Source organism: Sceloporus undulatus, chromosome 3, assembly GCF_019175285.1.
Source record: "Sceloporus undulatus isolate JIND9_A2432 ecotype Alabama chromosome 3, SceUnd_v1.1, whole genome shotgun sequence".
Lineage (NCBI taxonomy): Eukaryota > Metazoa > Chordata > Lepidosauria > Squamata > Phrynosomatidae > Sceloporus > Sceloporus undulatus.
In genome coordinates this window covers 88,034,990-88,088,769 of record NC_056524.1, presented here as the reverse complement: position 1 = coordinate 88,088,769, position 53,780 = coordinate 88,034,990, and the positions used below count along the sequence as shown (strand labels likewise).

The 53,780-nt window shown below is 40.0% G+C and overlaps 2 protein-coding genes across 7 annotated transcripts in view; one reads left to right on the top strand and one right to left on the bottom strand.

Annotated features, from left to right (window-relative positions):
• ZRSR2 (zinc finger CCCH-type, RNA binding motif and serine/arginine rich 2) overlaps positions 1 to 8,338 on the top strand; it is an 18,215-nt gene extending 9,877 nt beyond the window's left edge. Inside the window, exons 7-11 of the mRNA XM_042456193.1 lie at positions 382 to 497; positions 4,170 to 4,383; positions 5,591 to 5,646; positions 6,363 to 6,472; positions 7,727 to 8,338. Of these exons, the coding sequence (XP_042312127.1) occupies positions 382 to 497; positions 4,170 to 4,383; positions 5,591 to 5,646; positions 6,363 to 6,472; positions 7,727 to 8,169 (939 nt within the window). The 3' untranslated portion in view covers positions 8,170 to 8,338. The remainder of the gene's footprint in view (positions 1 to 381; positions 498 to 4,169; positions 4,384 to 5,590; positions 5,647 to 6,362; positions 6,473 to 7,726) is intronic.
• Positions 8,339 to 10,349: 2,011 nt separating this feature from the next.
• On the bottom strand, positions 10,350 to 41,046 carry AP1S2 (adaptor related protein complex 1 subunit sigma 2). 6 transcript variants are annotated; one of them, XR_006102718.1, is made up of 7 exons: positions 40,753 to 41,046; positions 36,917 to 37,095; positions 33,404 to 33,512; positions 32,416 to 32,553; positions 27,550 to 27,642; positions 12,686 to 12,694; positions 10,350 to 12,111 (listed from the first exon to the last, which is right to left on the bottom strand). XR_006102718.1 is itself a non-coding variant. In XM_042456196.1 (6 exons), the coding sequence occupies exons 1-5, from the start codon at positions 41,023 to 41,025 to the stop codon at positions 27,598 to 27,600; spliced, it is 744 nt and encodes a 247-aa protein (XP_042312130.1). In that variant the 5' UTR covers positions 41,026 to 41,046; the 3' UTR covers positions 10,350 to 12,111; positions 27,550 to 27,597. The 6 variants fall into 6 exon arrangements, 5 of the variants coding, with proteins under 5 accessions (XP_042312130.1, XP_042312128.1, XP_042312129.1 ...); XM_042456196.1 differs by lacking the exon at positions 12,686 to 12,694; XM_042456194.1 differs by lacking the exon at positions 27,550 to 27,642.
• Positions 41,047 to 53,780: the final 12,734 nt, after the last annotated feature.

Genomic DNA, 53,780 nt, shown 5'->3' with positions numbered 1-53,780 from the left:
TATTATTATTATTATTATTATTATTATTATTATTATTATTATTATTATTAACCTTTATTTATAAAGCACTGTAAATTTACACAGCGCTGTACATACAATCTTTTTAATTAAACGGTTCCCTGCCCTCAGGCTTACAATCTAAAAAGACATGACACAAAAGGAGAAGGGAAAGGTGGTGGGGAAGGGGATGAGGTCCAGCAGTTCCTCTCTACCTGTTCCCTACCTTAAACTATTAGCTGTAACTAAACATACCTTTTGCGTTGTAAGAATTTTAATCTTTGTTGTTATCAGAAAATCAACTGGGTAAATTTAGTTACTGGGGCTTATTAATAAACAGTGTTCCGATTCTTTTGACATGTAAATTCTTTTTTGAAAAAATAGCTAGAAAATGGAACTACCTGGCACAATCCAGAACCCCCAGAAAATATAGGAACAGAGAAAGATCGAGCCAATTGCCCATTCTACATTAAAACTGGAGCTTGCAGATTTGGAGACAGGTAATTCAACTCTAAATGGATTTTTAAAAGTATTTTGCATTTTGAAAAAGCATCTTGAAGGTTAAATATATTTTGGCGTAAATTCTGAGGGTACCATCCAATATTTCAGGAATAGACTTCCACTTGCACTAAGGTTTTCCTTCTACTCTTTTCCTACACCTATTGTATATACTAAAAAAAAAAGACCCAAAAAACCCTGAGTCGACTTATCTATGGGTCAATATAGGCGCTGTATAACTCTCATTAAAAAAGGAACCACCCCCTGCTGAAAAGCAAGAGTGTCATCTGCCCTTGAATCACTGAACCTCCTCTTATTTTCTCATCCATTTAGCCTTTAGTATGAGCATGAACAGTTATGCCTGCTGGAATTTTGTAAGTTCTTTGGCATTCTTTTCCTTTGTTTCGTCCTTTACATCCTTTGTTAAATGCCCCTAAGTTTTACCCTCAACTTAACCATGGGTCATATCAAAATTCATAATTTTGGTCCCCAAACTTGCCCTCAACTTATGTATGAAGTTGACTTATAGTCCAGTATATACAATCATACAATCAGTCATAGAATTGGAAGAGTATACATCCAGAGGGTCTCTGGGCTATCTTGGGGTAGATTTGGTAGCAAGCAACAGCAAGTGGGAATCTGTTTTGAATGCCACTGAATTTCACACTGTGCTTGTTGAATGACCGTGCTTATTGAATTACTGTAAATGGAAATTCTGTTGGTAATGTGAAAATGTGATGCTGATGCTATTGTTTGCATCACTAATGCATTTTAAGTGAACAGATTTAATTGCTGATGCGTCTTGTACTAAATGCCTCCTTTTAAAAGATTTTCCACTACTTACTGAGTTCCTAAAAGAGAGAAAGGAGATTGATGACACCAAATTAGGAGGAGTAGCTAATACCCCAGAGGACAGGATCACAATTCAAGAAGACCTGGATAGATTAGAAAGCTGAGCCAATGTTAACAAAATGAATTTCAACACAGAGAAATGTAAGATACTGCACTTAGAGCAAAACAATGAAATGCATAGATTTAGGATTGGGGTGGGTGGGGGGACACCTGGCTACTTGTGAAAGGGATCTAGAAGTCCTAGTAGACCAAAAGTTGAATATGAGTCAACAGTGTGATGCAGCAGCTTAAAAAGACCAATGCAATTTTAGGCTGCATAAATAAAAGTATAGTGTCTAGATCAAGGGAAGTAATAGTGCCACTCTATTCTGCTTTGGTCAGGCCTCGCCTAGAATACTGTGTCCAGTTCTGGGCACCACAATTCAAAAAGGATGTTGACAAATTGGAGCGTATCCAGAGGAGGGCAACCAAAATGGTGAAGGGTCTGGAAACCATGCCTTATAAGGAAATACTTAGGGAGTTGGGTATGTTTAGCTTGGAGAAGAGATGGTTAAGGGTTATGGTTATGATAATCCTCTTTAAGTATTTGAAGGGGTGTCACATTGAGGATGGAGCAAGCTTGTTTCCTGCTGCTCCAGAGGCTAGAACACAGAACAATGTATGCAAGCTACAGGAACAAAGATTCCACCTCAACATTAGGAGGAACTTCTTGATAGTAAGGGTTGTTCGAAAGTGGAACACACTCCCTTGGAGTGTGGTGGAGTCTCCTTTGGAAGTCTTTAAACAGAGGCTGGATGGTCATCTGTCGGGGATGCTTTGATAGTGAGTTCCTGCATGGCAGGGAGTTGGACTGGATGGCCCCTTGTGGTCTCCTCCAACTCTACAATTCTATGACTTGTAATGCAGCATGAGCAACACTTATTTTCTAGTCAGTCTCCTAATTGGGTTAACAAAAAGTAAGCATGTATAATGTCAATCACAATCAATTTCCTCCTTCGCCCTTAAGACTGGCCTTGGGTTTGTGTGTGTGTGTGTGTGTGTGTGTGTGTGTGTGTGTGAAGAAAGGTGCAAAAGAAATAAACAAGCATTGCACTTCCTCGGAGTGTGGTGGAGTCTCCTTCTTTGGAGGTCTTTAAGCAGAGGCGGGATGGCCATCTATTGGGGATGCTTTGTGGCAGGGGGGTTGGACTGGATGGCCCTTGTGGACTCTTCCAACTCTTTGTTTGTATGATTTATATGGTCTTTATTTCCACTACAAATATTGCATGGCTTCTGATATTGAGAATCCTATAACCTAGATTAGGCAGATTAGTATGGCCAGTACAGATGACCCTAAAGAGGCAGCTTGATGCCACCACATTAAAACTAGATCAGGGCCACGACAACCACACACCACGGCTCCTATCCGGCATTTTTTAGACCAAAAAGAAGCGGCAAAAGGCTGCTCCTTTTTGGGGTGGAAAAAGGGCAGCTTTTCTGCTGCAGCACCGGCTTTTTGGCATTCCTGTGGCGTGCAGCATATAAATGCTGCACCTCTGGAGCACCGCAACACTGCCTGCAATCTGGTTGGGTGGGCGTCAGGGTTTGGACATGCGTCTTCTAAACACAACGCCCCACGCGGCCTCCAAGCCAGCATATTGAGCCAGTCTGTTTTGCCCCATGATGGTAACAAGAGTTTGGCCACCTATAGAACCCATGAGAGAGTATTTACACAGAGGCCGTTATTTCAACAAGCCAAGGCACACACTGGCAAGGAAAGTTGAGACCATACCCCACTTGGCTAATTTGAGCTGGAGGGAAGGCCCTTCAAATTTAAGACATGATCAGATAAATCACATTTTGCCATGGATCATAACTGAGCATCAGAACCGAAAACTACAATATAACATCAGTGAATTTCTTGTCTGGAGTGTTTCTCTTTCTTCTTTGCTGCCATAATTTTTTTAGGGAGAGTGCTTAGACCAAGAGCTAGGGGCTAGGTGTTGAGAAATAGACCTGAATCACTAAACTGCTTAAATCATTCTGCATTTCTTTGATGGAAGGGTACATGAGGTACATTTTAAGCAATAGTTCTGTGTTCTTTAAAAAAGAAAGGGAGATCTTTCACAGACTCAATGAAGTTAAAAGGAAGATAAATTAAAACTTTCAGTTGTACATTTGTGGGTTCATTTTTGAGTTCACATCTTATTTCACTGTCCAGTTTCTTATCAAATGGTCCCCTCCTTGAAGCTCTAACCTATGCTTTACTTTGGGCAAAGTAAAAAATACCAGGAGTCTTTTCCAGGCTGTTTCCCCCCCTTTTCAATTGCCCTCACAAATGAAACTACAGTTGGCCCTTGCTATCTACGGGGGATTCATTCCGGATCCCCCTGCGGATACCAACATCTGTGAATACTTGAGTCCACATTGTCTCTAGTGGCAGCACAGCCGTGTGCACATGCCATCGTCCGTAATTACAGCGCACCATGAGCACACTCTACCATTGGAGACAACGAGGGCTTGCTGTATGCGGATGGTTGAATCCGCGGATGGCAAGTCCATGGATATGGAGAGATGTATCATTTGTTCAAACCTTCTGTTTGGGCCACTATATTTAATGGGGTTGGGGTTGATGATCATTGACTAGTAGCCCAGCTGACACCTGAAATTTTGCCCTGATGTAAAAGTATGAACCTAATGGTTTGAATTCAAATCTTCTATTGTAATTATTGATCACTTTGTTATATGGTGGCACATATGAGGTGGTTAGTGATAAAATTTCTTAATTGCTTGTGTTAAGTTATATAATATGTAATAGCAGCATTTTTCTCTTTAATTTTAAGATGTTCTCGGAAGCACAATTACCCAGCCTCTAGCCAGACACTCCTTATTAGGGGTATGTTTGTTACTTTTGGGATGGAACAGTGTAAAAGAGATGACTATGATACAGATGCAAGCCTGGAATACAGTGAGGAAGAAATCTACCAGCAGTTCCTAGACTTCTATGAAGATGTACTCCCTGAATTCAAGAACATAGGGAAGGTCATCCAGTTCAAGGTACACTGTACACAACATGTATTGTACTGTTTTCTGCTTTTCAGAAACATGTACTTGTAGATTCTGTTCTATATTTGTTCTGACCTCAGGACTACAGGAAAGAGAGAGAGCCTAATCCCATTTTGCAACCATCCCAGTTTTTCATCTTGCTATCAATGTAGTAAAATGAGAAAATGTGAAGGTTGCAGATTGGGATTAGACTGTGCCTCTTGCATATGGCCCTTGCCCTTTCTGTTATAAAATGTGAGGTCAGAACAAGTCCTTGAAAACCCGCCCCATCCACCACCCACCCTCACCAATTGGCTGTGGTTGTATGTTGCTTTAACATTACTGGGAGAAACACATGACACCAGGAAGATAGCAAGATTCTCTTGCATGAGTTAGTGCATTTTGGCCTCTTGAGAAGCATCCATTCTCTAAGCAGTATCTGTATTGACATCAGTGGAGAAGCCACAAACAAGTTCACCCTGAAGCCCTTGTAGAGCCTGTCTGAGAGTATTCTGTCCCATGTCAGCCTCTTTCTGCTTGCTGACTCAAGGAACTTACTGAGTGGGTGTGGGACGTTACGTCCTTCACAATCTCTGCTCCCTCAATTGAATACTGTCTTTTAAAAGGAAGTTTTGCCTGGATTACCTATGTCCTTGCAGATCATTTAATGTCTTCAAGAGGAAGGGTTCTCCAGCAAGGTTCTGTTTGAAGATCACAGCGTAGAGAAAAGTTTCAGTTGAAGTGGTCTTTATTGTCTTACTTCAATATTAGTATCGTACCACATTTAGAGCATTATGGGATAGCTTGTTGGGAAAGTGCCATTGGTGATTCAGAAGCAGTGTTAAGTATTTAAAACATCCCTACTTTCCGGATAAACTACTTCATTTTACAGAAAATGAATGTGCAATGTTGCCCGGGGATTGGCAACCCAGTACCCTCTAGAATGCACTACAGCTTTCATAATTCTTGACATTTGTACACTTTGTGTACTATAGTTAATGTGTGTACATAATGTAATCTTGCAGTCCTGTGTCTATTCAGAACACTAATTTCACCTAATTAGTTAATGGGACCTATTCCCAGATAAGCTTCTGTAGGAGTGCAGCCTCAAAATGTACAAAAACAAATGGTGATCTGAATGTCAAACTAGCAATGTTGTCTTAAACTAAATTGGTTCTATATCCTGCCTAAATTAAGTTTTCATTGAATTTTTACATAGGTCAGCTGCAACTTTGAGCCTCATCTTCGAGGAAATGTATATGTTCAGTATCAGTCGTAAGTATTTAAAAATGAATGAAGTTAATAGATAAACATTAATAATATAAGGGAAATTTGTAGTAAGGGTGCCTGTTTCTTTTCTATTGCCGTGGACCAGTCCTTCCTAGTATAGGTAGTAAACTCTCCATGTTTGTGCAGTATCACTTTTCCCAGTAGATAACGGCAGAACATCCTGTAACTTGGGTTGCTCCTCCCACTCGCTTCAGTTGACATAAAAAGAAAGATTTTCTAGTGTCCCCATGTGGAGGAGCAACCCCCTAGAAAGTAAGCTTTTTTCCTGCCTAGTGTTCCAATAAGAGGTGTTTTCTTCTGCTCCATTTTGTCACTGCATCTACTGCAGTCATCCTATGTAATTTTTTTGACACTCCTCTTCCTTAAACTGTTATATTTTTTAGTCCTTAAGTCATTTTTCGCCTCCAGTACCTCCCTGCCCCCAAGAACATGGAAACCTGGGATGGCAAGGCCACAGAGAAAAGAGGAGAGAATCTCTGGCCAGTCCAGCAAGTCCAAATCTGCTCCCTTGACCTGTGCTGGGAGGTCAAGCATTCCCCTTGGAGGGTGCAAGAATGGGAAAGGTGGCACAGGAACAGACTGTCAAGAGGGGTCTTTCTGAGGCTATCTAGTCAAGCTGTAATTTTTTTGGTGTTTGCTTACAAAAGTTGTTTTACTAGTTTTGCGATTATAGTGACACGTTTTCAAATTTATTTTTGAAGAGAGCAAGAATGTCAGGAGGCTCTTGCTTTATTCAATGGTCGATGGTATGCAGGTCGGCAGCTTCAGTGTGAATTCTGCCCGGTAACAAGATGGAAGACTGCAATTTGTGGTATGCCTGTGAAATCTAATAATACCTTTTAGTCTATATATGACTTGCATAATATCTTAGTATTCATAAACTGCTATTTTTAAAAGTGAATCCAGGGCTTTTGAGGGATGATGAAATTGATAGTACAGTGCGCCCGCGCCATACGCACATGGGGCGGAAGGGGTGGCGCATCCCATTCAATTGAATGGGTGCACGTGCCCATTGCGCCCCGTGCCGCCACGCTTGAGCCCCATTGTTTCCAATGGGGCTCGAGCATAGGCGGAATTCGCCTTATGCGGAGGGATCCGGAACGGATCCCCTGCGTAAGGCGAGGACGGACTGTATCAGCTAAGCTACACCAATCAGGATTTCTCAGCATAGTTTTATTTCAAAGGACAGACAATCTGCTCTCCATATCCACAGATGTTTTATCCACTGATTCAACCATACACGGCTTGAAAATATTTCTAAAAAAATAATTTCCAATAAGCAAACCTTGATTTTGCAATTTTATATAAGAGACACAATTTTACTACACCACTGTATGAACAGCCATGGATTTTGGTATTCATGAGGGATCCTGGAACAAAACCCCAATGGATACCAAGGGTCCAGTGGTTTTCCAAAATGACCAAAGCTGTACATATAGGATTTCACCAAGAAATACCACTTCCCCCTCAATTTAAGTTATGAATTTTGTTTCAGAAGGATTGGAAATAATTTCTGTACAGCTGCTGGCTTAAAATGTAACAAAATAATTGGCTGAGAACCTACATCACATGTGGTGGAGCATAACTAACCCCATGCAATTCCACCTGGCTACCAGTTCCTGATCTGCTAGAAAAGCACATGCTCCATCAGCCATTTAATGACAGGGATAGGGTTTCTGGACAGTATTCAGCTGGCCATTCTTTACTCCAGGTGCTGCCTGAATAGTCTCCACCCTGTCGTTCAGTGGCTGTGGGAAGAAATGCCTATGCTTCTCAGGAGGCTTGTGGAATCAGGAGTAGGGAAGTCATTGCCAAAAAAAGCTACACATCTGCAAGATTTTGGCCTTTATACATAAACCTGCTGTGCTCTGGGGGTCACGGGGTAAGATCTCCTGTACACAGAAAAGACAGTTATAGAGCAGCAATACTCTCAAAGACTAAACACTGTCAATGAACAAAATGTCTTGCAGCAAAAATGAACAAAATAAATAAATTAACAGACATTGAAGGCTAAAGATAAATTTATCTGCATTCAGATTTGGATAATCATTTTAAAATATTTTAGGTTTGTTTGAAAGACAAAAATGTCCAAGAGGGAAGCACTGCAACTTCCTACATGTATTCAGAAATCCAAACAATGAGTTTTGGGAAGCCAACAGAGATATTCACATATCTCCTGAATGGACTAAAGAAGCAAGTAAAAACTCTGAAAGGAGGAATAGATTGGGCTACTATGAAGAACATTATAGTAGGTCAAGACGAAGAAGCAGCCCAAGTCCAGATCGTGGTTACAACAAACGAAATGGAGAATCTGAGAGGAAAAAAAGCCATCACAAGCATAAAAAAAGACACCTTCCCAAGAGGTCAGAAAGTCGTGGAAGGAAAAGGTCACACAGTAAAAAGAAAAGAGGACGGAGTCGCACCAGGAGCTTGACACGTAGCAGAAGTCCCTCTCGATCAAGCAGTCGAGGCAGGAAGAGATCCAGTAGCAGAGGAAGAAACAGTTGAATTTACTGTTAGTGAATGACTGTAAGAAGCCTGAGTTAAAAAGCCAACCAACCTATTATTTCCAGAGATGTTGAATAGTAGAGAACTTGTCATGTATTACTGTGCTTCAAAATAAAGCTGCTGTTCACTGGCCAATCTTACTTTTTGCAATAAATTATTTTAAGATAAACGTGACGTTTTTTTAAAATCTGTTAATCATTTGGTAACCAAGTTTTGTAAGCACTTCATTGATAGACATCCATCAGTCTTTGCTCTTAGCTGTGCTTTCAATTTTTATACCAAAACAAGTTTGATTTCACAAGTTAGTGCTTTGTCACCAGTTCAGCATGTAAAAAACCATGTCCTTGTGGTTTGCTAAGTGTTCCCCAACTTGGTGTCTTTGGATTGCACTTCCCAGCAGTCCTGGACATGTTGGCTAGCATGTGTTTCTTAGTATGCTTTGTAACTACAGAAAACCTCACAAGCTGGGGTATGGGGAGTATGTGGTTTTCTTGCTGTTGGACTGGTTTCCTTCTTCTGCAATTAGCTTTACTAGTTAAGGCTAAAGGAACTGATGCCCTGCAATTGTGTTTCTTACTTGTGCTATGCATGTGAAGGTCCAAGTATGGTTGGACTACAATAACTATCCCTTACCTTTGCCTATGCTTGGCTAAGACTGCTGGGAGCTGCAGTGGTGTACAATTTTCACCTCTGCTGTAAGTAGTGGGGTTAAAAATAAGGGCCCTTACAGACAGGCCAAAATAGAGCTGCTTCGCGTTACTTTGGATGTATGCTGTTTAAATGATGCAGGCATCCTAAGAGTCCAAAAGCCACGCCAAACTGACGCCCCAGTCCTCAGGGCTGGAGTGTGGCTTTGGCGCAGTTTCCAAACTCTTAGGACATATGCATCATTTAAACAGCATACATCCAAAGTGACCCGAAGCAGCTCTATTTTGGCCTGTCTGTATGGGGCCTATAATTATTATTTGACTGCATGGAACTTTCATTTAAGTGACTGATTCTCATTTTGAGAAGGTAAACAGAAATACACAGGGTTGCTTCCCCTAAGTCCCTGATGTTTTCTCAGTGGAAGAAAGTGCAGGAAGCTAAGGGAGAAATGCAAAGGAAAGTACCATCTGGGAGTTCACAGGTACATTTCTCCACATTGTTGTCCAGAGTCCCTTCAGAGAGATAGTTGTATGAGTGTGTCCTTTTCAATCCAGATCAGATTGTGCACATGGTACAATTCTAGAGCACAAAATTGAACTGGATGTGAACGGAATTTTAGACAACTGTGGTTTCATCTCAGACCTAGAAAGGCAGCTGAAATGTGACTCCATTAACTTGCATTATTCCATACTACACTTCAGCGGTAAAACTGAAAAATGGCAAGAATCAAAATGAATTCAGCTTACATGAATGAATCCAGTTCTGACTGTAACACAATATGGATTACCTTGGGATTTTAACAGAATACTCCTACTACAGAAGTAAATACGGTCGGCCCTTCTTATACACTGATTTTTTTATTCACGGATTCAAGCATCCACGGTTTGAAAATGTTCAAAAAAAGTATAAATTTCAAATATCAAACCTTGATTTTCCATTTTTTATAAGGAACACCATTTTGCTATGTCATTATAACGGATTTTGTTATACACAAGGATACTGGAATCAATCCCCAGCATATAACAAGGGTCCACTGTATATTCCTACTGTAAAACGGTCAAAACCAGGTTTTAATATTGCTAACTCATGCAAACTGTTACAGTTAAGTTGTATTTGTATTCTAAAAAGGAAACACATAATTATAAGTACAATAAGTTCTATTCTCTGTCCACACATCCAGGGAAAAGAAGAAAAAGTAAGAAATCTGTCCTGAAATACTGTTGGTGCCTAAACACTGCATTTCTCCCCGTGATTAGGCAAAACAAAATAGAAATGGGGGGATAACTTTTAAAAGGCATTCCATCTGATAGAGTATATGCACTAAATTACACTCTAAACTATTTTTAATTCTGAAGTAACAGCTGGAATATACCCTATATGTGAGTGTGTATTACAGAAATAAGTTCATAAGTTTTTCTTAGAAAAATGGTTGCATGGTGTTAGGATAGGTTTATGTGCTTAAAAAGTGTTTGCTGCATTTTGAGACAGAAACATGTCTTCCCATCAATTATTAGAATAGACAGACAGAGTAATGGAGTAGAAATGGACATTTATTACAACTAAACTGGTGTGATACTAAGACAGTGTCCACATAGCGCATGTCACAATCACAAAGCTTTTCCAACCAAGCACATACAAGGCAACAGTGTAAACTTTAAATATGGTTTGAATACAAACAAAAACTGCTTTTCAGTGGCAAGTATTTCTGTCCCTTCAGTGTCATGCAAAGGGCCACTCTAACATCACCTGAAATTCATTAGTCCATGTTTTCCCAGAGTGAAATGTAGAACACAACTCCTGTGTACCTTATGCAAACATGATTATTTTCATAAGGCTTCTGCTGTAGTTAATGAAGCAAGAAACAACTATGTTTCAAATTCGTGGCACTGTTTAAAGCATTTGAATGCTTTTAAATACACCAATCACAGCAAGTCGTTACATGGAGAAGTTGCCAAGTGAGAACACATACAGGTTATTACATATGGGGGAAGTTACACTGCTTTTCACAGCATGTGCTCTGTACTGAAGCTTTCCAAGCACTAAGATATAGGATATACAGCAAAACACACATTAGAGTAAATAAGTTATGGCTTTGTGATACCTTTGCAGCCTAAACCTATGCAAGTTTATTTGGAAGCAGGTCCTGTTATATTGGGGCCTACTGCCAAGTAAAATGTGCATGTCATTGCAGCCTGGTTTTTTTCTTGTGAAAACATGGCAGTGATTTAAACAAAGTTTCCATTTTAAGGCTTGTTTCTATGATACAAAGAAATGCATTTTAACAAAACCTAACCTTGTGCAAGGTGATATGAAGACTGATATATAGCTACATATTTTCAAACTCTACAAGCAGCTGCTCAAGTCCTAGTTTAGACATAAAGTGGATGATACTTGTAAAAATGTTAAAGACAGATTGAAGCTTGGTAATATTCTCTTTCTACATGTTTCCCTTTGGGATTATATCACTGTATCTCAGTGTGTTTTGAATTAATTTTCCTTTACACTTTCCAAAAGACTATGTATTCAATTCAGAAAGCATTTAAATTTAGTAAAAAAAAGATAAGTTTTTTTTTAAAAAAAATCATTATGACCCCAACCTATTTCTCTTTGCAATGCATTAACTCAGTTTTCTGATTGAATTTACAATCTCATCATGATCTCATTCATTAGAATTTCTAATGAAATCCTTTAAAATTCAATTATTAGAAATGAAGCTACCAAGACAGTTCACAATAGTTTGATTTTACAGACCTTAATAAGATTCTTTGGTATAAATGAAATAGTCACAAAGTTATTTCCCCCCAATCTTATGTAATAACCTAAACTGAGTTTTAACAAATGCTGACTGTATAATAACGAGTCTTTGGTTACACAAAGCCAAGTTCTATGTTAACACATTTCACTTTCTTACCATGTTACTGTTTTTCAGTATATGGCATAATGTAAAATTATCTGACACATGATGGCAAAGTAAATTTTTATGAAATCACCTTAATTGCCATTTATTATTTATGTTACTGTTGCTTAAAATCCCTTTTAATTTTTTTCCACAAAAGCTTTTTAAAATTATGCTCCCTTTTCCAATTTCACAGTAAATGGGTTTTTTTCTTGTAGGCCTGAATGAAGTAGCTCAGCAGAACAGTAATACTGACAAATAGCATCATAACACCATTAGCTAACATTAAATGGAGGCAGTGAACATTTACAGGTATATGAAACACCATGTAAGACATCAGCAAACGAGGTTTATGTCAGTCCAATTTCTTCAAGTACACTACGAGGGGTCTCCGCTTCCTGTGGAAGGAAAATTAGAGAGTGAACAGATCTTGGGCTCCTGTGGAAGCACACATTGCTATTTAACAGGGAAGTAAGAAACTGGCAAGCCCACCTCTGTGTATTCCTTACCTAATAAAATTCTATGAAATGTATGGGGTCAACAGCTGGCTTGAAGGCACACAGACACAAAACTAGTGCTTAAAGAGCACACCCTTCGTTTCAGGAGTTTTCTGTCTTTCATACATATGCCATTCCTTGCAACCCCCCCCCCTTCTTTGAGTCAACTGGCAGACAGAGAATTATGAGCTTCTGAACACAGAATCTTTGAAATGATATGCCTAAAACCTTTGGGAAGCACCAATCCTAGTTATGTTTTTTAGTAGTTTAGAGTTTCAGTGATGTATATGTCAAGATCACGTGGAATTTTTAATACTCTCGAAGTGATCTGAAAGTGTTTGGCAGCAAAACTGTAAGGTATGAGAGAGGTTCCATTTTCCTAACAATCCTTTCTGTAACAAAACAAAACAAAAAAAAAACATGTTTTGTTAAAAGCACAACCTGTAATTTTGTTATTAACAGAATAAATACTTACTTTAGCATCCTAAATAAGGCATAGCCAAAAAAAGAGAGAATCAGAATTTAGCAACAATTCCTCAAAAAAGGCAGTGTTAAACGTGTATAAACATACATTTTAAATTACAGCGTTCCAGAAGAGGAACACAAAGTGATCACAAAATTTCAAAAGTCATGTTTTAAAATTTTCACTTTAAAAGAAAAGCATTAGCAAACAAACGATGTTCAGTCTCATCACTGAAACCTGACAATGTTGATAGGCTTCAGTCAAGGACCTTAAAACCAAGAAACATATCTTTATCACATTTTTATATGTTTTAGAAATTGTGTTTTGAAAAATCGATGAGTGAAAAGATAAAGAGTGTCACTAAAAATATGCATTGTCATCAAACTAGAATGGTTCCAGGATGTCCAGATTTGCAAAGGTGGCATGATCTGGCATTCCATCACTATCTGGCTTAAACTGGAATACAGTACATGAACTACCTTTCCATTTGAATCTCTATTTAATCCAGCTATAGCTGATCTGTGCAGAGATTTTTGCTAACAGGAAGATCCACAGCAGGAAAACCACCATCCTTACAATTCATGAGGTAAGCTACCCATTTAGGCCTCAGCAGATACCCACCAGTGGATCCACTTCAACAGGTCAGTGTCAATTTCCCACTATTTTGTTAAAGATGTTTTTAAAAACACAGACAGGGTTCCTTCTGTGCTAGTGGATCTCTATCAGGGTGGACAAAATGCATCCTGCACACCACATGTGGCCCTCCAGAATCCCAAAGAAAAATTAAATTTTAAAAAATTGTGCCAAAATTCAGCAGCAAACCATGAAATGCACAAAATTAAAAACTAATTATTGTGTCTGTGGAAACTATTTGCCATGTGTACATCAGATGAAAGTCAAATCAGATACATTTAACATTAATTTATATAATTTAATAATACTTAATTAAAGAATTGATTCAGGGATTTTCTTTATTAATAACGAGGGGGGAGTTACTAGCAATCTAATAAATCTTTCCAAATAATCATCAAGTAAGAATGGGGTATTTTTAAAATAAATAATGGAACCTGAAATGTATAAATACAGTAGTCTATTTTTACCAATTTTATTTTTCTTTCCCTTTAAAAACACAGCTAAATTTTGCACCTTTCTTCTGAGCCCCTGTCCAGTAAGTGGAAAAAGAATGGCTAAGCCAAGCTTTCTAACACTTGTCCAACCAGAGAAGTGGTCCCTGACCCCACAAAAGTTGTCCACTCTCTATATACTCACAAGAGATTAATGTTCTTCTGGGTAACTGAACAAATCCTGGAAAACCAACTAATGTAAATACATTATAACTGTAATATACAAGTGCTTGTTAATTTTTACTATTTCTAGATGGCTAGTAAAATTTAAAAGTTAAGTCTTTCAGACTTTAACAAATGTACTATCAGCAAATAGTACTACAGAATCAGTATTGAGGATTATAGATACTCTATCTGGGGGGAATTAAAATATACATTTATAGCAATGGTCAAATGTAATAAATGTGAGCTGCTGTTTGGAAATGTGTAATTAAGGAATTATTTTAGAAATAATTTGTACAGTGTAGTTAAGTGTTTCACAGGTTTCCAGACCAAATTACCAATGGCAAATTGCACAAACAGGAAATATATCACAGCAGAAGAGATGGGAGGGGGAAAAAAAAGCCATTCACGTGAGAAGTGCATGCAATACTTTATTACAGACATGCCAGGAAAGCTAATTCACAATAATTTGCAAGCATGCAGGAATATAAAACTGTAACAGACCACAACAGCTCATTAGCACTCCATGCATAGTACTTTAAAGATTCAGCCATTAACAGAATGCAATGAAGCACAACCACATACATTCACATAAGCAATACCAATTTTTATAAAATTATGCAGGTATTTCCTATGATTTACTAGTAATATTTCTAGAAATGTTGCAGAATTGGTATTTAAGCCCCTCACTGTTGAGAGTGTTGATAGTTATCTTGATAATACTTAACTGAAATTTTCTATCACACAATGGTTGATCAAACTAACCATTCTCTCCTATTTTTTAAAATTAACTTTTTGAAAAACATAGCCACTGTATAATTTAGTCACTTTCCAAAGCAGAAGTGACTTTTCCTCCTTGCGCTGTTCACATTTCAGAACAGAAATTGCAGAGTAGCAACTTTACTTTTTATTTATAGTGTATACATTTCTGTGGATGTCTCCAGATGGTTACCAGCAAGTAGAGATATTGCTTGTCCTTGCAATGACTAAGTCAGCTCCATTAGTGAGCATGAAAATCAACTCCAATGCTGCAGTGAGTGGGAGAGCCCTTTCAAACACTAGAGGAGTACCATGTCCACTGAAGCTTTTAATAATGCAAGATCAGAGTGCTTAATTTTAAAACTCGTACAAAGAAGTCAAGATGGAAAGCACTAAAAATTACTTTCTAAAATAGATTTTTTTAAAAAAAAAATCTTCAAGGTTTTTAAATTAGGTACTGTCTATAAGCCCTGTTTTAAATACTTGTTTGTTTAATGAGCTTAAGAATAAGGATATCTATTTTGCACCTACAAATAACAGCTTTATATCCAGTTTGATAGAATACTGTGCCAAGGGTTTTGAGTATTTAAATTATAAAATTAGGCTCCACATAGTATTTCAGCTTGAATATTACATGCTATGCCAAGTGCTAATGACAGATTTAAGTACTTTAAAATGAAAATAATGACATGCTGACAAGACAAATGAAAGGAAAAACACAGACATTGCAAATGGTAAGACAAGAAAATATACAAACAGCAAAAAAATAACAGTGTGATATTGACTAATTTGTTCAAGATGATTGGATTCACCAAGCTGAGGATAAGTGTTCTGCCATGAGTAAGTCAGCTTTATTGCTTCTTTTATGCATGATGAATGAAGTCATTTAATATACTGGGACATTAAAGTATTCATGACGTGGCTACAAAAGAAATGTGTAGATTCTTTGTAAATAGTACAGAATTTTGCATGCATACAATATTTACAAATGGCTTTTTTATTCAGTACTTCTATTAATGCTTATTAGGAAATTCTTATTAATGTTTTTATTGTTTTCCTATCCGATTTTTTGAATTACATGCACTGCTATAAATGTTATGTAGGCTGAAAAAGGTACATTACCATAATACATAGTTTTTGAACAACCATACATCACTGCAGGTTTTCTTTTTCTTCTTTTTTATATAGTGTATGTTTATGTTTTCTTGATTCCCCCCCCCCCACATCATACTCATTATGGCTGATTTGCACTGTGTATACTTACTGCTATATTTCATTTGTTTGCATATGGATAAGTTTAGTAAGAAAAAGAAGAACACCATCTGTATACTGCTGGAATCAACACCAAATTAACATATGGGATCATATTTTATTTGTACTTTCAGCAACCAAATTTTGCTTCTGGGAGAGAAACTGTGTCTGCTTTTTCATGTATCTACATCCAACTGGATCACTACTGATTTGTTTCTTAGACAGTATGAAAGCTAGCATTAATTGTGGCGCAACTTTTGATGGCATTTTGGTAGGTTCATATAAAGGTATTGCCCAACAGTGAGTTTTGTATTTCCTTCCTCAATCATAATCTAAAGAACTGATTCTTTATAAGCATCAGTCACAAGACCACATTCCTTAATCCATTTTAAAACCACCTGCATTAACATTCCAGGCTGCCTAACTGCTAATCCAACTACACAGAGATGGAGATTTGGCTTTGTGGATTTTTGCCATTCAAGGCCATTCACAGCATCTTAAATTCTCTCATGTTTTCCTAGGAGCAGCCTCAGTATAATCAGATCACTGAAGGAATGAATTCCAGAAAGTCTTTAAACATGCTCCGAAAATTTTCATATATAACAATCTATATGCTTTTATGCATACTATTTCAGACATATAAGTACTCCAGATGTTCCTACAAATTTGTATACATCTTGTGTTTTCCCCAGAAACAAAAATATATTTGAATTGGCCTATTGTTGTGCCTCAATCCCCCTGAGAGAGGCAGGAAAATATAAATAAATATTATTGTTGTTGTTGTTGTTGTTGTAATAAATGGGACTTAAATGGTAATTAAGTCCCATTTATTTTAATGGGTACTTTAGTTGGGACTAGCATTGGATTTAGTCAAATCACACTGAATCGATTTTTTTCTTAGTGAAGTTGAAGGCTTTCACAGACAGCATTCATAATTTTTATGGGTTTTTTGGGCTATGAGACCGTGTTCTAGAAGAATTTTTTTTCCTGACATTTTGCCAGCAGCTGTGGCTGGCATCTTCAGAGATATCTGGCAATGCTGGCGAAACATCAGGGAAAAAACTCTTCTAGAACACTTACTCATAGCCTGAAAAACCCACAAAAAACTATTTTTTCTTGCTACTTGTAACAATCTGACAAATCAGTTAATACCCCCTGCACTGTCTATTTTTTAATGAAGGTATTGAAAAATGTTGAGGCATGATTTTTTTAAAAAATTATTCATGTGTGTGCGCCACCCACCCACCCATACTTTCCATAAGATGTTGCCCAATTTGCTAGCTTTATGCCCATTTATTATGTCACTAATTAATTCACTAAGTTCAGTTTATAAAACTGTATTTTTAAAGGTATCAGGAAAAAAGCTTGCTGTAGAATTTATTTAGCAATTAAAAAAGGGTTCCATCCCATATAGGAACAAAAGCACACAGCTATATCTTTTAACATTTCTATACAAATTCACATCATCACTGAGAATACCTACAGGACCAGGGCAAAAATCAAAACCTTGTGCCCCATTTGTTTTAGCTTACAAAGAATAAAGAACAAGGAAAACTAGTGAGGAGCCACTGTGTGTGCATGACTCCCACTGAGTCTTGCAGGGCTGTAATTCCTCATGCAAATGGCAGTTTGAACAAGTCAAGGAACTAGCTGGAACTTTTCATCGCATGCTGGCTTCACATACATTTATTTATTTCCATGTGTGTGTGTAAATGAGCAGGGTGATTTGACAGCAGACTCAAATGAGACATCTGAAATAGTTCTATTATAACTTTTCGCCTTCAAAATATAATTTAAAATGTTAAAACATTAACATTCTCTCCCAATCGACTTTTGCACTCCCCTCCCTCTGATGTTCACTGCCCACCTCTACTGTAAAAATAATTTGTAAGGATGTTTATTCCCATTCAAGTAAGGTAACTTGTTTATGATTTAACAACAAAGTCAACCCATCTCTTAGTTTTAAGAAAAAAGGGGCAACAGCCTCACAGGATACAATGTGATAGGAACCATCAGTTTCACTAACATTCATAAATGCGTGCAGATGTCTCAGGGTAGAACTTGCAAAATCTTAAAGCTTATTCCTGAAACACTTTCTTCTAACTATGGTGACAGTTGGGATTGCATCCTACAGCTCAGATCACGAGGCAGAACTGTAAAAAAGCAGCTCACGTCTAAAAGGACGCCATCCCTTCCTGGAATCCTGTACAGTTGTTCCAACTAAGCAGCAGCTGACTTTACACAGTGTGAGACCTTTATGCTCAAGCTCCTTTTCCGCAAGCTCTCAGACAGACTGGAGAAGCCTCTACATATTCCTGTCAGTCATCCTCTTACAAATCATCTGTTTATCTTTTACTGTGGCACCATCTCCATAATTAACTTATCACTACTTCAGACACACATTTCTGACCTTCCTATCATTGCACTGACAGCCTGATTTGGGAACCAATGTAGGACAGAAGCTCACCTTGTGAGTAAAAGCTGTCACATAAGGATCAAAATCAAACCTAAATTTAGCCTTGCGCTACCAGTACAAACAGAAGCAAGCCAAGCAGAGCATAGTTTGCCTTCTTACTACCCTCTCTCAGTCTACATTACCATGCCAGTCAGTACCTCATGAAGGATCACAATTCATGCCTGAACCTATGCTGATAAAAGTTTTTCCTGAAAGGGTATCACAATGAACTATACTGTATGATTACTATATATTAATCCATTAGTCTAATGAACAAATATGAAAGAAAAGCAACTGATGCATATGGGGTTGTAGAAGGCTACTATCTCAGCTACCATCCAGCTGGCTGCAACTCAAGACAATTAGGCAGTTGTGATAAACCCTGAATGGGAGTGATCTAGACTAGAGACCTAAGGTCTAAATGTTGCCATTTTGAAGTCTATTAGAGGGCCACATAACTGCTATTGCAATTGCAACTTTGGGTGACCAAAAGTGTTGTTGCATCACTCCTAGTCACATTTGAAGAGGTTGGGGGTTGGAGAGGGGTTGATGTTTTGGGATTTGACATGCTCAAACACCATTTTAAAGCATGATTAAGAAGAAAATACTATATTTAGGCTGAAAAAACAAAGGATTTTGGCCAAAATATTTGGGGGTGGGATGTTAGCATAATGTCACTAGAATTTCAACTTACCGGACACAAAGGACTGTGTAATTCTTGATCTATGGTCAATCATAAAACCCAATCTGAACTTTTCAGTGCCCTAGACAACAGGGTTTCCCTGGCCATAAATGCAACTTGGAGCTAATTATATCTATTTTCTTTACTATTTGCATTGTATGTGTGTGTTGTGTGCCTTCAAGTCGTTTCTGACTTATGGAGACCATAAACGGAATTTATCATGGGTGGGTTTTTTTGTTTTTGTTTTTTGGCAAGATTTGTTCAGAGGAGATTTGCCTTTGCCTTCCCCATAGCCTAAAATCATGTGACGTGCCCAAGGTCACCCAGTGGGTTTCATGGCCAAGCTGGAAATCGAACCCTGGTCTCCAGACTTGTAGTCCAACGCTCAAACACTAATTTACACCAATAAGAACTAATGTAATAGAGCATTAACGTATTTTGCTGCACATCAGCCTGTGCTTGGTGGAATTATCCCCCACACCCAATATCTTAGGTATGTAACCCTGAGCCTGGATGCTCAGGTTTCAGCATTAGCCAAGTGTACTCAGATCCCCTGCTCTGACCATCACCTCCCACTCCCAACTGCGTCTGGAGACCTAAGATCTGGCTGCAGTTGATCACATGATTTCATTATATTCTTTTTAAATTACTGTGACGTACTGTAACTGGAGCTGCCTTTGAAAACAATTCAAAGTGCTGCTTATGACTTACAACATCCTAGATGGCTTTGTTCTAGGCTTCTGAAAGACTGTATCTCCTGTATGAGCCTTGTTGTCAACTGCCTTCAAGCCGACTTTGACTTATGGTGACCCGATGAATGAGAGATCTCCAAGGCATCCTATCATCAACAGCCCTGTTCTGCCTAGCAGACTCAGAGCTGTGGCTTCCTTGACTGAATCAATCCAGCTGCAATGTGGTCTTCCTCTTGTCCTACTTCCTTCTACCTTACCAAACATTATTTTTTCTAGTGAATAATGCTTTCTCATGATATGTCCAAAATATGCCACTCTCAGCCCAATCATCTTGGCTTCTAGGGAAAGTTCAGGCTTAATTTGCTCTAGGATCCCCATTTATTTGTTGTTATTTTTTAGCAGTCTACATTACCCACAGAACTCTTCTCTAGCACTAAATCCCAAATGAGTTGATTCTCTTCCTGTCAATCTTCTTCACTGCCCAGCTTTCACAGGCATACATAGAAACTGGAAGTAAAATGGCAAGGACCATCTTGACTTTAGTACAGTGGTGCCTCGGGTTACGAATTTAATTCGTTCCGCGGCCGCTTTCGTAACCCGAAAAGCCTTCGCAAGCCGAAAACCCATAGGCGCTAATGGGGAAAAGCCGTGTTTCGTGCAAAAAAGCCGAAAAAAGCACCAAAAATTTTCTTCGTAACCCGAAAAAACATTCGTAACCCGGAACAATTATTTCCTATGGGATTTTTTCGTATCCCGGAAATTTCGTAACCTGGGTATTTCGTATCCCGGGGTACCACTGTATTCAATTATAACTTTTCCAGTTCAGAATTCGGTCTAATTCTTTCACAGTGGCCTAGATTCTAATATTCTTCTGATTTACAGACTGCAGTCTCCATTTGGATTAATGACTGGAAAATCTTGAAATATTTCAATGTCTTCATCATCTACTGTAAAGTTAAGTAAATAATTTGTGGTCAAGCATACAAGTTAAACAGATAGGGTGATAAAGTTCCCTGGCCCCCTTGCCAATTCGAAAGCATTCTGTTTCTCCGTATTCTGTCTTGAGTACAGGCTACACATCAGCATAATTAACTGATGTGGCCCACCCAGTTCTTCAAGAGTGGTCCAGTTTTCATGATCTACACAACCAAAGGATTTAGATGCTATAATCTAGAAAGCACAGTCTAATTTTCTTCTGAAATTCTTTAGTGTGCTCGATTATCCAATTAATAGTAGTGTATCTTTTTTTTCCTGAACCCAGCTTAGACATGCAGTATTTCTTGCTCTTTATATGGTAAGTCTTTGTTATAGAGGAATAAACTCTTCCAGAACAGCGACATAGCCCCAACCCTCACAAAAAAAACCCACAAAAAACTTTGCTATAGAATTCTGAACGTCACTCTGCTTTCATGGGAAATTAATGCAATGGCCCTATTGGTACTGCATTTCCTGATGTCCCTATTCTTAGGGACTGGAATTTAGAAAATGACCCTCGTATCCACAAGAGACATGTCCCCCAACTTGGAAAGTATAGATCAGGGGTAGGCAACCTTTTTGAGCCGGGGGCCAGGTTGCTGTCCCTCAGACAACTGGGGGGCCGAAGGCGGGGGGGAGCTTCCACCCTCCGGGGGCTGGGCTGCGTGCCGGAGGGTGGAGCTTCCACCCTCCGGGGCGGAGCCTCATGCCAGGGGTATTCTGGCCTTGGGGCTTCACCAGGCCTCAGGTGTCCTCCGAAGGACACCTCAGGTCTGCTGAAGCCCCGCGGAGAGGAGGAGGCGTGTGCCCGCCCTCTCCTCCTTGGTCCCTTCCTTCGGCCGAACAGGCTCCAAGGGGCCCTTTCAGCCGAAGGGGAGGGAGGCCAAAGGGAAGGGCTTGGGCACCCGTCCCAGGCCCTTCCCTTTGGCTCTTCCCTTCGGCCGAAAGGGCTCCAAGGGGCCCTTTCGGCCGAAGGGAAGGGCTTGGGCAGGCTGCCTCCTGGGCTCTGCCACGGCCCTTGTAGCCCCAGGCCTCTCTCTCCGCGCTCCTTCCCGGCCTCCACGGGGGCCGGGAAAGAGGGAGGAGGCTCCTGGCGGCGGCCCCTGGGACTCTTTCCCGGCCTCCACGGGGGCTGGGAAGGAGGGAGGAGGCTCCCGGCGGCGGCCCCTGGGGCTCCTTCCCGGCCTCCATGGGGGCTGGAAAGGAGGGAGGAGGCCCCCGCCAGCGGCCCCTGGGGTTCCTTCCCAGCCTCCATGGGGGGTGGGAAGGAGGGAGGAGGCCGGCGGCCCCCCAAAGGCCTCTCGCGTGAGGGCGCGGGGCCTTTAACCTCTCACACGAGAGGCCCGGTCCTGCCGCCAATTGCCCAATCGGCAGCAGGACTGGGCTCGGGCCGGTCCCAAGGCCTCGCCGGGCCGGATCTGGACCGCGGGCCGGGGGTTGCCGACCCCTGGTATAGATAATAGCAAGCCCTACCAAAATACATGACTCATGGAGGAAGTAGAACATAAGAGTCTTACTGGAAGACCTAGAGAGAACACTGCTCTAGACATTTCTAGATCCTTCAGCATGAGTCTATGGTTAATGTCTGCTAGAGGCATACCACAGAATCACGCTAGAGGACCTAGAAAATGCCTAGACAGAAAATATTTTTTCTTGAATGTGAGTAAATTAAATTGCTGGTACTGGTCCTACAGATATGGAAGTCATATCGTATACTGAACATCTTCAAATCTGTAGGTTAGTTTTATTGTCTTTATTTTTTGACAGATTTTAGCTGGAACTAGAGTTGATTCCGCCTCTGTACTTGGAGGAGCTCTATTGGTATGCCATCTATTCCTGGCGATTTATTTCTTCCATAGGCTCTGTGTGCAGCTTCCACTTCATTTTTTAAAATTAGAGGTTCATCTTCACACGGTTCTTCTTTGAATATATCTTTCATCCTTTTATCTTTCATATAGTTCTTCAGCGTGGTTTCCACTGTCTTCTTCTTTTTACTTGTTCATACAATGTGTTACCCTTAAAGCATTCCTAATTTAAATTTTCCTTTCATTTCTCAATCTTGTGGAGGAGGTCTTCTGTTCTTTTTTTTGTTGTTGTTGATGTCATCATCTTCTTTTCCTCTGCATTGACTCCTTATCCCTGCGTACAAGTCACTGAACAGTTCTGTTCAGAGTTCTGATTCTATTTCTGTCAACATTTACTTTTGCTTCTCAACTGCCCATAACTGCTTAAGAGAGTTTCAACTGTCATCCACTGAGGATTCTTTCTTTTTGGTCACAGATAATGTCTTTTTGCATTCCTCTCTTATAATGTCCCTGATTTCAGCCCAGAATTCTTCTGGCTCCCAGTCAATTAGGTTTAATAGTGCAAATCAATGTTTATGTTACTTTTAAATTCTACAGGGATGTTCTTCAGGTTGTATTTTGGCATGTGTTAGTTTAGTGTTCTTTAGTTTTACTCTAAGTTTTGATATTAGCAGATCATGCTCTATGCCACCATCTGCTCCTAGTCATTTTTGAAGACAGAATGGAGCTTCTCCATCTTCTACTTCCAATTATACCATGGACATCAGGCAATGTCCATAATATCCTACTTTATTTCTTGATTCTAGGGCAAATTTTCTTACAGTCTTTCCTTCTGCTCTGTTACTTTTACATTCCAATTGGTAAAGATTCTCGATGTCATGGAGATCCCGAAGGGAAGAAACCTGTACTGGAAGATCTCGGTCCCAATTGCAAAGGTGAGGAATCTCCTCTCATCTTGCCAGATTCCAATGTGGAAGTAGGCATCTTTGAGGTTGAGGGTTGCAAACCAGTGTCCTCTCTCTCTGTAGGAGTGGCAAAATAGAGGCAAGGGTTACTATACGAAAATGGCAGTAAACAATAAAAGTGTTTAACTGGCACAAGTCCAGAATGGGTTGGTCTTGTGCGTGGTACAGATGCTCCTGTCGTTGGTAAGACCTCTGTCGGTGCGAGGGGTACCGAGGGTGTTGGCCTCCATAGTGATGCCAAGGAGACTGGAGGGAGGTAGATACCTTGCCATGCTTCCTGGCAGCCACATTTATCCAGTATCAGATGTTGAGCATCTCATCCGTCTCTTTCTTAAAGAGACCGAAGTCATTGAAGGGCATGTCCTTGATCACAGCCTGGGCCTGCAGGGTCAAAAATGAAGACCAGAGCCAGGCGTGTCTTCGGAGGACCACTGACCTGGAGAGAACCTTAGCAGAGCAATCGGTGGAGTGGAACCCTGGATGGCCAGGGCCTATTATCTGGGACCAACTCCAGCATGGGCTCCAGGCGTTCCATCAAGTGCTGGACATAGGCCCCCATGCAAACTGTGTAGTTGGCCACCTTCACGTCCAGCACAACCAAGGCGTAGAACTTCTTTGCCTGTCCATCAGTCTTCTTACTCTCCTTATCAGTAAGAGAGGAAGGCGTTTTCGGGGTGAATGCCTGCTGGGACTCATCCACGAGCGCCAAGTTCAGCTTGGGATGCTCAAACAACCAAGCCAGTGCCGAGGGAGAGATCCGTTAAAATTCTATCTTCCTCAAGGTGGAGGCGATCATGGCTGAGGTTGTCCAACAGCGCTTGGCAATCCTCTCCAGAGACAGGAGGTTACCAATGGAAGGAGGAGTTGTAACCTTCCTGTGGACCCTCCTCTCAATTGTGTCAACAACTTGCTCTCAATCGAGGGGGTTGGCCATATGGACTATCTGGTTGGCAAATGATCTGATGTCATCCATAGGTGAGGCAGAGCCTAGGTCGACCAGGTGCACTGGTGTTGACGGCTTTTCCACATTGGACTCGGGTGTCGGACAGTGAGATATACTGCACCCAGAGTTTGATCATTGAGTTTGATCAGCTTCTGGGCACAGTACACGGTATTGGTTATTACCTTTAAAGCCCTACGTGGCTTGGGCCCAGGTTACTTGTGGGAATGCCTCTTCCTACATAGTCTGCCCCGCACTCTCAGAACCTCTGGGAAGAACTTACTTCAATTACAGAAGACAAGATTAGTGGTCCTTTCCAGAGGACCTTTATTTCTGCCACTCCAAAACTGTGGAATGACCTGCCGGAGGAGATCCGTCTTATTACAGTCGGCTCTTCTTATACATGGATTTTTTTATACACGGATTCAAGCATACACGGTTTGAAAATGTTCCAAAAAAGTATAAATTTCAAATATCAAACCTTCATCTTCCATTTTGTTTATAAAGGACACCATTTTGCTATGTCATTATATTTAATGGGACTTGAGCATACACAGATTTTGTTATACACGGGGGATCTTGGAACCAAACCCCAGAGTATAACAAGGGTTCACTGCACTACTTTAGATGCTTTTAAGAAAGCAGTCAAGACGGATATCTTCCGACAGGCCTTCCCATCAGATTCTGTATAAAATAATCCCATTCACTTCAATGCTCCAGTTTAGTGATTGTGCTCAGATGAGTATTTTAATTGCTTCTCTAATTATTAATTGTTGATTTTATCATTGAACTATGGGAGGGGTAAGGTTTTTGTTAGTTATTATTGTTGATTGTAATTTTATTGTTTCTTATTGTCGATTATATTTTATCTGGTTGGAATCCCACCTCAATCCGCAGGGAGAGGCGGGAAATATAAATAAATTAGTTGTTGTTATTGTTATTATCCTCTCGGAGAGCGAGCTGACCTCAGAGTCTTCAGGCATTTCGGAAGAGGGTGAAGGGTAGAGTGACTCACACCAAGGTGGATCTGAAGATCTGGTCGGAGTGGAGGTTCTAAATACCAGCTGGGAAAGGTAACGGAGCTTTTGGGAGCTGGAGACTGCGGCCGAGTTGGCCAGCATCGACCAGCAGGAGATAATGGATGAGGTGGATGACCTGGAAAACACTACCTGATGGGAGTTGGGAGCGTTTCAAGCTGGGGAAGAGGCTGCTCAGCTGGATCAAATCCGAGGGCCACAGGTGGAGATTCATCCAAAGCCACAAGCTCTTCACAGCCGGTTTTCCCTAGACGGGAACCACAGTTGGCCCTCTTGAGAAGCTAATTGGTCAGCTGGTCTATCCTTCAAGTGGAAAGAATTATTCTCCTGATGCCTCTGCTTGGAGGTCTTTTTGGACCCTTCATCTCCTCAGTCTTTCTCAGATCAGGAAGCTTTCTTCTCTTTGGAAGCCTCCCTCTGTCTTTTTCCTTCTCCTTACCGGAAGTAGAGATGGTCTCAGCTGAGGAGCCCTGGGCTGCGGGAGCAGAGATCAATCTCAGGGCTTGCTCCCACAGAGCCGCCTTGAGTTTCAGGTCCCGTTTTTTGAGTGCCTGGGTGATCATGACCTTGCCGTGCGGGCAGGTCTTGACATTGTGGGCCTCACCCAAGCACAAAACACACCAATCATGGTGATCAGAAGTGGGAACCTTGGCACCACATTTGGTGCATCACTTCAACCAGAGTTGAAAGGCAAAATTGGCGGGCAAATCATAAGTCATATAGTCCAAGGTCGAGTGATCAGTGACAATTTCAAATCCGAAGTCAAAAGAGTGGTCAAAATCCAGAAAAATTGTTGAATTTCAAGTCTGTTAGGTCAATCTGAAATGAGCAACTCTAACAGAGCGAAGTTCCTTCCTAGCTGCTAACATTTCGGACAAAAGGAACTGGAGAAAGAGAGGGAACATTCAGGGCTTTATAAGGGTGGGCAGAGCTACCACCAAAAAATTGCAATTGAAGTTCTGCTTAGTGACACTAGAAGTTTCCAAAGTAGCTGTGCAGGTGCAGACATAACCCAAGACCATGAAGAAGAAACAGTTTTACTGCAGATTTGAACATGCTGGCTTGCATGTCTTACATTAAATTCAGCAAGCACTATGACTTATTTTTCAATTTTAAAATCCTATTAAGAAATAGTTTTGACTTTTTAAAAAACAACTACACCCTGATAGTTATTCAGTCTCATGTGCTTTACTCTAATATGCTTCCATTAAAGACAGGCTTAAGTATGATAGACAATGTGTACTTATAATATTTTGATTTCAGAAATTCAGCGTAAGCTTTTTTTAAAAAAAGAGAAAAAAGAAAATATTACTATTTCAAGGCTTTCTTACATATATGTTAACTAATGCATAATTTGTCTCATAATTTTGAATTTGGAAGACCTAAGCAGGACAGTTGATGACCAGGCTCTTGAAGGTCTCTCATTTGTAAGGTTGTTGTAAGCTGAACAAGCTTCTTTCATTTGAATATTCACATGTTTCTCTCTCACATGTTCACACACACTTACCTTTTTTGTGTGTAGCACATTCCTCTAATGGTCTGTACCAAAACATACCGTAATGGCCTGTATATTTAAGGTTACCTTGTCTTACTATGTAGTATATGCAATCAATTGTTGTAGGGTACAGACATTATTCTGCTGCAAGCCCTATATTCACTTCATAGCAGACATAATGACTCTTCCAGGAGATATTTAAATGCATTTCATAAAATCAACATCTGCCTAGCAATTAACTTTGGGAATCCAAACTCTATTTATACCGGGGGGGGGGGGGAATGAATATCACCAGAACAAAAACCACAAATCACACACTTCAAACTGATGCTGTTAGTATGAAAAGTAAAGGAAGACAGAGCACCCAAAGCACACTTCAATACTGTCATGCAAGTATGGCAGAAGGTTAAGCCCATCACTAGTCACTTTTCTGCCCCCCTTTTATTTCAGGCAAGGGCTCCATTACACGTGCAAAACTTTGCAAAGCACCCATGTAATAATCCATGCCACCAAAATGGTAAATTTGGTAGTTACCAATTGTACGGATGGGATCAAAACGCTAAGCCTTTAGACTGTTCTTAATCATAAGATATCCTCAGACAAACCTCCCCAGTCTTCATTCTGGCTCTATGAACAAAACCAAGCACAATTGAAAATTTGATAGTGTATTTGTGAAACATTTTTGTTGTTGCAAAACTAGCCATATATAAAAGAAATTCCACTGTCACAAGATTTGTACATATGAAGGCTGCTAAGGCTTTCAGGAATCTAACTCACTGCACTGCTTAAAATGTCAATGTTTCAAACATTAATGAAAATTCCAGTGGACTCCACACAGAAACATAAGAACTCAACACAGCAAGAATCTTCTTTTTTACACTCAATGTTAGACTTGTTATTCTGAATACAATAAGCCCATTTGTAAGAGCCAAGCTAGATGTGAAGGCTGAAGATACTTGCTTTCTTTCATCTAGAACACAAAGAGGTGAACATCTTTCTCCTAGGAGCTCATCTTACTGTTATACCCTCAATGTTATGAACGAATAAGACAGACATATGAATGATGGTACCTAAATACCCTAAATATACCAGATCCCAGCTGATCTTGTGAAGCTAAGCGGGGCCAGCTCTGGTGAGTACTTGAGTAGGAAACAGCCAATGGATACCGTTTGCTGTAGGCTGTACTTCAGAGGAAGGAAATGGCAAAAGTACCTGTGTGTATGTATTCCTTTCCTAAAAAAAACCCATGAAATTCATGGGGTCACCCTAAGTCAACAGGCAACTTGAAGGCACAAACACACACACACATGAATGACAATATCCATCACAACTAATTTGGTCCTTTAAGAGGTCATATTAAATTCAAGATCTCCCCCCACTATTTATAAATCCACCTTTATGCTGGAAACAGTTATGAAGATTTATTTTTAATGGATTGTATTAAAATATATTTTACTTAGTTAAAAGTTTTGTCAAACTTACAGCTTAAACATATAAAATGGAAGTTATGTCTTCTTTCTTATTAGTTTTTAGTTTTCAGCAATTAAATTATACATGAAGTATTTAGTACTAACCAAAAACAGAGGTGAACATATGAACTGTATACCACCTTGAGATCTTTAGATTTATGGAGATTTATTTATTTATTTATTTATTTAGATTTATTAAATATTTTAATAAATTAACATTATTAAAATATGAAAATGGATGACACATTAAGATACAGGTGGAGAGAAAATGGAGCTGAACACTGAAGGTCTTAATTCAATATTTTTGCATGCATGGCATATTTTCAAGATTACTTCTGTGGTCAGAGGTCAAAACACCAAACATCCAAATAGGTTTTTGAGAATTATCTAGCTCCTAGCATAAACTTTGTAATGAGGATTAAACAGCTTTACTTCACAAGAGAACTACTTAGTTCATGCATTATGCAAGCAGTTTAAAAATATGCATCTCCAACAGGGAAAAAAATGTACTGCCACTCTTAGTGCCCAGTTGAGCAATTTTTGTAAGTATCAAATAGCTACATTATGAGAATGTTTTTCCATTAACCTAGGTCTTGCTCCTATGTCCCAAGAATGCAGAATCATGTAAGAGGAACAAGATGATATGAAGAAAAATATTCCTCTAACACACACATATATACATAAAGACAAAATTAACCCTGTCATACTAGCATTGTCTCTCCCCCTTATATGACTGATCTTTACAGTCTGGCATCATTACTAGAGCAGCCTGAAATGGAGATATAGGAGTGCTACTGTGTCACGTCTGTACAAATACCACAAAAATGACATAGAAAAACACTGTAGATACTCTTAATGAAATAAATTTTGGATTACATTTGGATTCAGGTGACTCAGACCTGAAGTCCTATGCTATTATTAAATGAATTAAAAAGGGAAGAAGTTACATGTTTAGAGACAAACAGCAAGAGGGAATACAGTATGTAATCTGCCTATTGCTTCTTCCCTGCAACCAATTCCACCACTATAAAAATGCACCAGGGAACCCTAGCTGGGTAAAAAAAAACTTATCTGAAGACTAGCACTAGAGAAATCTCTGGTGACAGAGGTTAAACATTTTTCCTTAATCTAATGCTTCTTCCATTAAAAATCATACCTGTCCATTTCATTCAGAATGAATGTATTCTGGAATGTGTGATTTGGACAATCACATGACCTGTAGCATAGGTGACCATGCAAGTCACCCCACCTAAATTGCTTTAGAAATCTGGAAAATGAAGCTGTAGAAGTCAAATTCTGACCTTTGCTGAACTCAGGACATTTGTCATCTTGCCACTGCCTATGCCAGATACAAAACTATACTGACAAAATCAACAGGATTCCAGTCAAATAACTGAGTAAACAATTATGTAACAATTTGACAAAGTAACGTTCTATCAAAGTCTCACCCTTCAAAATTTGTCATTAAATACATCTCAGTGGGAATGCCCATTTTTTGGGCATTTGCAGTAGTTAAACAAACTATAGACTTTTATCTTGATCAATGAAATTTGTGGTATGTTTGTTATATTAGTATTCTGTTGCTACACAAATTCTGAGGAAGTACCTTAGATAACAACCAAGGCTTTCCTTGCTATATTCTTCTGCTGATGTCAAATTAAATACAGTACACTGTCCAAATTTAAAACAGCATTGAAGACCAGTTACTTGTGCCAGGCTTTCCTTTAAATTGTGAATTTAGATTGTAGATTGTTTTAAAATGTGTTATGTCTTATTTGTCCTTTTAAACTGTTGCATGTTTTAATTAATGTGTTTTACTTGATGTTGTGCATTGTTGATTTGTCATTGTTTCCCACCTTCATCCTTGTGGAAAGGCAAGTAGAAAATTAATATCATCTAATTTCCATGGGGAAAAAACCTGAGAAATTACATGTTAGGAACTAATGGAGTCCAAACTAATTAAGCAAAACATATTGAAGTAAGAATATCTACTAGGTTATATATAAATTAAGGATTCTTTATAAAATTCAATCTAAAATTAGTTTCTCATGATCAATGACAGTTGAAACCTTATGCTAACAAAATAGCTTGCATATTCTTTCTTATGCTAAAATTCCTCAGAATCTGCCCAGTAAGTGTAACAGTGGGTAGAGTCAATGAAAACTAAGAGGTATGTCATCCCCTTATGATAAAAATGTGAATGATTCGTTTTTTCTGAAGGAATCATCCTTTTCACATACATATAGGTTTACTTTAGACAGAAGGAAGAAGGAAAGAGTTCATCTTTATAAGCAAAATGTAAATTCAAGTTCCAAGAAATTGGGAGAGAAGAATGTCTGAAATATTAAGTGTTAAACATTTCAGAAGCCTCTCTAAATAGTGTCATTGGAGCTGCCTTATAGTATGAATTGGAATCATGCAATGTAGTTGTATTGCAACTTTCAGCAGTATGTCTACAGGCACTACCTGGCTGAGGACAATCTATTATCTTTCAAGTCTGCACCTTCCAGGGTTTTTTGTTTGTTTGTTTTTATCATTTCTGTTGTGCTTCTTATATATTATGAACAAACCATAGTGAGATGCTGAATTTAAATTCAGAACTCCTACATTATCAGCTTCACTGTGGAAAGCTTATATCTTAAGCTTAGCCTTTTCTTCTATATGTCGATATTTTTACCACTGAGAGATTTCTGATGACAAAAGTTGTCAAGAATTGAACCATTCTGGGATGGCAACAGCCTGGAAGTCTTCTTAAGTAATGAAGTTAGAGTATGCCTTTTACTACCTTAAAAATCTCAGTGATGAATGGTACCATAAGCACACAGGGAATACAAGACAGATCCAAACAAAACATCCATAACAGATCAAAGCACATACAAATCTAAGCATAGAATCCATATAGTGTCTATATAACAAAGCTATAAGCTCACAATTTTCACAATTAATCTTAACCTAAACTCTACAAAGAAATGAACTGAAACTGACCCATGATACAAACATAGTAAAGTTGAAACCAAAGTTCAAAACACCTCCATTACCAATTCCACATTACCACCTCAGGTTTATAGGTGGCACAGAATGGAATACTGTGAACTTGAAGGAAAGTATGTTATTTTAGGAATTTTATTTTGGCTATTTGCTACCTTGAGTTCCCTCAACATGGGTTATAAGCTTTTCAAATAAATTAAGTAAATTCTCAATAAAACCCCAGCATTTCAACTACTGTATTTAACCATGCTCATAATTTAAATCAATGCACTAAAGGTAGCAGATACTCTTAAATGTTTATACATTTTGTTAGCATCTGAGATAAAAGGTTTCAACCCACAAATTTACTCTATTTTCTATAGTTCTAAGACTAGCATTATAACTATTTCCTAGGCACCTAGTGCAAATCTAATTAGCTATGGCATTCTGACTTGCTTTTAAGACAAAGTTAATTTTAAATATACCTGAAAGAGTGTCAAAGAAGAGAGTCTAGCTTCTGGATTTCAGCAATGAAACAGTGAAGAGGCATACATGCATCAGGTATAACAAAAATTAGCTGTAAACATTCCATTAATTTAATAAAAAGAAACGGATAAGGAATTAAAATGAATACTAACAAAAAAGCATCTAAATTACAAGATGCACATGTAAAAACCACAACTGCATGTCTAGCAACACTTAACTTAAAGAACCTAGGAAAGTAAGACTATTACTTTTTTTTAAAGCAGTACTACTACTCTAGCTAGGTTGCACAATGAATAGAGTGAGAACAAAATAAAACAAGAAATGGGCAACACAATCCTGTATAGAGGAGAGTATTAAGTAAAAGCTACATGCTAGACATGCTAAAAAGCTTTTTTACAACTTTGGAAGAATAAAAGCTTTTCTAAGACAAGAACACAGCATGCTGGTGTGCTCTGGCAAAGAAATAAAAATTGCTTACCTCCTGTAATAGATCTGCCTGTTCAATGGCTTTAAGAACATTTTTCTTTGAAGTTTCCTGTACTTCCCCTCCCAAGAGAAATTCATCCAAAATAAAATAAGCCTTTTCAAAATTGAAGATAATATCAAGTTCACATACCTAGAAAACATAAAATGGTTAGATGTTGGCTCACAATCCTTCTTTAGGAAGGTAGGTTAAGGTTTTTTTTTCTTGTTTCCTAATTTGTTATTGTGTGCCTTCAAGTCATTTCTAACTTTAAGGCTTTATCACAGAGTTTCTGAGGCTGAGAGTACATGACTCACCCAAGGTCTCCCAGCAGGTTTATATGACTGTAGCAGTCGTAGTCCAACACTCAAACTACTACACTACCCTGACTCTTCTGCCTACTACCCAACTAATTTCCCCAGTTTGCAGTACGAAAATGACCCACATAGTTTAGTATAACAGATTAACTTTTTATTCTTACTCATGTTATTCACTAGCCAAGGGATTCAGTCATTAAAGTCATAAAATAAAGCCAACATACAAGTCAACCTTCTTTTATTCTTGCATTTTTTTCAGTGTGTGCAAAATACTGTTAAGATTCTGCAGTGCAGAATATATATATATATAACACACACACACCAACAACAACAACTTTTCATTAGATAAGTAGGCTTATATACAGATTAAAAAGATGTCATCAAATACAGGTCCTCCACAAACACATGGGCTCCTTCAGTTCACGAAGGAAATCAGGATCAGAGATTTCTCATCAAAAGGGACACGGGCATTTTCACCAATTTCTCCTTCCCACTTCAGCCTTAAATACCAGTTCTCACCACATTCCGGCTGGTCCCCTAACTCTCCTGAACAGTTTGCAGGGGGTTTCATGATCAAGGACGAACCTTGAAAAATCACTACCTCACCTCTTCTTTCAGCACCAGTGAAACTCTTTTTAGTACCAATCAGTATTAAAACACTAGAGAAAAAAAAGTTAATAACTTACACTTCCAAAATATTTGTCGAGCAATTCTACATAACGATGAATTATTTCCAGAGTAATTAGCTCATTATCCTGATCTTCAATGGCACAACAGAAGTAGAGGCTTGCATATCTGTAACAAATATATTTTAATGTAATGACTGTACCGACTTGCATGGTCATTGTCAAATTCTTTTTTGCAGTATCATAATAATCTCATATATTTTGCAGATGTTAACAGTTCCACCTTCTACAAGAGTAAAGAGAAACCATACAGAATGAAGAAACAATTTTAAAAGCACACCAAAGTAATTTGAAAAGAGTTCCCCAAAAATGGACTAGCTAGGTTTTTGTTTTGTTTAGAAGGAGGAAAAGCTGTGCTAAGATCCACACTATGGAGGAGGAGTCAGATCCAAAGAGTGAAGGAAGAGACCCTGAAAACATCTGTCACAGGCAGCAGGACTGAAAAATCTCAGAGGAGAGAGGGGTCAACAGATTCAACAGACAGAAAAAGATCTTGTGGCTCCTGGCTCTAGAACTAGCATAAAATGGTGTAACCCAAAGAAATGTGACTTGCTTCTCTGTTCCACCCAGAGAATACATGTTTTATCCTTTAACCAGTAGAAACCAGTGCACTGTAAAGGGTGCACTGTACACTTTAAATGGTGCACTGGTGCACCATTTACTAAATGCCAATCTCTTCCAGTAGACATATCCAGATGATTTTTTGATCTAGGGAAAAACGGTATACAAATAAATAAATAAATTTTTATTATTTTTAAATTATGAAATTTTAAAGTGATTGATTGTTTTTAATGTGTATCAGTTGTATATGTTCTTTTAACTGTGTTAACATGTTTTTCCCCCCACCGTGATCCATAGAGAGGCAAGTAAGGAATACATTACATAGGCCTACAAAACTGAGAATTGTAAAACCCTTTTTCAAAATGTGTGGTTTTATAGGAATTTGACATTCTAAATAAAAAAACAACCTCACATTTGCTCCATTATGTATTTTTAAAAATTTTCTTTGACATCTCTATATTGTAATATGACTGAATGAAATGATCCTGCAAAGAGCAGGAAAGAGTTTAAAGTCTTCTAATAGATTTTCAAAACACTTTAACTAGATGATATGAAAAACAAACATCCGTTCCAAAACACTAAAAGAACTTGCACTGGAACACCCACGTCTACACTTAATCAAAGCTGAATTGAAAAAAAATATCAAATTTATGAAAGAATTGTATGTGGTAAAACATTTTTATTTTATTTTTCCAATTTAGCACCCAAAACACATTTAAAAAAGCTACAATATTGAAAAAGGTTTTTTCATTGCAGGCTTGTGTTTTTGTTGTTGTTAAACTGTCTCCGACTGAGCCATCTGCTGCCTCCAAACACACCTATGAGACATTCACTTTATTAAAGTAAGAGACATGTAAAGTCATCTCTCACACAGTCAGGACAATGGCCCGTTACAAACGGGCCTTAAAGTACGCAATGAGTGCATACTAGGGTTAGAAAGGGGCGTCCTTTCCGGACACCCCTAACCCTAGTACGCGCTCCGTGCATAGAAAATGGCAGCGACTGTACCACACGGCTGCCGCCATCACTACATCATGACCGCGCCGCCTCCAAACGAGGCGGCGCAGTTGTGATGTATTGGGGCTGCACCAGGGCGCCTAGGGCGCCCTTTCCGCAACCCCAGAAGGAGCTCCATTTCAGAGCTCCTTCCTGGCTTTGTGCCGCTGGGCGCAGCTTTCAGACAGCTGCGCCCAGCGACGCAGAGAAAGGGGCCAAGCGGCCCCTTTCTCCTCCTCCCTGCCATCGCGGGGTGTCCTTGGGGCTTGGAGCCCCAAGGACACCCCTTTCCAGGCGGCAGGGAAGTAGCGTTTTGCCACTTCCCAGCGGCCTGGAAAGCGGCGGATCAGGGCCTCAGCCGCTGCTGCTCTGACTGCTGAGGCCCCGATCCGGTGGGGAAACGGGTGGGTGCAGGCCGCCGCTTTTCGGCGGTCTGTAACCTGCCAATATATACAACATCTCTCCCTAGAGTGATCTACATCACCAACAATAATGAAGACCAAACAGAAGCGAGTACCAATCCAGTTTCTGGTCTCACACAAGTCTGAACTAAGCAACTGTTGCTGTTGTTGTTCTGTGCCTTCAAGTCATTTCTAATTTATGGGGACCATAAGGCAAACCTATCACACGGTTTTCTGGGCCTCTTGTCTGTGCGACTCACCCCAGATCACCCACTGTCTCTCCATGGCAGCAGAGAATCAAATCCTAGTCTCCAGAGTTGTAACCTCAGACCAAATCATACCTGCCCTGAACTAAGCAATACGTCAAGTTGGCAACCATGTTTTTTCAAGAATGAACTAAGCAGTACATTACAGAAAAAACACGGTTGATCACTAAATTTTGAAAGTATGAAGCAGTTTCTCCAGACCCTAAATATGACAAGTCAGTCTGGTCTGTGTTCCAGTTGAAAGCTACTGATTATATGGCATCTTCATAATTCTCAATTCTGCCTCTTCATTTACATAAATGTTCCCAGTTGATCTGTGAGACATGACATTTCCAGCCTGGAGAGATTTATGACTGGACTAAAATACAAATTGTACTTAATCTCCTTATACAGTAGGTCCTTGATATCCGTTCCAAATGCCTCCCCCCCCCCACTGCAAATACCAAAATCCACAGATGCCCAAGTCCCATTGTCCTTAATGGTGGCGCCAGCTTGACTGGGGGTAGAGTCTGCTATCCAGTCGGCCAAGGCCAAGGCTTGTGTTTAGCAGCCCTGTTTCCAAGCCTAGCACCCGGGAGGGAGCCCCTGGGCTCCAAAACTGAAGCCCCGGCCCTGGTTCCCTTCAGCCAATTGTGCTCTGAATCAAGCCATGCCGGGGCAAAGAGGAAGGAAGAAGGTAAGGAAGGAGGGAGGAGGAGGGGAGAAGGAAGGAGGGGGAGGGAAGGAGGAAGACAGAAAGGCGGAGGGGGCGCAAGGAGCTTTTGTCCCCAATGGTAGCGCTTGCCATCCGCAGATACTCGAATCCACAAATGGCAAGCCAGTAGATAAGGAGAGTTTCACTGTACATATTAAAATGGGTGAAGTCATTTCACTATGGTAGCAAGAACTGTTTTAGAATCATCAGTATAGCTCTTGGTTCAGACTCCACCTGGCTATAAGAATAAATCCATAAAGCTTTACAATCTTTTCCATGTTCCTGATAGATCAAAACCTAGTTTATAACAAACTGATTGTGGTAAAGTTTCATCATTCAAACAATAAAATTTTCAAATATGTATATTTAATCTACAACAGCTGAATACAAACCTGTTGATGAAGTATGAAATAATCTCATCATTTTATCAGCACATTCCTAAATGTATGAAAACCATTCTAGTCATGGACAATCTCTATAATGCTATAACCCTTAAAATATCCCCACCACCACACACAAGGGAGGAAACCCTCCTTTCTACTATCTAGTGTCTTTCATCTGTTAATTATAAGCTTATACTGTATAGGGAAACCACCTTTTGTAGACAATCTTCAGGTCTCTCCATTCCAGAAAGCTGCACATTTTCGGTTTTCGGGCTAAGACTGTTTGAACAAGTTCTCTTGTGATTTTCTTCTTTTCTTTGTCAGACAATGGGACATACCATTTCTGAAGTCTCAGCTTCCCCTGACGACTAAAAAGCAACATAAACTGCATCTGTTGAGTTAAATAAAACCAGGATTGATGTTAGTCCTTCAGACAAATTTGAGTAATTGTACTTTACATTTTAGAAAACTTTCTTAGATAAAGACTGCCAGTATTTCCTTCCAAACTTTAAAGCAAATAGTAGGCAATCCATATGAAGAGCTCTTTTCATCAAGTACATGTAGGTACCACAAAAATATACATTAGTACTTACTGTTATAGAGGCTGAGCATCCCTAATCCAAAAGTCTCCAAAATCCAAAACATTTTGAGTGTTGAAATGATGCCACAAGTACAATGATTCAATGAGCATAATTTTTTTGGAAGTTACATGCAAAAAAATTATTAAAAATATTGTATTAAATTACTTTTAGGCAATGTGTATAAAGTGTATATGAAACAGAAATCAATTTTGTGTTTAGACTTGGGTCCCATCACCAATATTTGTCATCATGTATATGCAAATATTCCAAAATCCCAAACCTCCAAAAAGCCTCTGGTCCCAAGCATTTTGGATAAGCGATACGCAACCTGTACCAATATCAAAATACGAAATCTAGATAGAAACAAACATCATGGAAGTGATTTCTTGAAAATCACTGGTATGGAATTTATTGTAATGACCAAAGGAATTTAGAATCCAAAATATGAAGTATGTTCTCATTATTCCACGTTATATATTGGCATCCTCCCAATAAAGTCAAAATTAGCATAACCTCATACATTACTGCCTCAGCTTCACAATGTATCTTGCCAACTGATTGGTAAATGTCACTGGAATTTATTGCACAGTAACTGAATTTCTCAGCTGTGCAAAGCTATCATTTCATATTAAACTGATTTCTAATATTGACGCTGCTGCTATCTAGACTGTGCTTTTGTGGATACACCAACTACTATAATACAATCTACAACAAGGGATAACAAAACACCTTAGACAAATGATGTGAAATCCTCCAATCTTTCATAATTGTAGAGAAGAGGGAGGGAGGAGCAGCTTCTCATCAACATTTATTATCAAGAAATTTGATCATGTGACACTCATACAAGATGGATCTTGTTAACTGATACTGTACCATATTTAAAGTGCACTTCAAGAACCCTGTACAGGTAGCACTGCAGTATTTAGATTTTCCCAATCTGAAAATTGCTCTGTATGACCAAACTGCACTTACCAGATACACGTCTGTTTGGATTATCTCTTACCCCAGACATTGTAATAATGACCTTATTGGATCAAGACAGTTCTTAATTTAATGAATAATAATTGGTTTTATTTATATACCGCTATTCCAAAGATCATAGCGGTGAACAGCAAGTAAGCTAATTAGCAAGTAAGCTAATTTGCCCCCGACCTCGGAAGGATGCAAGCCTGAGTCGAGCTTGGGCCCTTTTGCTGGTCTTGAACTCACAACCTTGTGGTCTTGAGTGAATGGCTGCAGTACAGGCATTTAACCACTGCGCCACCAGGGCTTCTCTTATAGTTGAAGCGACTGTGGGGTGTTTTTGTGAAAGATGGGCTTTTCCACTTTTTTCTCCAACCCTGATCTCTTCTCTTCAAAATGGAGTTAAAGCCATGTTATTACAATGTCTGTGGTGTGTTTAATTGTTTGCCGATCATTTTGATTAATTGTGCACAAAACTGCTTTCTACTATCATCTCTCCTCACTATGGGAAAGCAAAAGTAAACTACAAAGTTTATTTAAAAGGCATCGTTCCCCTCCTTTTATATACAATTAGAAAAGAAAATTTGTCTGGAGCCAAACCAGTCTAGACAGATAAGTGGCAATTTAATTCTACATAAACCACATCTTAAAATACTGATATCTACCACATTGGCTTATCATTTGGCAAAAGGAGCTACTAGTGATCAACACTGCGTTGGTAAGCAAAGGCAAAGGAGAAGAAAGGGCTTTTCATTTGTCTGTTCTTTGTTTTTGAATTTCTGATTCAGAACAAGGTGCAGCCCAGCTTTGCCTCACTTTCCAGAATGTCAGGCAGGACCAAATTCAGTCCCTGGACTGTCTTCTGACAATGATGAAGGGCAAAAGGCTGCACAAAACTGGAGAATGTACAAGGAAAGCTCATCTTGTTTAGATTCCATTTCTAGAGACTAATCTCCTCAGTGAAAAGTTGAGAACCACCTTCCATTTCAAGCAGCGTTAATAATGCCTATCTGCAACACTGTGTTTAGAAAAATGAAGCATCCATGCTCAGAGCATGACCCAGCTGTTCTCCATTCTGCTTGCAAAACCACACAAATCACCTCACGTTCAGAAGCACAACCATCCTGGCTTTTACACTCCCAGGCACTTAACAGAATAATCCTATGCCCTGAAAAGGGTCAGAAGGAGGGGGAAACAACAGAGGAGCTTCATCTGTTTATCCCAGCTAGAAATACAGGCGGATGAGTAGTACAACTGCATGTTAATCGTGTTAATGATAGTGTATGCTTCGGTTGACACTTAAGTTTTGCTTTCTACAATGCATGTGTGACACCTCTTCCTCCCCTGTGAATGTTGCAAATGGCACGCACCTTAGTTGATACTTTAATTTTGCTTTTTAAAATGCATTTATGACATATGTCATTTCCTCCTCAGTCATATAGAGGTCTTGGAGCACCTCTGAGACTAACCGAAAGAAAGAAGTAGGCGGCATGAGGTTTCGTAGGCTTCAGTCTACTTCCTCCAAATGCATTTGGTTCTCATGATGGTGTGTGCCTTGGCTGACACTTTTTTGTAATGCATGTATGACACTCCCTTCCTCCCCAGTGAACCTTAATGATAGTGGGTGCGTTAGTTGACGCTTTAATGCATTTGTGACATATGTAATTTCTTCCTCAGTGATGTAGAGATCTTGGAGCACCCCTGAGACTAACTGAAAGAAAGAAGTCGGTGGCATGAGCTTTCGTAAACTAAAGTCTTCTTCCTCCAAACGCATTTGGTTCTCAGTGATGTTAATGATGGTGCATGTTAGCTGATAACTTTAATTTTGCTTTTCAGAACGCGTAGACGACGCGTCTTCTTTCGCAGTGAATGTCGATGGCGGTGTATGCCTTGGTTGGCGCTTTTGTTTCTTGCGACGCGTATGCAGAACCCGCTTCCTCCTCGGCGAAGGGCAACGATGGTGCGTGAATTAGTTGATACTTCAGCAGTGCATATAGGACGGAAATAACCTGGTTTGGTAGCGCTTTAACTCTTCTCTGGCTCAAGGCTATGGAATTCTGGGAGTTGGAGTTTGTTGTGGGGCCCAGAGCAGCTTTGGGCCCACAACAAACTCCAACTCCCAGAGTTCCATAGCCTTCAGCCAGAGAAGAGTTAAAGCGCTACCAAACCGGGTTATTTCCCCGAGTGTGGATGCAGCCTTATAGGCTAATGAGGAGAAAACAGTTGTGCCACACGCAACTCTCCTTGTATTCGTCTTGTGTGTGTGTGTATACATAATAAAGGAGGGGCGACAACAGAGCAGTAGCAGCAGCAGGAGGAGGATACCCCCGAGACTCAGCTCCCTGAGCCTGTTTCCACTACAGTATTTGCCTCCTCCTCCCCGCTCCCGAGCCCCGTCTGCGCCCAAGGGGCTCCTTAGTCAGGACTGTTTAGGCGTCGTTGACGACGACAAGGACGACCGTTATACGCAGCGCGCGCGCGAGGGGAGGCCCCCCCTCACTTACCGTTGCCCTGGAGACCTGGAGGCGCGCGCGCGCCTTGTCCTCGCGGCGGGGGAGGGGTGAGGAGGGGAAAACAAGAGGAAGAGAGGAGGCTTCTCCGCGGAAATCCCCCTTGCGCGAGACAGGAGCCCAACCGCCACCCGAGGAACTGAAGGGGTGGGCGGGGCTACGCCCGGCAAGTAGCCTCAGAGAACTAAGGGGCGGGGCCAAAAAGAACAGAAGGAGGGGGATTGACGACCCCACTCCTCTCTTTTCTCTCCAACCGCCAAACTTCATTCGCTCCTCCGAAGAAGAGGCTCAATGGGCGGGGGAAAGGATTTTCTCGGGCACCCAATCACAGAGCCGCGAGGGTTTAGTAACCAGCCGAGGGGGGGGGAACATAGAGAGAGGGAGGAGCCAATCAGAACGAGGAGGGCCGAGTTAACGCTCGGGAGCTCAGCCAATCCGAAGCGCCAAGAGAGAGTAAGGGGAACGAGAGTAGCCAATCAGAGCTCGCCTTAGACGCCCCCTTTCTCGTGCTATCTAGGCGCAAGCCGGTATATATGGCACCTCCTGAGAGCGCATGCGCAGAGGGCGATCACGTTTCTGCTGGTCATTGTCTGCTCCTCAGTGATTACCCTCGCGCACTTCTTTAATTATTGTTGTTGTTGCTGCTGCTGTGTGCCTTATTCAAGTTGTTTCAGTTTTGTCAGGGTTTTTTTGCCATGGCCTACCCCTGAGGCTGAGAGAGTGTGACTTGCCCAAGGACTCTCAGTGGGTTTCCATGGCCGAGCTGTGAATTGAACCCTGGTCTCCAGAGTCATAATAGTCCTAACACTCAAAACACTGGTCAAACACTAACTCTTGACCCACCTCCCCTTGATCTTGACCTTTGGCGCCTCAAAAACTGAGAGAGGGTTTTGTGAGGACATGGACATCCATTTGGAAATAATAATATTATTATTTATTTATATCCCATCTTCTGAAGGAATCAAGGCAAATGAAAGACATAAAAACTCACAAAACAATGCAATAGATCTGATTCATATCCCTGTCCCTAACATAAATTAACATAACGCTATTAAAATTGTATTAAACGTTACATTAAGAATTATAAAAAAAATACCAATTATAAAAATGAAAGCAAAAAAGGAACTTACTACAGTTGTTGTGGCAACCCTAAATTTCCAACTCATAGCAACCTTGAGGCAAGCCTTGAGTCCCTGTACCAGGAGGAAAGTGGGATATAAATTAATAATAATAAAATAATAATAATAAGGCTAAGGAGATCGGGAGTTTATCCTGTGAATATCCCAGAAAAATTGCGTAATTACACCCAACGATTTCGCACGACATCACACAAAACCCGCCATTGAAGTGGTCACAAAGAAGCATTAACATGCATCTTTTTACTTTCGGGATTTCAGCGACACTGTGTTTCCGATATCGCTTTATTTGCACAATTGCATGTGACAATCGTTTGTGCAATTGCCATTTCTGCTTCATTTGCGGGATGCTTTAAATGCACTTTAATCTGTCTTTAATGCTGATATCAGCCCCAGTGTGATAAACTCCTAGGAAAGGTAGTGGGTAGTAGAAAGAGAGGAAGGCCGCATGCTCAGTGGATGGACTCAGTTAAGGAGGTCATGGTCATGTCTTTGCAGGAACTAAGCCCAGTAGTGGAAGATAGTCTTGGGGATGTCTCACCCATAGGGTTGCCATGAGGGCCACTCAAGGGCAGTTAACAAGAACCACAAAGACAAGAACAAGATGCCAGCCACAGATACTGGCAAAACGTCAGGAATAAACTCTTCTAGAACATGGCCACGTAGCCCAAAAAAACTAACAACAAAGTTGTTGGGGGGAGGGGGAGACTGTAATGTTGGGGTGAATGCTGATTCAGATTCCCATAAGGCTAGTGAATAACAGTTGCTGAGTGACAGTTAGATAAGGGTTTGAGTTAGACAAGGGTTTTTGATGCATCTGAGGAAGTAGACTGAAGTCTATGAAAGTTCATGCTGCCAACCTCTTTCTTTCAGTCTAAAGGTGCTACTTACCGATTCTAAAAACTAACACGGCTATTTCTTTGAAGGGTTTTTGAGTTAGACTAGGGTTATGAGGAGGGAAGAATCCTGTGTAATCAGGTTGTCACACTCATATTCCAAGAGGTTGTGCCTGTCAACAAACCTTTTTCACCCGAGTTCTGCTCAGGTGGTCAGAGCCTTTGGAGTGGACTCTTTCATAGCTAAGTCAGTCTTTGGCTTTTTCTGTTCCATTCACTGCTTTTATGCCTGGTTGATTTCAGATTTAATAGTACATTTCTTAGTTCACAACAGTCTTTCACAATAAGATGCTTTCCCATAGCTGCGGCATTATTGGATTGTAGTCCAATTATACATCTGGAAAGCAGTAGATTGGGAAAGGCTGGTCTGTAAGGTGCTACAGCACTTTTGGGGACAGGGGTTTCCTGTAACAGACTGGCACAATTACGCTTCTGGAACTGGGGAAATTGTTACCATAAAGAGGCTGGATTCCCTGAATTAAATGTTGCAATAAAAATTATAGCTATTCCTTAATTAAAATAAATATTCTCCAATGTTCATATGTATTTCTTTTGTCCCATTCTATCAGAGGAATTGGTCTCTTAGAATAGATGTTATCCTCTCCCCTGTGCTTTGAAGATAAATAAGATATAAACCTAAACAGTAAATTTTTAAAAGCATAGTGGGTAGTATGGGAGATCCACCACCAGTGTAATTTGGGAAGCTTGCCACATAAATGCAAGGAAAGAGAGGGTTTCCCACTTTGATTTCTATCAGTATTAATGGAATTAGCTCTGCTAGAGTAATTTGAAAATTAAAATCAAGATTTCTATTGAAATTACTTATCTGATCCTCACGAGTGTCTTGAACATTAAATACGTAATAGTTAATTCATACTGTATAAAGCTTAACATCCTAATTGTGTACAGTTTTTCTAATTACATTTTTAATGTCTCCATAGTTATAGTCTTTCCATGATAATTTGGGAAGATAACAATCAGAATCTCTAGTGCTTGTTAGGTTCCTTTTCGTTCTTGTTTATTAATACATGCTGCTTTGCCCAGTACAGTACTTAGTTGAAATGTATTAATATATTAGTGAAATTTGTCAATAAAAAGTTCCACAATTACATTTTAATTTTCCATTGGTAAATATAAATTTTACTGCAAAGGGTTAAGTAAAAAGACAAAGCTTCCCATAATGTATATTATGTTTAGAGTAATATTAGATTGATCTTAGAATTTGAAATCTTCAGTGGAGGTTTTGCTGCATGTCTCACTGTCCCAAGAAACTAGAGTCCAAAACACACTGCAGAAATAGTCCAGTCTGAGTCTAACTGGCTCAATGCTAGGGAATTCTGGGAACTGTAGTTTTGTGAGACATTGAGCATTTTCTGTCAGGGAGCTCTAGTGCTACAATAAACTACAATTCCCAGGATTCCCTAGCACTGAGCCAGGGCAGTTAAGCGGTCTCAAACTGGATTATTTCTGCAGTGTCTTTTGGACCTAGGTTTCATGAAACAGGACTTTCTCTATAGTAGCACCTTGGAAGTCAAATTGTGTCCATCCCGCTTGAGTTTCCAATGGACAACCAACAAGACTGTACTGTTCCTTGCTGCCCTTGGTTTTGTTTTTTTAATTGTATAATTTTTAAAAAACTCTTTTGAGGATGTCTTTTTAATAACTGCTTTGGAAAAAAACTGAGCTGTTTTTAAATGATGTTTTTATCAGTTCTTATTTCCTGTTTGTTGCCTTGGGAGTCTCAGTGGACTAAGAGCCAAACTTACTTAAATAAATAAAAACAGATAATTACTGGGAGTGTCGTTGCCATCCACTGAAAGTTGTGTACGTGGGGGATAAAGATCAGGGCTTCTAACGTGTTGCTGTACATCACACATCTTGCTCCTCGAGGATTATGCCCAAAGGAAGCTAGACGGACCTGAAATATTCACAAGTTCTCGTAACGTGTATTATTGAGCCCTTAATGCTACTTTAAGACTTAGAAAAAAGTTGGAGGGCTATGGTTTACAGTGCATCTCTTTGTTAATAAGCAGATAAGTACCTTTAATGAAAATTGATTAGAACACAGACTGAGTCAATGATGATTAGAATTGATTGCATGAGAAGAGCACTGTATTTTAAATATCCTCTCAAACCACAAAGGACCAGCCTTCATGAATCATAAGGATCATGGCTGGATTTCCTGGTTATTCAAAGATGTTGTCTTGGAATTTGCTTTGTATAATATTTATTCTACAAGTAGGATACATGTTATTGGTTTAAAGAAGTTTTACCCTGCTCTTTCCTTTAGCTGAAGGGCTAACAAAGTTTACCAATAAGACAGTCACTTTCCTCAGATCTAAACTCTAAACTGAAGACTTTTGACATGAACTGCAGCTATTTATGAATGGTGGGGAGCTAAACCCACACTGCATTCTATGGCATGTCATGGTACTCTACTTCTAGGGTTGCATCTGCACTGCAGAAATAATCCAGTTTGACACCACTTTAACTGCCCTGGCTCAATGCTATGGAGTTCTGGAAACTGTAGTTTTGTGAGAAATTTAGCCTTCTCTGTCAGACAGTTCTGGAACTACAATAGACTGTAATTCCCAGGAGTCCATAACCTTGACCCATGGCAGTTAAAATGGTGTCAAATTGGGTTATTTCTGCAGTGCAGATGCAGCCTCATCTTTTTTGTTTGTTTTTGTTTGTTTGTTTGGGGTACCTCTTTAAAATGATCTTTTGACTTGGATCAAATCTCATTCCTGTTTCTGGCTCTTGCCACTGGTCCTCCCTCAAATTCAAGACATCTCTCCACCAGAATAAGTTGCCTTTCCACTTGTAAAATTCTTCCGTCAGACACTTCCCATAATCTTAGGGCTGACCCAAGAGAAGCTGAAGGCTTTCATGGCTAGCATCCATAGTTTTTTGTGGGGTTTTTGGGCTATGTGGAGGTGTTCTGGAATAATTTATCCCTGAGGTTTCACCTGCATTTGTGGCTGGTATCTTGGAACATGCCAGCCACAGATGCAGGCGAAATATCAGGAATAAATTCTTCCAGAACACAGCCACATAGCCCCCAAAACCCACAAAAAACTGTGACCCAAGAGTGTTTGGTCCTCCTAGATGGTGCTTCCTGCCACGTGGTAAAAGTGCCAAGCAGATTAACAATTGAATCATGTGTCAGTATTTGCATTACAAAAATGTCCTTTGCTAACACTGATTCTTAGGATTAAACTAGAAGTTCTTTGGGTTAAGGAAAATATGTATTACCTGTGATTAACACATTTTCTCTCACACAATAGTGTTTTCTTGGAGATATATGCTTCACTAACCAATTTGCAAATAAAGCCCATGTTTACTTTCCAACAACAAAATAAAGCCACAAAACATAGTGGATGTGAAAAAAATAACATGTAGTATGAAAAAGGTGATATTATTATTATTATTATTATTATTATTACATAATCAACCAACTTTTCCTCTAAAATTGGGACCCAAAGCAGCTTACAGTTTAAAAGAACATTTACTTAACAATAAAATTGAATAATTTAAAAGAAACGTCTTTCATCAGTTGAGTGAGCACTTCTTCTAAATATGTGCTCAATTTACCTTGTTTGACTTTTAAGGGAGATTAGTTATGGGGGCAAGGCAAGACATATGTCACACAGCTCTTTCTGCTTCCTTCAGCATCTTCTACCTGAGGCCTCAGTCTTCCTAATGGTAGGGCTGGTTTTGGCATTTTTGTCCCCAAAACTTGGTGATTTCACAATACTGTCTCTAAGCTCCCACCCCAATAACAGCGTAGCAACTTTATTACATTGATGCACAATTATATCTGCCTAAATTCTATGATTTTTTAAAAAGCTTCTCCCACAATAGGTCTTGAAATACATCTTTATTTTAAAAAAAATAAGTAAATAAAGTAATTACAGTGTACGGGTTGAAATGTGTAACACGGAGAATATTGTCAAGCACTGTCTTTGTTCTCCCCTCAACAACATTGTAACCACTCCAGAGCATGGAAAGTTACTTTTAAAAAATAAAATAAAACCCAAGACACTGTGCCAAAAGTCCCAGAAGGACGAATCCTTGAGTACAGAACAGAACAATTAATTTAGGAACAGTGACAAAAGTAAAATGAAGTATCACAGAAGAGCTGAGGCTACCATCTACAAGGCTACCACCTCCAAGAAGAAAATGTTCCATTGAACATCTCATTCATTACATTTGAGGAGATAACAATCCCAAATTCCAAATGCTATGCACTGCCATAGAAGATGGACAAAACATCATAGATGGATAATTGTTTTCCATTCCTGAATTTAAACATTTATTTATATAGCGCTGTAGACTTGCACAGCGCTGTACATAAAAACAATAAATATAAAAGAGTAAAACTAAATGGCATACAATCTAATTGTCCAGCGTGAAAGGACTTTATCACATAAGGCTGCAAAAGCAGGATTACAGTAAGATAGTGCGTCTGTGGTTGTTCCTTATTACATGCCACTGTATCTGCCCTGTAGCTGCTTCATATTCCATCTGCTCCTGAAGTGCTCCTTTACATTAATGGGGGAAGTCCATCAATGCCACTCCCAGTTGTGTTTTCCGCTATTGATTCACATGTGACAAATTTTTCCAGACCAGTGACTCCCAAACTCTAGCTTTCCAGGTGTTTTGGACTTCAGCTCCCAAAATCCCAGACCACTGGCCAAGAGGGTTGAGGCTTCTGGCAGCTGAAGTCCAAAACATGTGGAGGACCAAAGTTTGGGAATCACTGCTCTAGACACATGAGACAGTTCAAATGTAAAGACAAGTTCAAAGTGTCCCTGTATTATTCCTCCTTCACCACTCCCATGATTATAAAAGTAACAAATTACAGTTTCACTGGAAAAGAAATGTTCACATATACAACAGTTCAACCTTTGTTATGGCAAGAGCAACTAATTTTAAGTAATTTCTTAATTGCAACTATCATTTCCAAGTTCAGAACAAGTGGTAGGAGCATTCATTTTTTATGTTGCTGGAAGTGGTACTGTAAACTGTTCCACCCTTTTCCACATTGCCTAATAGCTTTTAGATGGCATTATGATAATTACAATCTATTTATGTGATTGCTAGAGCGTAAAGGCTTCTTTGAAAGCATCCTTAGAAAGTATGAGAAGAAAATCAAAGTGTATACTAATTTTGGGTAGGTCATATTTTCACATCTCTTTACATCTACAGCTCCTCGGGGTACCACTGTATAGCATCAGAACAAACTACCTGTAGCTATGTTCTTTGTATGCTGAATTTACTTCCTATTGTCTTTTCTCTCTCAGAAAACTAACTAAATGTTGTGCTAACTTGTTGCAGCTGATACAAAGGAAAGTATGATTTATGCTATGTAAAGCAACATGATGTGATGCAAACAGGAAAGGAAATGTTCATATGCAATAAGGTCAAAATGGCTTGTTTTGCAAGGGTTGCTTTGTGGTATTGCTTTTTTTAAAAAAAGAAAAGAAAGAAATTGCATGTATTAGGTTGGCACAGGAAGCTGACTTTTGTCTTAAAAGCAAGCATAGCTATTAATAAGTAGCTTTCTGGCACTTTGTGTGCAATTTCAGTGCCAGCTCTTACACCTCTAATAGCTTTTGTTATTGTTGTCACTTTTTTGACATTTTAAAATAGCTTATTGAATTTGTAGTTTGTTTTTCAACAGGAACAACTGGGACCTGCAACTAAATGTTGCACTTTGCAAGGCACCTCTTTGTATTTCCTACAATCCATGCAGCTCTCCTCATTTGTAGAATACTCCATTCCATTCCCCCTATCACTTTTATTTCCTGTCCCCAATCCCCCCAAAACAGCATTCTTCACCACTGAAGAGTGGTTTATTCTGGGACCCATCCCCTCCTCCCAATTGCTAAAAATCAGAGACTCATACACCTGTTACAGACTGCCAAAATAAAGCTGCTTCGGGTCTCTTTGGAGGTACGCTATTTAAATGATGCATGGGTCCTAAGAGTCCGGAGGTTGCACCAAAGCCACACTCCATTCCTAAGCACTGGAGGGCAGCTTTTGGTGCAGCTTCCGGATTCTTAGGATGCATGCATCATTTAAATAGCATACCCCCAAAGAGACCCGAAGCAGCTTTATTTTGGCAGTCTGTAACAGGCCATAGTGTTGGAAGACACTGCAAGACCCATCCATTCCAGCCCCATTATGCCATGCAAAAATACACAATGAAAGCACTTCCAATAGATGGCCATCTGGCCTCTGTTTAAAAGCCTCCAAAAAGGAGATTCCACTACTCTCTGAGCCAAGTGAAACCTTTCTCTTGTGCACTGGTGATGGTGGTGCCATTTAGCTACTTAAGGACCAGGGCATAGAGAACGGAGGTTGCTTTTAAAATATCTAAGTGAGAACTTACAATAAATAGTTATGGCACTTATGTATGTTCGGGATATCAAGCCTCTCCATTAAATTCCTAATTTCCCTTCAGGTTTCAGTTTTTGGTTGTTTTGCTGGTCAGGGTTTTTGGTAGCTGGAATGAGACTGTGGACATGCATTTGTAGTAAGTGGGTTCACTGGAATATCAGGATCAATGGAGGAGATCTCTTTACCCTGGAAAACAATTGCACCAAGATTTGTAGCAAAATAAGAAGGGTGTTTATTATAGGAAAGACATTGTAGTGTGGAAGAAGACAGAAATCCCTATGGCGGAGATATAAGGGGTGGGGGAGCTACCTTCTTGCTAAGGAGAGATAGTCTGTAGGAGATGGAGATGGCCTTCAGGGGCATGGGCTGCTGATTTAGTCCCTTGCAACACAGATGTCCTCTGGGGATTACATCCCTAAGAAATATTTTTCACACATAGATGCTTCATTCCCATCATTCACATTAGGGGCTGGTCAAATATCATACATGATACAAACTGCAATTACCAGTTAATAAAGGTAGCTTTATCTTCCCCATCTCAAAACCTCTCAAAGCACATTCAGGATTATCTAGGCAACATACTAGATTGGGGGGGGGGCATAGAAAGTCCTGAATGAATGGGTTACAAGAGACAGAAAATAGAACTATTAGAAGAATAGGTGACCTCCAATCATTGCCAAAAACCCAATTACATTTGAAACCCCACATCTCAGCAACAAGGAGAGTATGGAGGAATCAGAGTGCATCCCCGGGCTTTGATCCATCAATATATGGAGACCCAACACTTTGGGGCAATGCCGGAATAAAAAATAGAGGAAACACTCGTAGACAAGCCTAGGAATTAATACCTTGGTACTTATTGATTTGAAGAATTGCTTTAAACAATTCAAAAACTGTAAGTTTGAATACAAACCTTTTCCCCAAATTCACATGTAGTATAAAATATCTGGTGAGCACACAGAATTTTATAGTACTGTGTTAGAGGTGAACTGGGTCTCAATTTGGATGAGCATTGACAAATGGGTTATCAAATTAGGAAAAACACAATAGATGCTTTCCTCTGGGCAGGTATTCTAGCAAACATCAAAAACTCCTCCCTAGATCTATAATTGCAATTAATAGAACAAAAAATAATCTGGAGGATGAATAGATTATACCAGGACGAATAATGTTCTGAACATGGAGGTACCATAAATCCATATGCTATCCTCCAGACTAGTCATCATCCTCAGTCCAGTCATCATCCTGTACTGACAGGAAATAACAAAATGGATCAACATTGTATTAGAAATAGCACTAGACTTTCTGTGTGCAACTGAATGGAACGTTGTATCACAACCAGCAATGAGGAGGATGAGAAGGAGGAACCTGAGAGAGTGCTAGACCCCAACCCTGCCTTGCCAGGTCCTAGTTCTGCCCTACCAGATCCTGGGGCTGTTGAGTCTCCTTCAGGGGACACTCTGGATCAACAGCCTAGCCTTGTTTCAGCAGAGGTGCCAGGCCTGGGAGATGTAGAGCAACAGCCAGGCATTGAAGTTCCCAACTTCAGCCAAAGGAGAGCAGAAAGGGAGGGCCTGCGAAGGTCGAGAAGGATAGCTGAGAAGCGTGCATTAATCACTCAACAGCTGCGATAAGGGAGCGGCTCTGTGATTTAAGACAGACGTGAGACGCTGACTCCTTTCATCAGAGATTATTGCGCTTTCCGTTTAGTGAACGCTGCTGGCTCTGGCTTTCCTGGACTCTTGGCTCTCTAGACCTTTGACTGCTCTTGAACCTACGACCTCAGAACGGACTCGGCAACCAAACCCTCTGGCATCCTCAACCTCGGACTGAACTGGTATTTGTGACTTTTGGAATCCTGAATCTGGACTGACTTGTGGCTCCCCCTATTCAGACAGAGGACAGGGCTGTTGTAAATAAACTGTCTGTTGGCTGCCCAGCCTTGTTTCCTTTGCTGAGCCGCTCTTATCAGCGAGTGTGTGTGTGTGTGCTGGCAGCATTCCCGCACACACTGAGAGTGAATATAGATTAGGGATCTAATTCTAAATGGTCCAACACATTATTTTGCAGATATGGAGTCCAAGACCACACCACAGATTGAATGCCTGACAGTTCTGGAGCCTGCCGTGATGAGGTATACTATTTTGTTTCTAAATAAATAAATAAACAATTTATTTGGAATTGTTATAAGCCATTATGGATTATGTTACAAGACTAATTGCAGTTAGGTCCTTATATGAGAGATCATCAGGAAGGATGAGGAAGGGCTAGGGAGGTGTGAATGGACTTGATAACTTATTTCCATTGTAGCATAAAATAGAATAAAATAAAATAAAACAAAATAAAATGGAAGTGGTATCACCAACTCAAAGTAAAACCAAGTCTAGAATTGAAGAAGAAGCCAGCAAAGATGAGAGCATATAAAGGGTAGTCTAGGAAACCTGAGCCATTATCTCCCTCTGTCTCTTCTCCCCATACATTCTGTGCATTTTTAGTGCAAGGTGAGTTATACTCTGCCATCCCCAATAGGGTAAGGGAACATACAGGAACCCAGTCCCAGCTGCTGTGATTTACTGGGGCTCTAATGACATGCTGTATTGCTTTTTATGGTTCCTTCTGACATGAGATCTATGCCCCAATTATAAAGACAAAAGTTGTCAATCCAAATGAGTACAAAGAATTCATGCTGGGCTTTAGATATTATGCCATTGTCTGTATTAGAATACTTTTATTTTTATTTTTTAAACTTAACTGCTCTCTATTGGCTTAGGCTTTAATGAACCTGTCGAACTTCCTGGGGAGCACTATAATTTTCATCTGAACCAGAAGTCTCAATATTTGCACAGGGATAATAAATTACACAGTATGATTTTCATTACTGCAGTTTCTTGCCTGCGTATTTGTGTGCATGTGCGTGTATCCCTTGTGAGCAATGATAGGACAGCTCTTGCAAACTAGTAAGTCATCAGATTGCATTTGGAACTCTTTCCTTCTCTTTCAAATATGAGCAGATACAAAGGAGTGTTTTGGAGATGTTCACTTTGAATTTTCTGTTTGGGTGTAACTGTGTAATTGACATATCACTTTAAAGATCATGAGAGATCTGTAAAATGTTTTTTTAATCCCAGACTTCAACATCCCAAATGATTCTTGTGTTTCTCTTCTGTTTTTAAGCTCATTTGTTGATGAAGAACTGGGAATTTTCAGGGTTAATTTCACTTCATGAAGAAATGATATTATTTTTAAAAATAAAATAAAAATTGGATGAGAATGCAAAGGGGGAGATGGCAGCCATTATGACAAAATTTAGAGGCAAAGCAACTAAGAGTAACACCCTCCAACTGTCCCACGTTGTCAGAGACAGTCCTCTGTTGTTGCATTTTTACAGTGCCCTATTCTCTCTCTCCTCATCCCACTTTCTCGCTTTGTTTTCAGCTTACTTCAGCTGTTGCAAACTGAGGACCTTATCACACATGGGGGGGTTTGCAGCTCAGATCCACAGTCACTCCTGTTCTAGCAATGCAAAGCGTGATGTTTTTTCACACCAGATCCAAAGTCACTCCTGTCTAGCAATGCGACTTAAGATTAAAACGTGATGTTTTACCACACCTGGTTGCCTTTCTGTTGCCCTTCCGAATTAAGGGGGAAGCGAAGTCAGTTCTATTCCAAGCAAGTCACATGATGCGGATTCAAGCAAAGCAGAGTGAGTGCACATTGTATTACCACACCAGAGGGTTCAACTATTCGAATCGGCACCCTTGCACATGCTCAGTGGGGCTCCTTCCCTGCCCCCTCCTTAGCTGTCATCCTTCATGGGGTGAAGAAGCAGTTAGGGGATGATGGGATAGCTCGCTGGGGGTCCCTGGGGCCAGGATCGGGATGCAGGAGAAGGCAGGGGATGATGGGATAGCTCGCTGGGGGTCACTGGGGCCAGGATTGGGATGCAGGAGAAGTCAGGGGATGATGGGATAGCTCGCTGGGGGTCGCTGGGGCCAGGATCAGGATCGGGATGCAGGAGAAGGCAGGGGAGGATGGGGATGATGGGATGGGTGCAGGGTGGCGAGGGGGCAAGATGACTGAAGGAGGAGGAGGAATGAACGGAGCAGGACTCGGGGCCAAGGGGGGTCACATCAGAGTGTTTTCCACACCAGACCAATTTGCATGTGCAAATAGAAGTGAGCCTGGAAGCGAATTCTGTGAAGTCACCTTTTTTCCAATTTTACCAAAATGAGGGGTCACTTTGGAATCACGCGGAAGCACCTTGCAAGGAGCTGCTCCCATAGAAAGGGAATGGCATCTATAACACATTCACTTTACAAGTGAATGCGCATTGTTTGGAAGTGAGTCACTCGGAAACTGAGCCAGAGAATCTCCAAAAAGCTCCGTGTGAATATACTCCTGAGATAAAATGCAAGAAGAAGAGGAATGGAAGGGGCAGAATCTGCCTTTCCAAGTAGGCATAGGTAAAAGCCAAATTGCTACAACCCAGATGACTTATGTGCTCTTTATCATTGATCTTTTGCTATCCTAGCCACATCTTGAGATATTGCTTTGACCACATGAAGTGTGGAGTGGAGGTCCTGAA

What these genes read in the sequence shown, in the direction of transcription:
- AP1S2 (XM_042456194.1), bottom strand. Translation starts at nt 41,025, where the DNA reads ATGAAGTTTGGCGGTTGGAGAGAAAAGAGAGGAGTGGGGTCGTCAATC. An exon ending in TCCAGGTCTCCAGGGCAACG is followed by an intron (nt 37,096 to 40,752) that starts GTAAGTGAGGGG and finishes TTAACTCAACAG; the next exon opens with ATGCAGTTTATGTTGCTTTT. An exon ending in TCGACAAATATTTTGGAAGT is followed by an intron (nt 32,554 to 33,403) that starts GTAAGTTATTAA and finishes TATGTTTTCTAG; the next exon opens with GTATGTGAACTTGATATTAT.